The 67,775-nt window shown below is 56.2% G+C and overlaps 3 protein-coding genes across 3 annotated transcripts in view; all 3 read left to right on the plus strand.

The window, feature by feature from the left end:
- DRG2 (developmentally regulated GTP binding protein 2) overlaps positions 1–7,935 on the plus strand; it is a 16,503-nt gene extending 8,568 nt beyond the window's left edge. The window contains exons 5-13 of the mRNA XM_004684533.2: positions 924–1,014; positions 1,570–1,642; positions 1,729–1,819; positions 2,609–2,706; positions 3,090–3,166; positions 4,065–4,153; positions 4,958–5,016; positions 6,693–6,746; positions 7,119–7,935. Coding sequence (XP_004684590.1) covers positions 924–1,014; positions 1,570–1,642; positions 1,729–1,819; positions 2,609–2,706; positions 3,090–3,166; positions 4,065–4,153; positions 4,958–5,016; positions 6,693–6,746; positions 7,119–7,205 — 719 coding nt within the window. The 3' untranslated portion in view covers positions 7,206–7,935. The remainder of the gene's footprint in view (positions 1–923; positions 1,015–1,569; positions 1,643–1,728; positions 1,820–2,608; positions 2,707–3,089; positions 3,167–4,064; positions 4,154–4,957; positions 5,017–6,692; positions 6,747–7,118) is intronic.
- A 6,082-nt stretch (positions 7,936–14,017) lies between these two features.
- On the plus strand, positions 14,018–60,200 carry MYO15A (myosin XVA). The gene is made up of 65 exons (XM_004684534.2): positions 14,018–17,647; positions 19,969–20,051; positions 20,679–20,742; positions 21,487–21,596; positions 21,936–22,010; positions 22,250–22,340; positions 23,758–23,763; positions 24,101–24,204; positions 24,337–24,400; positions 25,401–25,514; positions 26,019–26,180; positions 27,271–27,384; positions 27,990–28,048; positions 28,132–28,255; positions 29,215–29,310; positions 29,723–29,854; positions 30,363–30,488; positions 31,171–31,248; positions 32,033–32,181; positions 32,278–32,323; positions 32,506–32,630; positions 33,555–33,672; positions 33,791–33,966; positions 34,446–34,530; positions 35,537–35,590; positions 35,689–35,770; positions 35,853–35,983; positions 36,454–36,549; positions 37,478–37,713; positions 38,334–38,515; positions 38,815–38,887; positions 39,079–39,270; positions 39,513–39,673; positions 39,788–39,882; positions 40,260–40,380; positions 40,525–40,592; positions 40,666–40,743; positions 40,898–41,078; positions 41,176–41,308; positions 41,525–41,630; positions 41,761–41,833; positions 42,873–42,991; positions 43,263–43,322; positions 43,780–43,855; positions 44,181–44,296; positions 44,385–44,503; positions 45,065–45,206; positions 45,835–45,946; positions 46,033–46,107; positions 46,505–46,683; positions 47,261–47,376; positions 47,636–47,708; positions 47,973–48,045; positions 48,305–48,378; positions 48,601–48,683; positions 50,043–50,173; positions 51,382–51,476; positions 51,695–51,772; positions 52,157–52,253; positions 53,524–53,684; positions 54,694–54,827; positions 56,860–56,993; positions 57,318–57,451; positions 58,697–58,837; positions 59,762–60,200. Exons 1-65 carry the CDS (start codon positions 14,018–14,020, stop codon positions 59,861–59,863), a joined length of 10,617 nt encoding a protein of 3,538 aa, XP_004684591.1. The 3' UTR covers positions 59,864–60,200.
- Positions 60,201–64,235: 4,035 nt separating this feature from the next.
- Positions 64,236–67,775, plus strand: part of ALKBH5 (AlkB family member 5, RNA demethylase) — a 26,428-nt gene continuing 22,888 nt past the window's right edge. Inside the window, exon 1 of the mRNA XM_004684535.2 lies at positions 64,236–66,007. Coding sequence (XP_004684592.1) covers positions 65,238–66,007 — 770 coding nt within the window. The 5' untranslated portion in view covers positions 64,236–65,237. The remainder of the gene's footprint in view (positions 66,008–67,775) is intronic.

Genomic DNA, 67,775 nt, shown 5'->3' on the forward strand with positions numbered 1-67,775 from the left:
CCTTTTCATAGCCCAGAGGACTTGGGGACACAAAGGTAAAGGGTTCGCCCTGAGTGACTAGTCGCTGTTGGTGGCAGGGTTGGGGCTGGAGCCTGGCTCTCGACTCAGCAGCCTGAGCTGGCCTCCTCCTCATAGAGTCCAGTGCCACTTCTCCCTGAACCTCCCATACCTGCTCACCCTCGCCAGGGAATTAGGGCAGCAGATAGGGGTGGGAGAGTGGTCCCCAAGGCTTCTGTTGTCCCAGCCAGCATGTTAGGGCCTGGAGGTAGTCGAGGCGGGTGGCAAAGGGAATCACTTGGTCTCACCTCTTGCTCCCTGAAGAGGAGGGCAGGGCATGGCCGAGATCCATACCCCTGGATTCTGCACGGCACTCTCAGCCACCAGCTCCCGTGCGACCGTGGCACACGTGCTTGACTTCTCTGGACACCGATACGCTGGGGTCTGGCCTTCATGTGGCAGTCCTGAGGTGCTTCCTCCTGTGTGGTCCTGTGGCAGCCCTGGGTGGGTCGGTCTTGTCACCCCACACACAGACAAGTTCAACTCCTGGCATCACGCTGCTCTGGGATCATGGGGCAATTAATTGAGAACCTGTGAGCCAGGCTTCCGTTACCTGCGAACTGGGGTAGTGACCCCCAGGGCACAGGGAGGGTAGTTTGCAGGAGTAAGTGAGAAACTGTCATGCGCGCTCAGCTCGGCCTGTGCACAGCAGGGGCAGGGCCTTGTTCCACCTCAGGTTGTGCTGTCAGGTCTTTTCAAAGTCTCCACAAGTACAAGAACAGATGGATTTAGGGAAGATGCCAGGGAAATCACAACCCGGGGAGCAGCGTGTGGCAGAGGCCATGCACATTAGTGAAGGACGGGAGCCGGCGGGCCCCACAGTCCTGCCCTTCCACAGTGTAACCGCCTCCCTTCCACCTCCGCAGGGAAAGGCCGTGGCCGGCAGGTGATCGCTGTGGCTCGCACGGCCGACGTTGTCATCATGATGCTGGATGCTACCAAGGGAGAGGTGCAGAGGTCTGCAGGGTGGGGCAGAGGGCAGGCCGGCTTATTTGGGGAGACACCCGGGGGTGGCACCGGAACACTGGGGCTCTGTCTCTTGTGTCCCTGAGCTCTTGGTGGGAGGCCCAGGCTGTGCGTGGCCCCATCACATGTCGGGGTAGCGGCAGGACTGTGCACAGGCTAAACCCAACAAGATCGCCCTGGAACCACCACTTTTTGAGGTCTGTGCCCAACTCAAAGGCATCTTGTGGGGGACCTTGGTCTGGTGAACAGGTAAAGGCCAGGCCGGGAGCCCCTGGCAGCACAGACTGGCTGGGGTCATCTCACCCTGGCTCCCACTTGCATTCAGTCGCTGTCCAGAACTGCAGGGACCCCATCCCCATGCAGCTGAGGCCTGCCGTCAGACCTGCCTCTGCACAGATCCGGTCAGTCACCCCTGACTAGGCAGAGGTTTCAGAGGCGTTTCCTCTGTAGTTTTGGGCTGCTGGGGGCAGGTAGCGGGGGACATTGTTCTGGGTGGGCAGGTGCTTTCTGTGTAACGTGGCACTGGGGCATGTGGGGTTCTGCCAGGTCTCTGCTGGAGAAGGAGCTAGAGTCTGTGGGCATCCGCCTCAACAAGCACAAACCCAACATCTACTTCAAGGTGAGGCCCCTCGAGTGCGGGCTGCCCTGCAGTGGAGGGGGCTATTGCAGCTGCCCCTTTAATAATCTTCCCTCTCCCCTCTGTAGCCCAAGAAGGGTGGTGGCATCTCCTTTAACTCCACAGTCACGCTGACCCAGTGCTCAGAAAAGCTGGTACAGTTGATCCTGCATGAATACAGTATCCTTCCCAAAAGAGGAGGGAGGCCCTTGGCCCCCAGGCTGCCTGAGATATGACACGTGGGGCCCAGGTGACAACAGACCACCCAAGCCTCCTACACCCACCTGAGCTCCTCCAGGAAAGCTGCATCCAGCTGACGTGAGCTATTTCCTGTCTTCTTGGCCTCTGTGCGCACTGAGCTCCAGGCTGGCTGGGTGCAGCCCTGCCCTCAGCAGTGACTTCCTGGCTTCTTGGGCACTGTGGCAGCCTCCAGATAAGGTGGAAGGAAGGAAGATAGATGAGATGGCGAGGGAAATGCCTGGGACCAGAGGTTTGGCCTGGGGAAGCCTTGGCTTGTGCACACCACTAGCATTGTTGGGGCTGGGGCTTCTCCAGCCCTGGAACACTGGACAGCACCCGAGAGACAGAGTTGAGTTAACCAAAGGGAGACTCGTGGTGGGACGGGTGATGAGGCTGTACCTTGCAGGTGTGTAAGCAGAGGCCGCTGCTCCCACAGGACCCTTCGGCATGGGGAGAAGCTGGGCTGGATAGTGTTTTCAGTAGCACTTCTCTTGGCCGTGAAACCTGGGGTGCACTGAGGATTTGAGGGATTCCCTTACCTGACCAGAGATTTAAACTGTTGATTGAAACTTTTATATATTGTGTTTCCTGGGTGGGGGGAGAAGAGATGAAAGAAACCGCACGAGCAGATATCCTCCAAGGTCCACTTCAGCCAGTGTATTTTGGGCCCTCGTCTTTGGGGGACAAGGGGCTGCTGTCACTCAAGTTGCCTTAATCCGAGTCCCTCAGAAATCTTCAACGCAGAAGTGCTTTTCCGAGAAGACTGCTCCCCAGATGAGTTCATTGATGTGATCGTGGGCAACCGAGTGTACATGCCCTGCTTGTATGTAAGTAGCACCGGCCCCCAGGTGCTCATGTGCAGGGGGGCTCACCCCAGGCTGATCAGAGGGGAGGCAGGCTTCTGAGAGGAATAGAAAGAGCTTGGAGCTATCTCTCACCTACCCTCCTCTGCCCCCCAGCTGCTGCTTGATTATTCCAGACATGTCTGCTTGACACTGGGGTTTTAGCCCACCCCTTACTTCTGTGGGTGCCAGAAACCAGGCCCCTTCAGCCTTTCTCTGTACTTGAGGCATTGGCCAAAGGAGGACACTGAGATTGACCCCCAAGGCCACACAGACAGAGGGAGGAGCCATGCTGTTTTAGGGGGCCTCTTCCTGCACTGCTTAGTTCCTTTCCATGCCTAACAGCTGCCTCCACTTTTGCCACCCAGGTTTATAACAAAATTGACCAGATCTCGATGGAAGAAGTGGACCGCCTGGCCCGGAAACCAAACAGTGTTGTCATCAGGTGAGGCTCCTGGCACCCTGCCGCCCTGGTGGCCTTCCTCTGTGAGCACATCAGTCAGGTCACCCAGCCTCCTCTGCCAAAGCCTCCTTGGCACATCCAGGGCAGAGGAGACCCTCCTGCTAGTTTCTGGTGCCCTTGCCAGTCCTACCATGCATCAGCTTCGGCAGGGTGGGTAATGTTGGACAACTGTGGTTAAGAAAGCAGAAAGATTCATTCCCCTGGGGAAATGGTTAAGAATGTTAGGAGGATTCCTAGCTTAGTAGTTAACCACAGTCCCCCAGAAGGCCCTGGGGTCTGAATCATTGACCTGTGTGGCTTCTCTCACCACAGTCAAGGGAAGGCAGAACGGAAGTCCTTAGCAGGCGGGGCATCCTTCTTGCAGAGTGTTCTAGGTGTGCCACCCGTGCTTTGCCTGATGGCTGTTGGCTCACTTCCCACCAGCCCCTGGGGTTCCACTTTGGGGACAGACTCTGCTGTTGTCTCAGCTCACACAAAACACTGTGACTTCACCGCGGGGCTTGGTTCATGGGAGCAAGATGCTGAGGTGCCAAGTGGGGGTGACGGGTATGGATGTCAGCTGAGGATGCAGAACCCAAATGTGAGGACTGTCAATTTGAGATCCCTGTGCCCTCCGCAGATCACAGCTGTGGCCTCAGGAGAGAGGCCGAGTTCTGTTGGATGTGACTGCGCTGGGTGACTACAGGCTCTGGCAGCGAAGTGGCAAACCAGCGTCAGAAGTGCAGACGCCACTCCCCCTCCCCCCAGGCCCCAGTTGAGCTACACTGGCCTTGATGCCTGTGCCCAGCCAAATGGAAATTGTCCGTGCAGCAATGAGAAAGCAGGGACTCCTGGCTCTGAGCCCACAGGGCCCCTGGTTGACTGCCTTCCTCCTTCACAGCTGCGGCATGAAGCTGAACCTCGACTACTTGCTTGAAATGCTCTGGGAGTATCTGGCCCTGACCTGCATCTACACCAAGAAGAGAGGACGTGAGTCGGGAGCCCAAGACTGGGAAATCAGCTGAGCCTCACCCTCCTAAGAGGTCTGCCAGGCTCTGCCTGTGGTACCCAGAGGACTCAGTGCCCACCCACACCCAGCCCCCAGCCCACTAGTCTTTACATGCCCCCGTTGCGCCCCCTCTCAGAGCCCGCGCTGCCCTCTACTGCAGCCCGGTGAGCCTCCGCCTGAACCCTAGGCAAGGGATGCTGAGTTCTGGCTGCCAGTCTCGAAGCCACTCGAGAGTCGGGGAGGGGGGCAGAGAGATAAGGGCTGCCCTAGAGTTCCCCAGATGCTATAGTGTAACCTGCCCGTTGCTGTCTCCCAGCACTGACAGCCCCGTTAGGACTTGAGGTAACCACACAGCAGACTTCCCTGCGTCTCCATACCTCACATCCCCCGATCCACTACCAAGTTTTAGCGATTTAACTGAGTCCAAAGTTGACCTTGACAGTAGGGTGTGCCACCCCTGACTTAATACAAGCAGCTGTCACATCTGCCAGTTCTGTTTGGATGCTCCCCATTTCTCATCTCATTTGGGGTTCTCATGACTGAAAGGCAGTTTGATTAGGGACTTGGATTTATTTTGATTTTCTGTAGTAAGGTAAAAGTCAGAAGACAGCACAGGCGCTACAGTGAGGGTCTGCCAAGTAGGGGAGAAAGAGTAGGTGGAGGCTCAGGGCCAGAGGGGCCTGTGTTTCCTCATGTAAAGGAGCCACAGCAGCATGTGGGCTGTGACTGGTTGACCTACCCCTGGCCCACCACACTTCTCCCCCACCCCACCTCTACCTGTACAGAGAGGCCAGACTTCACAGACGCCATCATCCTCCGGAAAGGAGCCTCTGTAGAGCATGTGGTGAGTTGACGAGACCTGCCTAGACGGGGCTCAGGAATCTCCCTCCCTCTCAGGTTGTCCCTGGGGTTCCCCAGCCCTTGGCCGGAATATGCTGCAATAGAGAGTGGCAAGCCCAGCTGGAACGACAGCTGGGGTCGCAGGCCTTCAGCCACATGCTGAAACTCCATCCCTCTCCTGTGAGACAGGGGCTCTGCTGCCCATCCCCCTGATCGCGAGGGGGTAGGTGATCCGAGTCAAGCATGGGAAGCCCTCGGCATGTTGTCTGTGCTGTGTAGGTGTCCATTACTGTCCTAGTATCCCAGGGCCGCAGGCTCCTAGGGTATTCCCTTAGGGCAGCTGCTGCCGGGGATACTTGTGTATCATTTCATAATCTGTTTCCCCAGTGCTGGCCTAGACTCTGAGTTGCAGCCTCCCATGCCCCGAATGTCTGCTGCCTTCCTGAACCTAGCACATGAGTATTGAGCATCAGTACCAAGCAAAGCGGCTCTAGCTCATAACAGAAGCAGAAGCTAATAGCAGGAGAGAGTGGTCTAGACACTGAAAATAACAGGTACAAAGCCACATAGGTAGGCGCCAATTTGAGGAGTGCTAACTCCTAGCCATCAGCTGGCACAGAAGGTTAAGGACAGCAGATGCCAGACCCAAGGGTAAGAAAAGGCCTGCAGTTCGATACAGAAGTCAGCAGTTTTGGGGTCCCATCCTAGCTCCTCCATCCTGTCAGTCTTTGTGCCATAGGGGTCACGGACCCCTCAGGACCTATATAGTGCACCTAGCCCAGACCGAAAAAGACGGCCTTCCATTCTCCTGCTGCTGGACACACAAGTACCAAGAGAAGAACCAGAACTAGAGGACGGATGGGTCCTACTTAACGACGCTTGACCTTAGTGTAGGCGCTAGGGCAGGATGGGGCCTGTGGCAAACTGGAGAGCACACACCCCTTCTTCAAAGGCATGAGCACCCGCCCAGGACTCCCAAATCCCTCAGAGTCTCAGGAGAACCCTTGCAACTATGATCCTGCTTTGTAAATTTGCCAGTAGGTTTTAATTGTTGGGCAAACAGAACAAAGCTGGGCCACGGCATTTGGTTCTGACCTGGGCCTGGGAGGCTTTGGGCACGTTATGTCTTCAGTCCACCTCCATCATGTCCTCCCAGCACTATACAACCAAGAGTCCATATTCTCGGGGAGAACTCGCCACCCCTCCAAGTTCTCCTTCTGGCCTCCTAAGCGTACTGTGATTCCTGCAGCCTGTGGCCCTAGCTGGGAGTGTCGGAGCACGAGGGCTGTCCCGGGGTGGGGTGAATGATGTCATGTGCACCCAGGAGGTCTGATGGGCAGTGGTCAGGCACAGCCGCTAAAGTGGCTGTTGCCCACCTACAAGGATATCTGTCAGGTCTGTTATTTGGACAAGGCGGCAGAGGGTGCTGACAGCCTGGCCCTGGACTTACTCTAGAACTGGGCCCCAGAGCCCTTAGACAGACCTGGAAGTGGAGCATCAGAGTAACCCGTGACAGTGAGGCACATGTGGAGTGACCACATGTCCTTCCTTAATGCAGGCCAGTGTTGCTCGAGTACCTTCCTTGGTACTGTTTGGCATATGCCCTAGGCTTGGGGTGTGGCCAAACTTGGGGCGGGGTTGGGAGGAGCCTTATCTTGTCTGACTCTCTCTGTTCACCAGTGCCACCGCATCCACCGGTCACTCGCCAGCCAGTTCAAGTATGCGTTGGTGTGGGTGAGTCCTTGGCTGAGGGGCGGGCTTGGGGTCAGTCAACCCTGAACGGTCCTTGTGTTGGGCGGGAACTAGGCATTCTCAAGTCCCTGCATGCTGTCCCTGCCCTATGTGCAGACCACGTGTTCCTCACAATCCATGGGTGTGCATGCTGACCTAGGCTGGACTCGGTCCTTTCCACCTGTGGGGCCCAGGGACAGTCAGACCCCTGTAGATCCTGCTGCATGAGGCCTGTGGGTTTTGCCCATGCTGGGACCTCTCCTTCAGAGCCTGGCATTAACACGTGTCTTCCCCCACTGGTAGCCCCGTCAGCCTTGGCCTTGGTCAATATGGAGGCTGATATGGTTCCCTCTGTTGTCCCCTTCTCCCGGCCAGGGTACCAGCACCAAATATAGCCCACAGCGAGTAGGCCTGACCCACACCATGGAGCACGAGGATGTCATCCAGATCGTCAAGAAGTAGTGGCTCCTGCTGTACCCACCCACACACCCTCTCTCTCTGGGGAGTTGGACTTCTTGGGATAGACCAAAGCCCAAACAGGAAAAATACAAATACACATACCCCAGGAAGGGGTCCCTCAAGTGTCTGCTGTTTCCAGAAGTTTCTTCAGTAGGCAGATGATAAAGAATATGTTGGGGCAGAGGGATGAGGTCGGGGGACTTCGGCTGGGCTCGGGCCATTTCCTGTAAGACTGTCCCTCAGATGGGGCTTGAGTTTGGAGCTCTGGGCGGGAGCCCTACTTCAGCCTCTAGGAGACACTTAAGGAAGCAAGTTGCCCACCTACCACCCAGGCAGGGCTTCATGCAAATAACTTGCTTGGTGCTGGGGTGGGCAGGCCATGCTGCTGCTCCCTGGAGACAGTAGTCATTGCTAGGGTGCCTCGGCCCTTTGGCGTCTGTGGCTTCTCTGGCACCTGGGGACACCTCCCAGGATGGATACCCACAGACACACCTACATACACACAGGGCTGCCCTATGGTGAAACAGAGGTCAGTGGCTTTAAAGGCCCAGCTCACCCCCCCACACACACAGCCTGGGGGGAGCCCTGAAGTGCCGCCCCCTCTAGGGCAGCCCCTACTCAGCCCCAAGACCCATGCCCTGCACAGACATCGAGGGTGGGTACTTGGAGTTTGGGTTCTATATATTTTCTCTCTAAACTTCCTGACTCTTTCTGAAATAAAAGGTAAAATCAATCTCTGTTTAGACTGAGGACTATTTTGTAAATTTGATGAACTTGGTTATCTGGTTGTGTGGGGGAAAGGCAATGAGCCTGTTGATCAGAGTGGGTGGAGTCAGAGGAGGCCCAAGTCTGGGGCTTAGACCAGGGCAGGGTCTACCTGAGAGGGTTTGCCAGGGACTGTAGGCCCTAAATATGCCACCTTCTGAGGTGCTTAGGCACTGAGCCAGGAGGGGTAGCAAGCTCCCCTGGGATCTCCTAGCTGGAGTGTGGAGCAGGCCTTCTGCCCAGCTCTCCAGGCTGTTACCAGCTCCTCTGTCACCTGCTAGGGCCCCTTTCCGGAGACAAAACAGGAATAATAGACATAATTAAATATACATGGAGCCCCAGGCGGTTGGCGTGGTGGGCTGGGTCTCCCTTTTCTACAACAGTGAGCTGCTCGGCAAGGCCGGCCGTGCTCCTGGAGCCAGCCACAGGGCCCCCATTTGACGGCATGCAGCCAGGGAACCGGCCACGGGACCCAGGTAAGGAGGCCCTGGCCTTAGGGTCTGTCACTAGCTCCCGGGAATGCAGGGAAAAGAGGGAAGGGGAAGGCTGGGCCCTTGCTCCTAACTCACTGTAAAGTCCTTTGGACCTCATTTCTTTTTGTCTATAAAATGGACATCATGATGTCCATGCAGTTCTCTTGGCAACTGCGGGTAAGTGCTTAGCAGCGTCCCTCAGCCCTTTCCCCAACTACCCTGAGGCTGGCCATGAGGTACTACATGAGAGTTTCTGCCTGGGTGATGGTCACTGCCACTTCCTGCCTTAAAGGTAGGAAAGGGCCCTTCACAGGCTTTGGATCCAGGCCTGCTCTTTCTCCCAAGCTGGCAAAGGATGGGAGACGAGCCAGACGTGCTCTGGCAGTGGGTCGGGGACAGCACTGGCGGCTCCTACCACCGTAGCCACACCATGGACGGGCTGGTTACATGGGCTGGGTCTGTCCATGGATCAAGCAATCTGCATTTCTGTTGTCCTCGGCCTTCTGGGTTTGGACAGTGATTACAGTGCCTAAACCTACGGGAGAGCCCATGGAACCACATGCCTGTGTGAACTGGCAGGGGGAGGTGTTCTTCCTGCTGGAGAGAGCCCCCTGTGGGCCCCTGAGGGTTGGCCCAGCCCCAGGCAGCTAACCTGTTCTCATCACTCACCACCACCCCCCACCCTCACACACACACACACACACACACACACACACGCCCCAGGCATCCCATGGAGCAGGCTGACACGGGTGACCCACATTCCCTTTGTGCTCAAATAACTGTACTCCTGGGGCTAGCCTGGCCTGCAGCTTTATAAGATTTTGCTACCAAGAAACCCAGGGCTTGCAAATTCATCCATATCAGTGTGTTAATCTTCACCACGCCCCTTCCTCTGGCAGCTTCTTGTCTCCTTCCCAAATGTCATTGAGAAGCCAGAGTGGGAGGCCCCCATTCTCACTCCTAGAAAGACTCATCCCTGCTCCCCCACCCTACACCTCCATCTCACTGGGCCATTGGGTTTAAACAGACTTGATTCCTCACCTGCCATCCCAAAGTCACCCCAAGTCCCTCAGTCCCAGACCAACCCAGGCAGGTTCCCACACCACACACTTCACCTCAGAGAATGATTCCCCTGATCATCCAGCTGCACCCAGTGAACCCCAAGCGTTCCCCACACTCCCTGCTCACCCAAACCCCACGCAGCCCCTCAGAGCCCTGACTGTTCTACTTGAAGGTGTCCACTGCCCACTCTTCCTGCTCCCACTGTGCATCCCCTCCCCAGCCTCCCATAATGGCCCAAGAGCGCCCCAGAAACAGTGCGAGGCAGAGTTTGAGAGCATGGACACTGGGGAAACACACTGCCTGGCCTTGAATCCATGTTCAAATTGTGTGTCTCTGGGCCTGTTTTCTCACCTGAAGCCACATCTGCGATTTGCAGTGAGGTTTGAGTATGTCCTACGTGGCCTGTTCTCAGCACAAGCCCAGCATCTCTCTGTGAGTGATCTGCCCAAAGACCCGGCCGTTCATCTACGCAATGGGAGGGGCCATTTTCATCTTACCTGAGAATCTAGTGAGATAGCAGGGAAGGCATTCAGCACCCACCTGGCATACAGTAAAACTTAACACTGTTATTTTTATGATTTTTATGATTTTCAAAGTGTGAATCTGGTCACAGTACAGCTCTGCAGTTCTCCTCACTACTCTAGGGCGGTGGCTAAAGTCCCACCCCAGCCCACATGACTTTGTAGGTCCCTGACTGTCAGCCTGGCTGCTTCTCAGCCCTTGCCCACACAGCCCCACCCTCTCATCACCTGGCCTTGGCAGGTGCTGTTCCATTTGCCTGGAACATTGTTCCCTCTTCCACTTGCCTAGCTCCCTCTCATCCTTCACCTCTCGATCAGCCCAGGAGAACCTTCCTGGACTTCCAGTGCAGCGTTGGCCCCCCTGGGCGGCAGAGTTTTTTCAGGCCAGCACTGTGCCCGGCTCTCTGGTGACAGCTTAATGCTCATGTAGGAGGTGCCGGTAGTACGACACCCAAGTGCAGTCAGACCCTACATAGGCCAGATCCCAGACAGCAGTAGGCACAGACCCAGAACTCTGAGTCACCAACCCCACAACCCCAGAGTTTCTCCATGTTGGACAGCAGCTTAACATTTCAGCTGCCAGAACCTCCAGCCCCCTAGCACAGCCACAGCCACACCCAGCATAGCTCAGTGGTGTGTCCTGGGCACAGGCATCTGTAGTTGACGCAGCACTTAGAGGTCTGGCTTCCTCCTGGCACCCGCTGCCAGGAGACTGACTGGTAGGGGCTATGGTGGGGTTGTGGCCTGAGGCTGACAATCTGGAGTTTGCCTTTTCTCTTAGTAAATGTTATGTTTTTGTTGGTTGGAATCAGAAGTGCATTTACATGATTCAAAAATCGATCTGATATAAAGATCTACAGTAGGATATTATTCTCATCAATTTCTTGTGTATCTGCTCCATTCTTCTGCATGTAAACAAGAGCAATCATTTATATTCTTCTCACACACAAACAAAGGCCTGGTGTGCCCCACAGATGCCACTCTGCGCTCGCTTCTTTCATTAAGCTCATTCCCTAACAGGACACAGCGATCTGCATCCCTTTGACAGCTGTGTGTAACCACGGAGCTCAGCGGTGATGAACAGTTTGCTTGCCTGCCATGGCTCCGTGCTCAGGCCTTCTTTCTGGAGGACGGGATCCCAGCGGTGGGTCCTTTCCATCCTTTTTTTCTTTTCTGTAACAGCTTTATTGGGCTATACTTCACACACCATACGACTCCCCGACTAAGATGTGTACAAGGCAGCAGGCTTTATGTTCACATTCTTGTATACTGGGGCCACTATGGAGATCCTTTCCGGAACCCGCCCCTGTCAGACTGTAGCCACCCTTGCCCACACCACTCCACTGAGGCCACCATGAAGCTGTAAGCAGCCACGTCGCACAGTCAGCCCTCATCCAAAAGCCAACCCAGGGGCCCCTTTGCCTCCACCGCCTGCTGACCTTCCTGGTCTCTCACAGCCTCACTGGCCTCGGACAGTACTGCCCAAGGCTTGTTCTTGGGCCCCTCCTCCATCTGCACTCATTGCCTGGTGTCATCCTCCAGCATGTGGCTTCAACGCCACCTACGTGCCTCTGCTTCCTTTACCAGGTGTCACATCAGCCCTCATTTCAGTGCTAAATCTTGCCTCCCTCCACCCTTAGCCCACACAACATGCCCCACCCAGTTCCCTGGCCAGCACCCAACAGACATCTAAAACCATCACATCCGTAGCTGAAATCTAGTCTTTCCTTGTCTACATACTATGTCCAGAAGCTTCTTCATCTAAGTAAGGAAGTAACTGTAGCTACTGTGACTCACCTGTAAATCCTATTGTCTCTACATTCAAGAGACCAGGGTCCCCCCACCTGTCTCCACACCACTGCCCAGAAAGAAAGGGGGGAGTGAGCAGCATAGAAAGGAGGGGTGGGCAGATTGCAGCTTCCTCAAGACTCTACTGGAGACCTTCCCTCCTTGCCTGCCCCTTCCCCAGGAAGCTTGCCTGATGGCTCCAGTGTCCCTTGAGTGCCCTCCAGCCCCCTGGAGGTTACCTGCAGCAGTACCTAGCATAACCGCCCCTGAATTGCTGAGCCCCAGACTGACTCTTGACGAGTCTTGGAAGAGGAAGAGCAGAGACAAGAAGAAGAAAGTGGAGGTAGAGGAAGTGAGGAGAGACAGATGAGGAGAAAGGCAAGACGCTGCATGCCTGTCCACCCTCAGCCCTTTACACCTGCCCGGGAACAGTCCTCCTGTCCCCACTTCCTAGCTGAGGCTCTGAGGCCACCTGAGGGCATGTCCTCAGCAGGTGACAGAATCAGGGCCAGAAACTCTCAACATAGGGGCCGCCTATGCAAAACCTTAAATGACCAAAGAATTGGCTGCACTACCTAAAGATTACACAGAATCATTGAGCAGAGCCTGACATTACTTAGAAGTCTGTTTCTGTCAGCCTGGGCCCTTGTAGTCCTGATTCTTGAACCTCGAACAGAAAGGAAGAGAAGGAGGGGAAAGAGGGAGAGGAGGAAGAGCTTTGAGGTCTTCAGTCCCAGATATGCTACCCCCGAGTTCTCCCTGACCCTGTCAGCTAACGGGACACAGCCCTTTTAGTGCACATTCTCAAAAGTGAATTGGACTGGTTTCTGGCCACACAGTGGGTGCATGACCTTGGAAATGTCTACCCTGGGGTGATCAGCTGTGCCCAGAGGGGGCAGGGGCCACACAACCTCCACCTTCTCGTTCTAGGGTAGAAACTGGGAGGAGAGGCTAGGGTCTGGCACACGCCAGCGCGGCACTTGTGCTACTTGGTGTCTCCATCAGTTCTTGCTTCCTCCTTCTGAAAGTGACACGGCATGGCGCATTACCCATCTGACAGGTGAGGAAACTGAGACCTAGACAGGGCAAGAACTTTCCTGAATCCGGGGCCCTTCCTGGTGGTGTGACCTGTTGAAGCGCAAAGCTATGAATAGCTAGCCAGGGAGCTGACCCACATGGCGCGGCAGACCTCTCCTGTCTCACTGCTGTCCCCCTCAGCAGTGTGCTTCGTCAGTCTGCCTCTTCTGCTTCACACTCTCTCTGGTGAATCCTCTCACTCCCCCCACACCTCTGGCCTGTACCCCAGCTCTGGATGCATAAATAAATAAATCTTAAAAAAATGAAAGACCTTTCCTGAGTTCAGATGTCTGGTCAGTGGCAAGGACAGGGATCAGAGCCAAGTCTGACACCCCTAACCCCTATTTCTGTTTCTGATACTCTGATCCCCTGTATGGGGTCTCACAAGGCCTGCTGGAGTCCCACTAGGCACATCCCCCATTGCCCTGCCTTCGGAACCAGCAGCCTAGCTCTCCCTGATGCATTATTTACACTCTAGAGAGCTGGCCAGCTCCTGTTACACTCACCGCAGCCGGGGCACCTGCCCTACCCACTCCCCTCTTCCCTCACCCAGGACCTCAAGGGTCCTAGGTTCTTCTTCAATTAGGAGACTTGGTGGGCTTTGCACATCCCCCCCGGATAAGGAGATGTGGTCCACTTGCAGCCTTTTACAGAATGCTGGATGGTTTGAGGCAGGCAGATTCCACTCTGGAGCTCAGTGTCTTCCTCCCTGAAGTGGCAGTGACCCAAGCACTCATTCTGGTGGATTGAGCTAATTGGAGCACTGGAAGGGCCTGACCCTTGTCGGCAAAGATGCCCTCATGGCAACTCTAAGGTCCTTACAGTCTGCCCCAGCACAGGCTTCCTCTGCTTCCAGTAAACAACACCCACACACTTTCCACCACCACTTGAAGGTGAAACCTAAGGCGGCATCTGGAGGAGATGAATTATGGATCCACCCTCTCAGAGTCCTGTCCGGCCAGAAGCAGCTTGGCCGTCCCTCCCCAGGCCACGGGGGCCAGTCCCGGCTGCTCCCAGCCTGAAGAGGCCGCGTGTCCAGCCACAGGCAGGAGACCCAGCAGGTCACTGTGTCTCCAAGGTTCTCAGCTTCTGACACCGGCCGCGGCCAGGTGGGGAGAAGAGGGGCGCCATGGCGAAGGAGGAAGATGAAGAGAAGAAAGCCAAGAAAGGGAAGAAAGGGAAGAAGGCTCCGGAGCCCGAGAAGCCCAAACGGAGCCTAAAAGGAACATCGCGCCTGTTCATGGGCTTCCGCGACCGCACGCCCAAGATCTCCAAAAAGGGGCAATTCCGGAGTGCGTCGGCCTTCTTCTGGGGTCTCCACACTGGCCCGCAAAAGACCAAACGCAAGCGGAAGGCACGCACGGTGCTCAAGTCCACGTCGAAGCTCATGACGCAGATGCGCGTGGGCAAGAAGAAGCGAGCCATGAAGGGCAAGAAGCCTTCCTTCATGGTGATCCGCTTCCCCGGCCGGCGCGGCTACGGCCGCCTGCGGCCCCGCGCGCGGTCGCTCAGCAAGGCGTCCACGGCCATCAACTGGCTCACCAAGAAGTTCCTCATCAAGAAGGCCGAGGAGTCCGGCAGCGAGCAGGCCACGCTGGACGCCTGGCTCAACCGCTCCGGCTCCCGCGTGGGCTCCAGCAAGCTGCCCTTCCCCTCGGGCGCCGAGATCCTGCGGCACGGAGGCCGCCTCCGGAGGTTTCCCCGCAGCTGCAGCATTTACGCGTCGGGCGAGCCGGTGGGCTTCCTGCCCTTCGAGGACGAGGCCCCGTTCCGGCACTCCGGCTCCCGCAAGTCACTGTACGGGCTCGAGGGCTTCCAGGACCTGGGCGAGTATTATGACTATCACCGCGAGGGCGACGACTACTATGACCAGCAGTCGCTCTACCAGTACGAGGAGGAGCAGGAACCCCACCTGGCCGGCTATGACCCCTACGGCCCCTACGGCCCCCACGGCCCCTACGGCCCGGCCTGGCTGTCCCGAGCCTACCCGCCCGAGGACCCCTACGACTATTACCACCCAGACTACTATGGCGGCTCCTTCTACCCCGGATACACCTACGGCTACGGCTACGATGATTATGAGCCCCCCTATGCGCCCCCATCGGGGTATGCGTCTCCCTACAGCCACTATGATGGCTACGAAGGTGAGGCGTATCCGCACGGCTACTACCTGGATCCTTACGCACCTTACAACGCACCGTACCAGCCCTACGACCTCTCATACGACCTCCCGTACGACATACCCTACTTTGATCCCTATGGGGCGCCCTATGGTGCCCCTTATGCGGAAGGCATCTATGGTGGAGGGGACGAGGCCATCTACGCCCCAGAAGTGCCCTATCTTTACCCGGAGGAGTCCCCCTTCGCGTACCCGTGGGTACCACCACCCATCCTGACGCCCCACAACCCATACGCGCACCCCATGGATGACATCGCAGAGCTGGAGGAGCAGGAGGAGCCGGAGGCGGCGGGGGCGGCGGGGGCGGCGGGGGAGCGGCAGAGCACTTCCTTCCGCCTGCCGAGCTCCGCCTTCTTCGAGCAGCAGGGCATGGACAAGCCTTCCAGGTCCAAGCTGTCCCTCGTCCGGAGATTCCGCCTCTTCCCGCGGCCCCAGGTGAAACTGTTCGGGAAGGAGAAACTGGAGGTGCCCTTGCCCCCCTCTCTGGACATCCCTCTGTCCTTGGGGGATGAGGATGACGACGAGGAAGAGGAGTTGCCGGTGCCCACCGTGCGCTACGCACACCCCTTCTGGGGCTTCCTCACGCCGCGCCAGCGCAATCTCCAGCGCGCGCTGTCCGCCTTCGGCGCCCACCGCGGCCTGGGCTTCAGCTCGGACTTGGGCCGCCCTCCACCTCGCCCGGCCACTTCACTGGCCCGGTTCCTCAAAAACACTCTGTCTGAGAAGAAGCCCATCCCGCGGCTCAGGGGCAGCCAGAAGGCCCGGCTGAGAAGCCCGGCAGTCAGGGAGGCAGCCTACAAGCGCTTTGGCTACAAACTGGCCGGCATGGACCCCGACAAGCCCAGCACGCCCATCATGCTGAGGAGGACCCAGGCGCGGGCTCGCAACAACAACAACTCCCACCGCCCGGCCTCGCCTGCGCCCTCTCCCGTGCCCACCCCAGCGCCCGTGCCCAGGACACCCACCCACTGGAGCGAGCTCGTCTCCCCTCCTGCAGCCCGCAGGCCCCGCAGCCCCGGCCCCCCGCCGGCCCCACCCTTCTCCCCTGTCCTCTCTGGCCTGCCCCGGCCCTCAGCCTCGCCCTATGGCTCCCTCCGCTGGCGTCCGCCACCCTGGGCCGCTCCTGCCCGTGTGCCCCTCACACCGCAGACAAGTTGGTGGGCTTTCATGGAGCCCCCTCCCTTGAGGCGCGAGGTGCCCCCTGACCCGCTGGCCTTCCCTGGACCCCGGCCCTCCTTCAGAGGCTCCCGGCGGCGAGGGGCTCCCTTTGGCTTCCCCGGGCCCTCCCCACAGGCCTCTCGCAGGCCCACCTGGACGCCCCGGCCCTCACCCCAGCCCTCCCTGAGGAGCCTGCCGGGCCTGGGTTACCGCTCACCAATGGGTCCTGCGTCCCCTCAGCCGTCCATGCGGGCCGGCCCCTTCCAGCCTCCTTTCTCACCCCCACCCCGCCGACCCCGCTCCGTGCGAGAGACCCGGCCCCTGCACAGAGCCTCTCAGCGCCTGGGGCCACCCCTCTCCCCTGTGCTGGGGTCCCCACGGCCGCCATCGCCACCCCCTCTGCTGGGCCCCAGAGCTAGGCACCGCTCGCTCAACCTGCCCTCTCCCCTTCCACATACGTGGCGCCGCCTCAGCGAGCCACCCACAAGGGCAGTGAAGCCGAGGGTTCGCCAGCCTTTCCACAGGCCTCCAGGATCCTGGCCCACAGGTGCCCCAGAACACTCAGAGAGCCAGCAGGAGCCAGAGGACTCGGAGACGCCCTGGACAGTACCCCCCCTAGCTCCCAACTGGGATGTGGACATGCCTCCCACCCAGCACCCACCCTCACCCTGGCCAGCAGCCCCAGGAAGCCGCAGACGCTTTTCCAGACCTCCCACTGTGCCTGAAAACCCCTTTCTCCAGCACATGGGCCCTGTTCCACCCCCTGCTCCCCAGTCTGAGCACCTCGCCTCTGACCCTACCAGTGTCTTCCTGGGTAGACATCATGACCTGGGTCCTGGACAGCTGGCCAAATCTGCCTGCCCGATCCCTGAGAAGCCTGAAGAGGAGACTGCTCCTGTGGATCCCCAACTGTCAGCAGAACCTGATCCCCCAATCCCAGCCTCCCCCAAGAAACACTCCCCAGAGCAGAAGGCACTAAGGCCTAGCCTCTCCCACCCACCGGCTGAATGTGATAAAACAAGGGCCACGTGGCCACCCTGGCGCCGCTGGGGGACTCTACCCAGCTCCCCAGCCCCCTTGGCACCTACTGGGGCCCCAGGGCCTCTGCCCAAGAGGGGTGAGCAGCGTCAGGCAGGCCTTGGCCGTTTTGCTGTGGTCCTGCCACAGGTGCAAAAGCTGAGCTCTTTCCAGAGAGCTGGTCCTGCTGCCCTGCAGCCCTCTACCCAGCTGCCCCAGGACCCAGAGCCCAGCACCAAACCAAGAGCCTGGAATGTGCTCTGGTCCTGCCTCTGGCTACTGATGAAGGCCCACCAACACTGGCTGCACAGCCAGCCCTCGTCCTGCCGCCTAGGCCCCGGAGACACCTGCCTGCCCCGTGGGGACTCTTGGGAAGAGGTTGGCCCCAAAAGCTGGTGGAACAAGGTATGGGGTTACAGGAGGAGGGAAGCCTTGGGGATTCTGTCCTGGGAAACAGTAGGAGATTGCTCCAGGGTCCTGGTGAGCCACTGACCACTCGGGCCTCAGGCTTCTCATCCTTACCTTGAGAGAGAATGACCTCGCAGAGCATCTGGAGTATTGAATAAGGAGATGGGCAAGGCACAGGACAAAGATGCCAGAAACTACTCCAGTCACTTTAAAGTACACTTTTTTAAATGATTATTTATGATACAAGATTGGGGTACAGGCCAGAGGTATGTGTATGTGTGTGTGTGGGGGGGAGTAGTGGTGGTGAAAAGATTCACCAGAGGCAGAGAACAGGACAGATGGACCGAAAAAACACTGCTAAGGGGAGCAGCAGGCCACACAGGAGAGGTCTGCCACACCGTGTAGGTCAGCTCTCTGGCCAGGGATCGAACTCATGCTGCAGTGGCTGCAGGTAGCTTCATAGTGCTGTGCTTTAACCAGTTGCACCACCAAGGAGGCCCATCTCAGGTCACTTTAGGGGAGATCTTATTCTAGCCTGGGCTCTTGGCAGCCTACTCTGGTCCAGTCTGGAGGGTACATCCTTCCTGGCTGCCCTTCAGAGACTTTTGGTAAAATACGAAATTGCTGGCCTTGTCTGTCCACCTTGTCCCATCTCCGTATCCATGCCCACACTGTATCTCCTGCTTCCTGCTGACTTTTCCTCAGATCGAAGTCTTCTTTGTCTCTGTGGTTCCTATTTAAAGTCTGCAGGATTCTAGCAAGGGGCTCAAGAATCAAACTCGCTCCCTCCTCATTGCATAGTGGGGAAACTGAGGCTTAGAAAGTCACTTAGTGGGTCTGAGGCTGAGCCAGGAGTCTGTCCGGGCCCTGTGTGGGGTGTGGGGCAGGTAGCTGAGGGGTGCCAAGCTTGTTCCTGGCTGCTATACTCATGGTGGAAAGTGAGCCCTATGCTGGGTGGCCCTCAGCAGAAGGGGCTGGTCACCGGAGCCTCCCCCGGGGACGCCTGGGGTGGGCGGGGCATTCAGGGGCGGCTGGTATTTCTCAGCCTCTGCAGATAGCGCCCCGTGGAGCGGGCAATCAGCTCGCCCAGCAATGGCAACTGGGGCGGCATGGCTTCTGGGGGGGCCCTGGCCCCGGCGGCGGGTACCACGTGCTGTGTGGGCTGCAGCATTGCGGGAGCGGGGCGCGGGGCGCCCGGGGGTAAGGGGCAAGGATGCCTGGGCCCTCCTCACCCTGGAATACGTGAGTGGCTGAATTATTTAGGGTTTGCGGCCACTGGTGCACACGGGCAGATGGGCGGGCGGGAGGCCAGGCCTCAAGGGTGATACTGTGTCCTGTTTAGCAGCCCGGGGACAGGCTTTGCAAAATGCAGGACTTCCTCCTGGTGTCCCCTTTCCTTGCCAGCTCAGGGAGGGGTGTGGACTGATTATGGAGGAGGGGAAGACAGGATGCACACGTGTGCTCACAGCCATGCAGGTCAGATGCAGACCTGTGTCCCCAAGGCTAAACTGGGCAAGTGTGTGCATGCATACGTGTGTACACAGGGCCAAGGTCTGGGCGTCATTTGCATCAGTAGGGTCCTGGTTTACACATAGATGCACGCAGCTGAGTCCTGCAGCCCACAGGGGGCATCGGGACTTTTTCTTAAAGACCCCAGCTGTCCACTTGCAAGAGAATGTGACCCATGGAGTTGAGAGTGTGCCTGCACGTGCCAGGCCCCAGACACTTGTGCATGGATACAGGCGCCTTGCTCTCGGGGAGCTTAAATGAGCTTAACTGCTGTTGTATGTGGGGGTAGGGGAGAGTGGGAGGGCCTACATATTTGCTCCAGGCTGCATGCAAGGTGTAGTGCTGAATGAGACCACCTCAGCACTCCCAGAGGCCCCATGAATTCAAGATACAGATGCTTATTTACCACGTTGTCACATAAGCAGAGACTTGTGAAACTCTGTGGGAAGGGATTCAGCACTGGGAAAGCATGCGGTCGGGAGGATTCTGGGCAGCCAGAGGGAACACTGCAGGTGTATGTGCTACCCCAAACCTCACCCTTCCCCCACCTCCCTCAGCCCACTGACAACACTTGGATGCACGTGGAGGCCTCTGCCACGCTGAAGGCACAGGCAGAGGCAGACGCGTGTCCCTGCGAGCAAGGCGTGATGGCAGGCTCCTGCCACGGCACTCCACAGCCAGGAGCCCCGCGGGACCTGGCTGGCCTGGCCTTGGGTTCCCTGCCTGACACTGGGAGCGGGTCCCAGTCACGTCCAAGCAGGTCACGTGCGGACACCTCGTGTGGGCCGACCACAGCCTCTCTCTCACAGATGTACTCCATCCGAAACCTGCCGTCTGCACGGTCCCGCGAGCAGAGGAGAGAGGATGGTGTGGAGGACATGACACAGCTGGAGTGAGTGGGCCAGGCGGTGGGGTGGGGGGGCTGCCAGGCTCCCAGAGAGCGCCTCTTCCCACCAGGGGTGCCTCTCACCTCAGGGACATTTTCAGATTCTCAGTTTCTTCACCTTCAAGGTGAAGGTGGTCAAGTGTCAAAAAGACAAATTTGTGTGTGTCAAAGCTCTGTGAGTCGGACGGGCCTGGGTTCAAATTCAGACCCACCTCTGCCCAACTGGGGACCTTGGGCAAGTCACTTGCCTCGCTGCCCCTCAGTTTGTCATCCATGAGATGGAAGGAGGGTGGCTGTTTTGAGGCTGCTGCCACATTGGAGGTGCCCAAAATGTGAGAACACTGACCGTCAACATTATTATCCAGTCGGGGTGACTCAGCCCTCATGTCTGCTACCAAAGAGCATCCCCCGCCCTGTGATGTGAAGATGATGATGATCAAACTTGTTGGACAGATGAAGAAACTGAGGCACAGAGAGGTTGAGTAACTTGCCTGAGGCCTCACAGGTGGTTGGTGTCAGAGACAGGACTGAACTCAGGCCTTTCTGACCAAGGACCCACACTGAGGGGAAAGTGGCTCTGTACCAGCTCTGACCCCAGGGACCTCACAGTCAGTCCCTCTCATGTCCTCACAGAGACCTCCAGGAGACCACCGTGCTGTCCAACCTCAAGACTAGATTTGAACGGAACCTCATCTACGTAAGTCCTGTGTTGGCGCTGTCTAGGCAGCCGCCCCCTGCCCCTGAGGGCTGAAGTGGAAGTATAATGCTGGGCCCCAGACCTCATTTATGGCCTCTGGTTTGGACGCTAGGACTTCTGCCATTTGAGCATAAAATACGAGAGCCTGGCACTCTAAAATCCAAAGTCCTGAAACATAGTTTGAGAATGGTGGGTGCCAGGGCAGAGAACGGAAAGAGGAAACCCAGAAGTGCGTCCCACTGCCCCCGCCACCCGAGTCCTAGAATCTATGGATTCTGGGAGGAGGGTCAGCAGAGTGCAGTGGAAAGTAGCCACTGACCTCAGAATAATAGAATGGAGGGCCAGAGTCCCAGAACCACAGGGCAAGAGGCAGGGTCACCCGGAAGGGCTCTGGCCACCTCAGCAGCCCCGAGCTCCAGCTTTCATCCTTGAGGCATCAGAGGTTTGGCTCTCGGGCAGACACCTAAGTGTGAATAAATGAAGGAGACAGCGGCCAGCACAGCCACCTCTGCAGAATCATGCTGCGCAGCCATGCTCACTCCAGACTCTTGCAGCCTCAGCCGAGCACAGTGCCCCAAAATTCCACAATAGAGCAGATGACCCCCCAAACTGTTAGAGGGCCAGGGTGCAACCTCGGAGACCAGGCACTATGGCGATGGCTCCAGATGCCAGGAGCAGGGGAGGGAGGGAGGCCGCGGGGAGCCTCGAGGGGCCGCCGGCTGTGACCTGTCGTCTGCCCAGCAGACGTACATCGGCAGCATTCTGGTGTCGGTGAACCCGTACCGCATGTTTGGCATCTACGGGCTGGAGCAGGTGCAGCAGTACAGTGGGAAAGCCCTGGGAGAGAACCCCCCGTGAGTGTCTTTGGGGTTGGGGGAGGGCGCTGACCTGGACTTTCTTCAGCCCCCGTCTGAGCTTGGCAGGCCCCTGGATGCCCCTCAGCTACCACTAGGGGCTGATGGTGGCAGGCAGCCCACCTGCTCAGCTGAGCAGTCTCTCCCTGAGCCAGCAATGGGCCCTCTCTGGGTCAGAGCTCTTGTGACTCAGACCTGGATGGGGCCATGGAGCACGCTTCCAAGGGGGTTGGGGTGGAGCAAGATAGGCTGCTTGCCTGGACAGATATGGCGCCTTGTCCACCCCCTGAGACTTTGGGTGGCAGAGGCTGGCCTCAGTGATGCCTAGCATCTCTCCAGGCACCTCTTTGCAATTGCAAATCTCGCCTTCGCCAAAATGCTTGATGCCAAACAGAATCAGTGCATAATCATCAGGTAAGCAGATTTCAATCAGTGAGCCTGCTGGGGACCTTCGTGGGTATGCGTGGGCGCATATAGGGAGAACCTCAGGCCGCGTGTCTGCCTCAGGCCACATCTGCTGTGGGAGCAGATATAATCAATGGCATCTTTGGGCTGACCAATCTGCCCACATCCTCTTGCTCTATGATGGGGTCAGAGGAGCCCAAAAGAGGTAGTGAATAAGCTGATGTCATTCTGCGCCTTTGTCTGGTCAGTGGAGAAAGCGGCTCTGGAAAAACTGAGTCTACAAAGTTGATTCTGCGCTACCTGGCCGCCATGAACCAGAAACGGGGCATCATGCAACAGGTAAGTCTGCCCATTGCATGGTCTGTCTCCCCAGGACGCTAAAGCTGGGTGTCCCTCGTGCTCCCTAAGAGGCAAGACTCTTGGCCCCACTGAGAGGATGAGGAGGCTGAGCCCAGGGTTGTATGAGAGGGCTCAAACAGCAGGCGTACCTGTGGGGGGGGGGGGCCGCGGAGGGCCCTCCTGCCTGTTTCCCATGAAGCTGCCTGTGCCAGCCCTCTGAGGCTCAGGTGGGCTAGGGAAGTCACTCCCTTTCTCTCGCCTGATCTCACCCTCCTGCTTGTTCTGGGTAGTAAAAGAGACAGGCCAGGCCTAGGTATGGGGAGATGTTGGGGTCTGGGCGGTAGATGCTGGGTGGGAGCGCTGAAGTGACGGGCCAGTGTCTGCAAGACTGGAGACTTGCTGAAGAGCAGAGTGCTGACTCTTTGGAACCCGAGGATTCCTGGGAAGTACCTGTGGGGAAGTCTCCATTGACAGATGGGGAAGCGGAGGAGATGGGATCCTGAGTCCACAACAGAGAGCTGCCTTGGCAGGGGTCAGGGAAGGTGGTCAGGACCTCGAGGTGTGCACGGGTTGGAAGAGTTTCTGTGCAGGCAACACAGTGGATATGGCACAGCTGCAGCTGACATGACCACGGGCACCCACGGGCTCATGTGTGTGGCATCATCTCCAGCCTGTCTCCTCTTAGTCAGCAGGATGATGCCACATGTTACCACAACCCACACCTCCCAACATGCTGGGAGAAGTCGCAGGGTCCTTCTCCCTGAACTGATTTTCGTTCTGTGTCTTTGCTGGACCCAGTCATGCCTGTGGGTCACAGAGTCCACTTCTGAGCTGGGAATGTGTCAAGGGTTCCCCAGGATGGAGGTGGCTGGATGTTGTACAACCTAAAACATGGGTCCCACCCCACCTTCACCAGGTGTTCACCCATCCACCCCACCAGGTGGGGCCTGGGCCCTGGAGGCGTGCCCCACCCCAAGGAGATGAATGAGACCAGCCAGGGCTTGCTGCACAGGAACCTTTGAGGTCATAGCAAGGACTTGGCTCTGGGCTCCAGTGAGGGGTGGAGGAGGGGGACATGTGCTTACCGAAGTTCTCAAACCCGCTGGAGGGAACAAGGCCGGATCAGGGAGGTGTCTCCTTCAGGAGCCCGAGCGGTCCAGCAGCTGGTCGCCATAGGGTGGAAGGAGAGGACATGCCCAGAGCCTTTGGGCAGGCAGACCAGCCGCCTTCCACACCCCGGGGCCACACAACCTCTGGAGCCCTGGGTCTCTGAGGCTCATGTGTTTGCTGTCACCTGGAAGCTTTAGGCTGGCCAATCCCTGCGTGGTCTGCTGGGGGGTGGAGAGATGGGCCTTACTACGGGTGACCTGCTCTGTTCTTGTCCCCTTCTCTTTCTTCCTCCTGGACGCTCCTGAAGATAAAGGTATTTGAGTGCTTGCATGTATATGTGTCCATGTGTCCCCATACATGGGTGGGTGTGGGTGGGTGTGCATGTGTAATGGCTGGGAGAGACATCCAAAGGCTTCTCCTGGCCAGAGGCTGGGAGAGGGGTAGCTGGGAGCTATATGAGGGGTTTGGGCAGCATGAGGTGGAGGTATTGGGGGACACTAGGGAGACTGTAGGAAGCCATAGAGCCTGTTTCTGGTCACCCTTCATAAAGGGGGTCCTTGAAGAAGTCTATGTCAGAGGAAACTAGGGGTGGCCCTAGCCTTGCTCCTCACCCCAGACCCCAGAACAATTCCCACATCTTCTGGGGCCAGATCCTGGAGGCTACACCCCTCCTGGAGTCCTTCGGTAACGCCAAAACCGTCAGGAACGACAACTCCAGCCGCTTCGGGAAGTTCGTGGAGATCTTTCTGGAAGGGTGAGTGGGACCGTGGAGGGGGTCCCAGAGGCCTTGCTGTAAATTCCGTGTCCAGGGGAATCCCCCCAAGGCCAACACTGGCACCCCCTCCCACTCTGGCGTGAGCTGATGAGTGCCCCCTTCCCCTTTCAGGGGCATGATCTCTGGTGCCATAACCTCCCAGTACCTGCTCGAGAAATCCAGGATTGTGTTCCAAGTGAGTCAAGGCCTCCAGGCCCTCATGTGGGGACTGGATGGGGTATGCAGAGACGAACCTGGCCGGTGGCAGGGCTGGGTGACGGTGAATTTTGAACAAATGTGTATGTGAGTCTGAGTGAGATTTGACCTCATCCCCCTCCCCACCGACACACAGTCACATTGGTTCTCCCTTGCCCCTGAAATACGCCAGGTGCTGCCCTGCTGCAGGGGCTTTGCACCCACCATGCCATTACCTGGAGCCCTCTTCTTCACACACCTGCGAGCCAAACTCCTCCCCTTCTCCAGGTCATTCCTGAACTCTCGCTGGCTCAGGAAACACCGCCCCAGAACACTCCCCACGCCCTTCACTGCTTTATTTCTCTCCAGACCATTCCTGCCATTTGACATGCCTTACGCTTTGCTGGGTGCCTGCCTTCCCCGCCAGAGGTGGGCTTCATGAGGTCAGGGGCTTCCGTCTGCCTTGTTCCCCAAGGGCCCAAGGGCCTAGAACAGGCCTTGCACACCGTTCAGCCCCCCGCTGAGTGAACCATGGGGAAGCCTGGTGTGTGCACCAGTGGGGGCACACTTGGATAGAAGCGTGGGGGGCAGTGCACATGCACCTGGGGCACACACACTTAATTCTGCAAATAAAACCAAATCCTGGTCCTCCCTGGTGGCGCAGGGGGTTAAAGCACAGCAGTGAGAAGCTAAAGCCACTTCCGCATGAGTTCCATCCCCGCTTGCCCCGGAGGAGTCCACATGGCGTGGCAGACCTCTCATGACCCGCATCTCTGGCCTGTACCCCAGTTCTACATGAATAAATAAATGTTAAAAGAAAAATCCTGCCCTCCACTTCTCCATCCCTGCTCCCAGCCCTAGCCTGTGCTGGGGCCTGGTCTCACCTGTTAGCCCTCTTGTGAGTTTGAGTTTATGAGCATGCCTGGAGCAAGCCTGTGTGTATGTCTTGGGGTCATCTAGTGGGCAGCTCCCTCCTGTGTACCCTGCCCCCTACCCTACAGGCCAAAAATGAGAGGAACTACCACATCTTCTATGAGCTGCTGGCTGGGCTACCTGCGCAGCTCCGACAGGCCTTCAGCCTACAAGAGGCCGAAACCTACTACTACCTGAACCAGGTGAGCACCAGCAGGCATCCTGGGGCTCCTGCTACCCAACTACCAACGCTGCCCCCATCACCCTGGGTGGACTGCGGGAACCAAGCTGTGATGTCCTAGAGGCCAATGAAGGTGATTGGGAGAACAAGTGTGGACTCAGGGTGTCTCACTGTAACAAAGGAAATGGCTATCTTTGGGGTACACATCAAGGGAAGAGGAGAGCTGCTTGACTCTTGGTTTCTCTGGCGCCTAGACCAGAACCAAGCAGGCTAACCTACCACACTTCCCTGATGTGCCTCAGTTTCCTCCTCTTTTACAACATGGTGCCACTTCGCAGAGTGGTGATGAGGGTTAGGTGGACATGCATGTAAAGTGCCCGGCACAGACTCTGCTCACACGCTCCCAGCCCACGGGAATGGGACAAAAGCTGAAGCAGCCGACAGGCCACGCTGCTGGTGCGGCAGGGACATAGAGGGCTCCTGGCCACCACCAGGGTCCCTGCCCCCAGCCCCTGCCCTCGCCCAGGGTGGCAACTGTGAGATCTCCGGGAAGAGTGACAGCGATGACTTCCGCCGGCTGCTGGCCGCCATGGAGGTGCTGGGCTTCAGCGGGGAGGACCAGGACAGCATCTTCCGCATCCTGGCCTCCATTCTGCACCTGGGCAACGTTTACTTCGAGAAGTATGAGGTGAGAGCGCCCACTCTTGCCCTGGGGCCCCGGCACCCTCCGGCGTCTTTTCGGGGGGTCTAGGAGCCATCTTTGTTCCCCTTTGGCTTCCAGGACACACAGATCATTAGCCCTCCCCCACCCCACCCCACCCCTCCCCCACGTCACTCATCTTTTTCTTATTGGAGTGTGAGAGCGCTTTTTTTTTTTTTTTAAAGATTTATTTATTCATACAGAACTGGGGTACAGGCCAGAGACCCAGAGGGTGAGAGGATTCACCAGAGACAGAGCAGAGAACAGAACAGGCAGATCGACGAAGTACACTGCTGAGGGGAGCAGCGGGCGGGTCAGGAGAGGTCTGCCGTGCCATGTGGACTCCTCCGGGGCAGGCGGGAATTGAACCCATGCGGAAGTGGTTTTAAGCTTCTCAGTGCAGTGCATTAACCCGCTGCACCACCAGGGAGGGCCGTGAGAGTGCTTTTAATATATGTTAAGAAAGCCAGCCTTTGTCTCTGAGATGAATCCAAATATAGTTTCTGGCCGGCCATTCATATTTTAACTTTGTTTACAGGATTTTGGTGCGTTTTTGTTTATTTGCCATGCATATTTAAAAAAATGATTTTCAAGTATTTCAGTGTGTCAACATTTTAATGTATACATTTTAGACATTATTTTTAAAGAGACCTATTTCTCTAAAATTATTGCAGCCTTCTCCCTTAACCTTTTAAAGATCTTTAATGGTGTTTGTTTATTCCTATTTAACGTTTAAGTATGTAATTTAGCTTAAATAAGGTATGAGGTAGGAATCCAAGTTTTTCCTCGGATGTCTACTTAATTATACTATCCCCAATTTGAGAAATACATATTCTTTTTTTCCTAATTCCTGGCTTTCTACTGCCTATTATGTGTGCACTGTGTCTGCATGCATTCTGTACTATGTGTCTATCGCCCCACGATTTTAATTGCCATGACTTTGTAATGTTTCACCATCTCATAGAGCCCCTTGCACACCTCTCCTAGTTCAAAATTTTCCTGGCTACTCTAGCTCAATTGTAGTTATTATAAAAACTTTGAACTCAGCTAATTTAGCTCCTGCTGGCATTTTGCATAGACAGGTGCACAAGAGGTGGCTTCGGTGGTGAGTGCCAGGGAGATCCAGGCTGTGGCGGGGCTGCTACAGATCTCCCCCGAGGGCCTGCAGAAGGCCATCACCTTCAAAGTGACGGTGAGTCCCGGGGCACCTGGAATTCTAGCAAAGCCTCCAGCCAGCACCCAAAGAGCCCTGCTGAGTGCCCCGTCCTGTGAAAACCCCTTCTCTCCCTTTTCCTTTTCTCCTCTCTCTCTTTGCCTAGGTCCTGACCAGACTGGAGTAACCTCAGACCCCAAAGGCATTAAGGCTTCCAATCTCTGGGTCTTTGCATAGGCTATTCTTGGAGTGCTCTGTGCTTTCTTATGCCAATTCATTCTTCAGAAACCAACATAGGTATCTCCCCTCGGGGCGCCATTATTCAGTCTTGGCTGGGTGATTGCCTCCTCTGGCTTCCCACAATCCCTGGGCTTCTCCCTTCCCAACGCAGATCTCACTGTGTCTGTTTTCTTATGCTTCTGTCTCCTTATTAGATCACAGCTTCAACCTCTGCCAGCACAGCCAGGCAGCAGGAGGGGCCAGGGTGTCCTATCCCACCCTCCACTGACTGTGTGCCTGAAGCCAAGCACACTGTCTCTCTCAGCTCCTTTTCCTGTGCTCTGCCCCTCCCCTTCCCCTGGGGTCTTCCTGGGTCTGGTAGCCATGCTGGGCTGCTGTCACTCAAATGCTACCTCCTTTCCCAGGAGACAATGCGAGAGAAGATCTTCACACCCCTGACTGTGGAGAGTGCTGTGGATGCCAGGTGAGGCTACTCCCCTCCCTGCCTGAGCCCCCAGAGTCCCAGGCCCCCATTGTGCTCCACAGCCTCCACACCATCTGCTCCAGGGATGCCATCGCCAAGGTCTTGTATGCACTCCTGTTCAGCTGGCTCATTGCCAGGGTCAACGCACTGGTGTCCCCTCGGCAGGACACACTATCCATTGCCATCCTGGACATCTATGGCTTTGAGGTAGGGCTGCGTGGGTGGGCGGGGCCAGGGGACAAGGCTGCATCTCCCTCGTGTCTCTATTCCTCTAACATGAAATAATATCTGCTCCTTACTCCCTTGGTGTTCCCGCTCTCCTTTCCTACCATTTCTTTCACAAACACTCCCTGAGGCCCCTGGTACCAGGCTCTGTGCTAGCGAATTCTAGGGACCCTGGAAAGGACCAGACCTGGGACCTGCCCTCAAGGAGCATCCACATGGGGCTGAGTGGAAGTGGGGGACAAACTCTGGCATGCACTTATGGTCAGAGCCATGACAGAGGCAGCCTGTTGCTTGGAGAACCTAGAAGAGACCCTTAGTCAGGCAGGAGTGAGACAAAGCTTCCCAAAGGGGTGGGACATCACTGGTTCTTAAGAACAAGGACATTAGGACATTACCTGTCCTGAAGAACTGGTGAAGGTGTCTGAAGTGGAGGGCACACACACCCAAAGGCTGGGACCAGAAGTCATTTGTTGGGGGACTGCCATGCTGGGGGCACACTGAGGGAAATGGTGGCAAACGTGGCAAGATCGCCATAGGAAAAGTGATGAATGATACCCAGAAGGCGCCAACTATGTGCTGGGGACTGTTCTTAGCACACTTTGTTAATTTAATAAACTAATCTATGAGAAAGGTACTGCCACTCTCCCTATTACAGAAGGGGAAACTAAGGCAGAAGCAGAAAGGGGTTTCCCAAGGTCCTCTGGAACCCAAGATTCCAGAGCCTGGATCTTTAACTATTTATTAAACTTGCTGCCTCTTGTGGAGACCTTCCTCTCCTTCCTGGAGACCTTTCCCCGTGCTTGGTGGGAGCTGAAAAGGATCCAGAGCAGAGGATGCTGAGGTCATCAAAGGCAGGGAGGGCACAGGGCCTGAACCTGGGCAGAGACGCATGGGCTGCTGGGCAAGGAGGGGCCAGTCCCACTCTTACACCCTATCTGCAGGACCTGAGTTTCAATAGCTTCGAGCAACTGTGCATCAACTATGCAAATGAGAACCTTCAGTACCTTTTCAACAAGATCGTCTTCCAGGAAGAGCAGGTGTGCAGTGTGGGTCAGCACCCCACCCCCATCCTAACTGGCCGGTGGGCCTCCTTGGGGACAGACACGTGTAGATTGGCTCTTCAAGGGCAAATCTAAGGTTCCCAAAAGGAACCAGTTCCCAAAAGGGATTCCAACCGGCATACTTCACACCTGAGACTGGAAAAGGTGCTGGGTGCTGAGCCCGGAGGCGGCCCTTTCAGGAAGGACCTCCTCACCCTCTGCAGGGCTGGCCCAGGTGGAGTGAGGAACAGGGCCCAGGGGTTGCTCACATTACCTGCTAGGGAGCAAGCTCCCTGTGCCCGCAGATGTGTCGGCAGAGGTGGCCTGGGCTGGCCCCCTCTATGGGTTCAGCTGGGAGGCAGGGTGGGTGGGCATGGGAAAGGCTAGGAGGCCGAGCCCCTGCCTGCAGGAGGAGTACATTCGAGAACAGATAGACTGGCGTGAGATCACCTTTGCTGACAACCAGCCTTGCATCAACCTCATCTCGCTGAAGCCCTATGGCATCCTGCGCATCCTCGACGACCAGTGTTGCTTTCCCCAGGTGCGTCGGGCGCGTGTGGGCCTGGTTAGTGGTCAGCATCTCTGTGCTTCATGAACTGTCAGACCTGAGTGCTGCCTCCTCTCTGCTCTGGCTTGCGGACTGGGTTTCAGGACCCCCCAACCTGCTCCTCACACCTGGGTGGTGGCTCAGGCTGGTGAGGAGCTGCTAGAATCCAGAGAAGCACCCGTGTGGGAAGCACAGAGGCCTTCCTAGAGGAGATGGTCTTAGATCTGAGTCTCAAATTCTGATCAGAAAAGCAGGGTGGGGGTTCTCCAAGTGGTGGGAGTAAAGACCATAAAGGGCACTGGACCGACACCACTGGGCCACTAGCGGGAGCTAAGCACATGCACCAGTCTGCAGGGTCTACTGAGGTCTAAGCCCTGGGCAGCCAGGGCAGTTCTGATATTCTGACTCGTTCCTCCGTCGCTCACTGGGATCAGCCAGGGCTGGGAATTTGCCAGTGGACCTGTGGGCCACTGCTCCCCCACTGATCTTTGCCTGCCCCCAGGCCACAGACCACACATTTCTGCAGAAGTGCCATTACCACCATGGCGCCAACCCGCTCTACTCCAAACCCAAGATGCCACTGCCCGAGTTCACCATCAAGCACTATGCAGGCAAAGTCACCTACCAGGTGAGACCCACGACGCACGCAGCTCTCTGCTTTTGGAGACGTAGAAGCGCAGCGCCGTCTCCAGACACGGCACCTGCTCCAGTGCCGGTCCTGCTGATCTCAGCTACGTGACCTGCAGCACTTCTGAGCTTCAGTTTCCTTGTCTGAAAAATGGGGAGAATAATAGCGCCTATCTTGTGTGTGTGTGTGGGGGGGAGGTTGTGTGAAAAATCTGGTGTGAAACTGGGTTTGATAGAAAGTAGTGACATCACTGGTTACTCTCATCACTGCTACCTGAGGCATATTCTTGCCCTGGAAGTGTCTAAGCCTTGGTCCCCATCTGAGCCTCATTTTCCTCATCTGAAGAATGGGCGCAGGGCAGCGTCCTCCACCGAGGCCGGGACCAGGAGCTGGGCTAGTCACATGAAGCTGTGGCTAATGTTTCCCTTCCACCAGAAGTGGGGAGAGGGGAGCCTAGCAGGGGCAGGCCTGGCTTCTCCAGGACAGACAAGAAGACGGAGGCCTGGAGGGGCAGTGCCAGCGTCACCCAGGAGCCATGAGCCCCTGACCCACCCAAGGGAAGGGAGGCGGAGGGCAGAGGCAGGCTGATGTAGACTGCGGTGGGTTACCTTCTACCCTGTCCCTCAGACTGTGTGGGCAGGGTGAACCCCAGCCTGAGCTCCCCCAGTGCCCCCCTCTGCAGGTGCACAAGTTCTTGGACAAGAACCATGACCAGGTGCGGCAGGATGTGCTAGACCTCTTCGTGCGAAGCCGAACACCGGTGAATAAGCCGCCACTGCTCTGTTCTTACCCCCGAGCGTCCAGCCCCTGGCAGGCCCCTCTCCCAGCCCAGGAAATGGAGGCGCACCCCAGGCCGGGTCCTGCCGCTGACCTGCCAGTCAGGCCCTGATGCTGCTCCGAACCTCAACCGTGCCCCTGCCCTCAGCCAACCCCTTTGCTTTATACCTTCTCTCAAACCTGGCCGTACCCCTGATGGGCCATACTTCTGGCTAACCCTGCGCTTCCCCAGCCACACCTCTCAGTCCTACTCCCCGGACCCCCCAACCACCAACTGAGTTCTGTTCGCTCAGACCCCTCTCCGGCACTGCCATGAAGTCCTAGGGAAGTTTTGGGGGACCAGACTCAGGTTCCTTGAAAGCTTGAGAGACCCCATATCTCCGCCCTGCTATTGGCCAGCAAATGATCCATAACAGAGCGCAGGCCTGGGCCCCGCCTCCCACCCCCTCTCCAGGCCTCCTCTTCCTCCTCTGTCTAAGGGCCCCCATCCTGAGGCCACTGCAGTTCATCACCAAGACTGACGTATAGTCAGTACCTAGGTGTTCCCCAGACTGAAGGGAAAAGCCAGGGTAACCATGGTACAGCCCACTGGAGGACACTGACTTGGGAGATCTGCAGGCCAGGAGGCCTGACCGCAGCGAGCACGGGGCCCCAGGGGCTTCCTTCCCTGATCCCTAGTCTGTCCAGGGACTTAGTGCCTTCTTTACTCCCTTTCCCTCCTCCTGTCTCTCCCTCCCTGTCCTGTTCCCGGCCCCGCCCCTGCCCAGGTGGTAGCGCACCTCTTTTCCAGCCACGCCCCACAGGCTGCCCCTCAGCGCCTGGGCAAGAGCAGCTCCATCACCCGGCTCTACAAGGCGCACACTGTGGCTGCCAAGTTCCAGCAGTCGCTCTTGGATCTGGTGGAAAAGATGGAGAGGTGGGTGCCCAGACTCCCCTCTGACTCACCCATGGCCCTCCGCCGTTGAGCGTTCCCCTTCTCTGGGGCCTCACACTGCTCCCCTCCTGACGCCAGGTGTAACCCCTTGTTTGTGCGTTGCCTGAAGCCCAACCACAAGAAGGTATGTGATGGCTAAGCTTCCTGGGAGAGCCAGATGGCCCCGTGCTGTGAGCTTGGACGGTGGCTTCCCTCTCTGGACCGCCATCTGTCAGCCCACGGTGGGGACTTTGCTCCATGACAGTGCCTGTTGCATGTGGGAGGGCCAGGGCCAATGTCTAGACTCCCTGCCTGGGCCCCCCACAGGAACCAGGTCTCTTTGAGCCAGACGTGGTAATGGCACAGCTACGCTACTCGGGGGTGCTGGAGACTGTGCGGATCCGTAAGGAGGGGTTTCCGGTGCGACTGCCCTTCCAGGTGTTCATCGACAGGTACCTCAGAATGGCTGTTGGACTCCATACTTGGCCTCCCGTGGCCTCGGAATATACAATCCAGGCAGAACAGGGCTTGCTCTTCACTGTTGCTCAGACTGTGCGCTATGCAAGACCACCACATGCCAGTTATCATGTGGCAGATGTGTTTATTGAAATAGTTTATAGTTTTGTTATATAGGAGGTGTTGCTCCCAGAGAATTTTATAATTACCATGACAAGTTTCCAACAGATGGCAGTAGAGTGACTTATTCTACTGAAATTATCTGTTTTTTTTTTCCATTTTCATACATCATTGTTCATTTTTGTACAGTAATTGGTAGTCCCAAGAGTTCCCCCCCATACAATGCTGATATCACCCACAAACCATCATCACATTCTCCTGTGCTCTTCCCGCTCCTGTTTTGACCTCCTCCCCTCTCCCTCCTGCTGTATATGTCAGATCTATGGTCAACTTGCTAGTTTTGTCCTTTTCTTGACCTTTTATTTGATTTCTCTATATCAAGAGACCATATAAGTGCATATAAGTGAGACCATCTGATATTTATCTTCTTCCTTCTGACTTATTTCAGCTAGCATAATCCCTTCCAGTTCGGTCCATGTTGCCGCAAATGTCATGAATATCTTTTTGATTGTTGAGTAATATTCCATCGTGTAGCAATACCATGGGTTTTTGATCCATTCGCCTATTTGGGGGCACTTTGGGTTCTTTCCATATCTTGGTTATTGTAAATAGTGCTGCTGTAAACATAGTTCTGACTCTCAGAAGAATCAAGAGGGTGGAGTGCCTTTTTCCGGTTAGAAGATACCATAAGCAAAACCACTGCTGGGACCTGGGCCTCCTAGAGACAAGGGGCTGGGCTCATGATCTGCTGGGCAGCTGGGGCAGATTCCATAGCCCAAACTGAGTGTGGAACCCCACAGATACCGCTGTCTGGTGGCCCTCAAGCACAACCTGCCAGCCAGTGGGGACATGTGTGTATCGGTGCTGGGCCGCCTGTGCACGGTCATGCCAAGTATGTACCGTGTCGGCATCAGCAAGGTGAGTCTCTCCCCATGCTCAGTTCCTGGAGGCTCCAAGTTCAGGAACTCCAGAATTAGTGCCTGTGAAACCACAAAACCCTGCGTTTATCTGCCTCCATGTCTGCCTGCTGTCCCAGCTGTTCCTTAAGGAACACCTACACCAGCTGCTGGAGAGTATGCGGGAGCACGTCCTGAACCTGGCCGCCCTCACTCTGCAGCGCTGCCTCCGGGGCTTCTTCATCAAGCGGCGTTTCCGTTCTCTGCGCCGCAAGATCATCCTGCTACAAAGCCGGGCCCGTGGCTACCTGGCCAGGTGTGGTGCAGAGAAGGCCGGGCTCCCTGGGACACTGGCTAGTTGTGAGAGGCCATTCCTGAGCTTGGATTGTGAGCTTGCTGTTCCTGGAGGCGTTCAGGCTCAGAGTTGAGGCCTCTGCAGGAAGGACCATGGAGTCTCTGTGTCTCTACTTTGGGATGTCCTTCCCACTTGCTCCCTGGCCTTTGGAACTGGTCGGTGTGACTCCATCTTGCCAAGAAGGGTCCTACCTTCCATCTTTGGGATCCTGGACTCCACCCTAATGGGAAATATATGGTCCAAGTGCAGGCCCTGTCAGTTAATTTGCTGTGTGACCTTAGCTACGTCACTGCCCCTCTCTGAGTTTGCTTTGTGTCAAAGGACAATGGAGCAAAGTATGGGCACCCACTTGAGGCTGCTGTGAGCATCTCTGCTTCTTGGTCACCCCGTGACCCCCAACCCCTGATCGTCCTCAAGACATTCCTTTCCTCCCACCCAAGGCAGCGGTATCAACAGATGAGGAGAAGCTTGATGAAGTTCCAGTCCCTGGTGCACACATACATGAACCACCGGCGTTACCTCAAGGTACAGACCTGCCCCTCACCCTCTCTGTAAGTCAGGCCCTGGCTTGTTGGGTCCAAGGAGCAGTGTGGGGGGCAGGGGAGGGGGAAGGAGGCACATAGCACCCAGAGGAGACTGATGGCCTCAGAGGGTTTAGATTTGTTGTTTTTTTTTTTTAAGATTTATTTATTTATGCATATAAGAACTGGGGTACAGGCCAGAGGTGAGGGAGTGAGAAGGGTCACCAGAGACAGAGTGGGGAGCAGAACAGGCAGATCTACTGAAATACACTAGGAGGGGAGCAGTGGGTGGGACAGGAGAGGTCTGCTGTGCCATGTGGGTCACTCCCTGGCAGGGATCGAACTCATGTTGCAGTGGCTTTGAGTAGCTTTCATAGTGCTGCGCCCCCAAGGAGAGCCCAGAAGGTTTAGATTTGAATCCCTGTTCTGCCTCTCACTAGCTGCGTGATCTTGGTTCCTCTCTAACCTCGCTGTCCCCAGTGGCCCCTTAGGTCATGGAGAAGGCCAGATGAGGTGTAGTGAGTGAAAGGTTGGGTGTGGTGCAGGGTTCACAACGGGGCCTTCAGTAATTAGGCACAATTCTAATGTGGCCATCTGAACAACACTGAACATGGTTTTTCTCTTACCTTGATGCCAGTCATTGCCCATTGTTGTATAAACAACCTCCAGAGAGACAGCTATAGTCTACAAAGCGTTGAATGACTCTCTGGCTTTTTGGACCAACTCGGAGGGTGGGGGGTGGGGAAGTCCTATCCTGCCTCTCAGTTTCTTCCCAGAAATCCTGCTGTGCATCTCTCTTTCTCCAAAGTATGACTTCTTCCACCTTTTGCCTCTTCTCCTTGCTCTTCTCCCTTCCCCTCCCTGCCTTGTCAGCCATGCCCCTGCCTGTCCTTCCCCATCTCTGAGATGAGGTAATGGCCTCCAGAAAACAGGCAAGTTGACCCCCTTGCTTCTCTGGCCTGTTGTCACCTCTGCCCGCATTCTCCTCCGTCACCATTGCTCCCCTGCAGCTGAGGGCAGAGCGGAGGCTCCGGGTGGAGGAGGCACGGCTACGGGAGCAGGAGGTGGGTGTGGGCCTGGGTGGCAGGAAGGGGACAGGCAGGGAGGCTGACAGGTGGGGGTTGTCACAGGCCTGCCCCCTCACCAGGCCTTACCCTTGCAGGAGCTGAGCAAGCGGGAGGTGGTAGCTGTGGGACACCTTGAGGTGCCTGCTGAGCTGGCTGGGCTCTTACAAGCAGTGGCAGGTAGGTCGGCACTGGATAGTTCTGTAGGCACGGCACTGGGGGGCAAGGGAACCGGACATTGTATGCCCACCTCTCTCCACAGGCCACAGACCGACCTGTGGGTCCCAAGTGGCCCCTGTGCGGACGCCCCGGCTGCAGGCTGAGTCCCGTGTCACACTTCCCTTAGACATCAACAACTACCCCATGGCCAAGTTTATTCGGTGCCACTTCCAGGTAAAGGCTGACATACATCTAAGTGTCCTGGCCCGTAGGCACTGACCAGTTAGAACTGACACTGTTCTTAGGCCTGGACAGGCTCCTGGCCATGCTCAATGGGAATGCATTGCTGAAATATGGGCAGTCTGGGGGCCCCAAGGGACTGCAATAACAGGAGAGTCTTTTGGGGGCCCAAGCCATGGAGCACCTTTGGCTCAGGAAGTGACTTTTTGCCAACCCGTCTGGAAACATTTCAGAAATGTACCAGCCAGTGGAGCTTCAGTGCATCACTGCTGCTCTCATTTCCCACCCAGGCCGGGCTCAGGCCATCTCTGCTACTTGCTGCTTGAGGGCCGGGGTCAGGCCACTCTCAGCCTGCTTCCCTCCCCATACATATGGGACAGAAGCCCTCGTTTCACAGGCAGAGCATGGACCCAGAGGCCTGTCAGCCCAGGCCCTGACCACATGTGGCTGCCCTGTGCCCCTAGGAACCTGCCTTTGGGATGCTGACAGTGCCCCTGAGGTCACCCCTCACACGGCTGCCAGTGGAGTGCCACTTGGAAGCATTGAGCATCTTCAAGCTGGTATGGTTCACCTTAGGACTGATGGTCACTGCCCCCGAGGCCAGAGCTTGTGGCCCTTCACCCTGCCCGCCTGGACACCCCACTAGCCCAAACTATAAGTCCAGGCCTCCTCTGCGGAAGAGCTGCTCCTGTCAGTGAGCAACTATGAGGGAAGTATGGCCTCGTCTCTGTTCCGGGGCTGGGTTTGGACGCCTTTCTTTAGCTGTCATCTTGGAGGAAAGGCTGCTCAGGAGCTCTCTGGAGCTTCCCAAGAACCCCAAGGTAGATCTGGTCCTCCCCTTGAGGATATCCCAGTCTGAGGAGGAAGGCAGAGCAGACCTGACCAGTGATTACCAGCACAGACAGAGGAAGGCACAGAGGCTGGAAGGCCAGACAGGGTCTCTAATCCAGCTCTGATCAAGGACAGAACGGCTTCCTGGGGAAGGGGGCGTTTGAGCTAGAGTGGAAGGAGGAAGAATCTGTCGGGCAGGGAGAGCGGGGAAGGCACAGAGAGGCGAGGAAGTTGCTGTGGTCAAAACAGAGAAGGGAAAAAGCAAGACGGCCCCAAGACTTGACTGACAGACCCAGGCTTGATTTCATCCCAAGGGCCCTAGGGAGCCAGAGAAGGTGCTTCCATGGGAGGGATGTGGTCAGGTAGGAATGTTAAAAAGAGCCATTTGGGGCCTGGATGGCTCCAGAGGTGAGGGGCAGCTGGAGACCAGGGCTGTGAGGAGCATTAGGCCTGAGTGAGGTGTAGACACGCACGGGCACTGCAGCTCTTTGGATCTTGACTTTTCCCCATAGTTGGGGTGAACTGGAGGGTCACTTAGGGCAGGTTATGGCAAGTATATTGTAATGCGACCTTCGTATGGGCGGGGGTGTGTGTTGGGGCACGCACCCAGCAAGAACAACTTTCGGGGAGGCCCAGGAGAGTCTGTTTGTGGCCCAGATCCTGCGGTTCATGGGCGACCCCCAGCTGCGCGGTGCCCAGGAGAACGTCTTCGGGAACTACATCGTGCAGAAGGGCCTGGCGGTGCCCGAACTGCGGGATGAGATCCTGGCACAGCTGGCCAACCAGGTGTGGCGCAACCCCAGTGCCCACAATGCCGAGAGGGGCTGGCTTTTGCTGGCTGCCTGCCTCGGTGGCTTTGCACCTTCCTCTCGCCTCAACAAGTATCTGCTCAAGTGAGTGGGACCAGCGGGGTGTGGTGTGTGGACTCTGACGCAGGGACACACTGGGCAGAAAGGGGTGGCTGTGCTCGGAGGCTCTGTGTGGGGGCCGTCCAGGGACTGTTCTCCAGCTCTGCTGGGCGCAGAGTCAGGAAGCAGGGCAGGCCTTCAGTGCAGAGGAGAGTCAGAGAGGCCACATGACGGGCCTCGGGAACTCGGGGTGGCAAGCCCAGGATGTAGTGAATGTGGGAAAGAGGCTTTGACCGCTTATGGGATAGGGGTAGAGTGAGGTGATTAGGAGCTTAGTTGGATTAAACCCCAGCTCGGCCACAGGATGACCTCGGACGAGTTACTTCACCTCTCTGAATCTGTTTCCTCACCTATAAAATGGGGATAATAAGAATAGCTACTCGTAGGCCGGTGTGAAAGTTAAGAGCTTAGAACAGAGACAGGCGTGCAGTAAGTGCTATGTGAGTATAGTCGTCGGCAAGCATCTGAGCTCATCCAGGACCTTTCAGCCTCGCCTTAGAGACCTGGGCTAGCTAACGGCAGCTACCCTCAGTCTGGCCTTAGAACCCCCAACCCTGGTCTAGCCTCAGCACCCTCCTCACCCAAGCTCAATTCCCACCCATCAGGTTTGTGTCTGATTATGGGCAGAACGGTTTCCAGGCTGTGTGTCAACACCGCCTCATGCAGGCCATGGGCCGAGCCCAGGTGCAGGGCTCTGGGGCTGCCCGCACCTTCCCCCCAACACAACTCGAGTGGATAGCAACCCAGGAGAAGGCCGGCATGGCCCTGGATATAGGCTGCTTCACAGGTAAGCTGCCTTCTCCTTTCCCAGTCTTCCCTCCCTCCCGCGGGCACCGGCACCTGGAGCCCACAGGCCATCGTATGCACAGGGTCAGGAGAAGCCAGGGCAGTTCTGGTGCTGGGGAGGACCCCACTGGGTATGCCCGGGAAAGAGACCAGAATGTGATAATGGGGCTTGGCCTGGGAAGGGGGAGGAGATCCAGCCAGTGGAGGATGCAGGATGAGACTGGGGAAGCCAAAAAGCATGAAGCAGCAAGGCTGAACCATGAACACACGTGGGCTCAGCCAGCATCTGCTGCCACCCAGGTGACCAGTTCTCCTGCCCGGTGCACTCCTGGAGTACAGGCGAAGAGGTGGCTGGAGACATTTTGAGGCACAGGTGGGCTCCTGGAATGCCCCTTCCACCGTACCATCATGCACCTGGTTAACAGGGAGGGGCGGGTGGCCAGGTCTCCCTAAAGGTCCTGTAGGGCCCCCTGTGGCCATGCTAGGGGACTGACTCACATCCCAGGGCTTCTTAGGTGTCACCTGTTGGCTCCCTCATTTCCCCCCTGTGCATGCTGTCACCAGGGGGCTGATAGATGGCTGGCGTGGCTGGACAGTGGCCATGAAGAACGGGATGCAGTGGGCAGAGCTGGCAGGCCATGACTACGTGCTGGACCTGGTGTCAGACCTAGAGCTGCTCAGAGACTTCCCGCGACAGAAGTCCTACTTCATTGTGGGTTCAGAAGGGCCCATGGCCGGCAGGGGAGGCCCCAAAGCGTAGGTGGCTACCTGGGCCCCTCATAGCAACCACCTCTCCCAGCCAGAAGTTCTCCCCCTCCCAGCTGAGTTCTGAACTTAATCTTCAAGTTCTCAAGGAGGTAGAGCTCACCAAAGGGCCCTTCCTTTCAAAGGGGTTTGCCCAGTTCCAGAGCACAAAGGTGAATGGGGGGGGGGAGTGTTTCTAGGGGAGTGGTGGGTCTTTCTGGGGGTCAGTTTCTGCATGTTCCCTTTCCCCACAGGGTGTTTTGGAACAGCTGGGACTCAGATGAGGACACGCCCACGAGGACCCAGACCCAGGGGCATGCCCCCAAAGTGCCTGACTCCGATGGGTATTGCAGCCACAATGAAGATGGTACAAATGGGGACACTGAGGCCCAGAGAGGGACAGCTATCCACCAAGGTCAAACAGCAGTGGCTGCTGTCTCTGGTGGGGAGGGAGCTTGGGGGCCATGTGGGATGGAGATCACTAGGAGAAAAGAAATTCACTCTTATGTTCCCCACAATCCCCCACCAGCCTCCGAAGGCCTTGGAGAGCCTGCTGTGCCCCAGAAAGGACTGGACTGCTACCTGGACAGCCTCTTTGACCCCGTGCTGTCCTATGGGGATGCGGTAGGAATGGGACCCACCCCTGTGGCCACCAAGATCCTCTAGCTGGGGTGGGGGTGGGAGACACTGCCCCAGACTTTAAAAGACCCCTTCAGATACCCTGCATATATCGTGGGAGTTCCCAGGCATCCCTCGATGGCATCATGAGTAGCCTCATGCAGGACATAGCCCTTCTTTATGTCTCTGTGGGTGGGGAGATGGTGGGAACTCTCAACCACAACCCTGAGAGCTGGTGGAGATGTTGTGTGGGCAGAGGCTGAGCACACAGCAGGCATTTACCGAGGTGAAGGGGGAGGAGGAGGCAGGTGTCAGGTACCCGTTACCTTGGAACTTGGGGAGTACGGCATTGAGGCAGTCACTTGAGCCACCTGCTGCCCCAGGACCTGGAGAAGCCAACAGCCATTGCCTACCGCATGAAAGGGGGAGGCCAACCTGGTGGAGGTGGCAGAGGCAGCACTGAAGATATCCCCAAGAGGCCCCCAGAGCCAAAGCCAAAACCAAGTCAGTGCCTTCCCTGGCTGCAGGGAGAGGGAAGGTGGGGGTCGAGGTTTGGGTGGGTCGGCATACCCCTCTGCCCCCACCTCCCGGCAGAGGAGGAGGGATTTCCCCATCTCCCACTCCTCTGGACCCCAATCCTTCCTCCAGTCCCAGGCCTGGATGCTTCCACGTTGGCTCTGCAGCAAGCCTTCATCCACAAACAGGCTGTGCTGCTGGTGAGTGCGAGAGGGCCTGTGGGGAGGGGTCTTAGCTTGGGCCAGCCTGGTCACCACTGCCACCTCTCCCCAGGCCCGGGAGATGACCCTGCAGGCCATGGCACTCCAGCAGCAGCCTCTGAGCCCCACCCCAATACCCTCGTCCCCAGAGGTGAGCTTGGCCCACCCATGTGAGCCCTCTGCTGCTCCAGGACATTGTGGTACCTCTCTGAACCCGGAGCCTCATGGCCCGTCTGACCAGATGTCGTTCCTGGGAGCAGGCTGGTATGTGCCAGGACGCCCCACTTATACCCTGCTCTCCACAGAAGCCTCTGGCGCCAGAAGCACGACCGAAGTTTGTAGGCACTGGACCCCCAGCCAAACCTGTACTCCTGCGCTCGACCCCAAAGCCCCTGACCCCAGCCCCTCTGGCCAAGGCCCCAAAGCCCCTCATCAAGCCCGTGGCTGCCCCCATTCTCACTCAGAACAGGACTTCTCCAGAGATCAGTGAGTGTCCTATCCAAGCCTAAGGGACTTCCCCGAATGGGACTAGGAGTGTGTTCGTGGCCACCGTGGCCTGACCCTGTCCCCCCGTTGCCCACAGCTGCACCCTCCCCAGAGCTGGTCCGTTACTCCACGCTCAACTCCGAGCACTTCCCACAGCCCACACAGCAGATCAAGAACATTGTGAGGCAGTGTCAGCAGCCACCCCGGGGAGGCCGGCCGGAGGCCTTCAGGTCAGCTCTGCCCCCAGCAGGCCTCCCGCCTCCCTCCCACAGTCGGGATGAGCCCCTCAGGCAGATGGGGGCCCAGACTGCTGCTCTCTACCTGTGAGCTCAGGCCAGTCTTGGAGTCATGCGGGGTTCTCATGTATAAAGACGGGGGGAGGTGGGAGGAAGAAGGTCACTATTGTAGGGACTTGTGAAGAAGAGATTAAGTATCTAACCCACCAGGAAGGATGGCGGGAGGGTGTTCGTGAAGCGGCCAGACCCCCACGAGGAGGCCCTGATGATCCTGAAGGGGCAGATGAGCCATCTGGCAGCAGCACCTGGCATGCAGGTGAGCGGCAGAGTCAGGCTGGCCCAGGCAGGACGGAAGACAGAGGGGACGTCTGGGAGCCTCAGAAACAGCCTGCCCCTCCCAGGGACCCACTTCTACCCCCTGAGCGTCCTCTTTTGGGTGTGAACAGGCGCCCCGAGAGACTGTGGCCCTGGTGAAGCCAGTGACCAGTGCATCGAAGCCGTCGATGGGGCCCACTCCAGGTGCGGGAACAGGAGGGAGGGAGGGGCAGAAGGACAGCTGTCCAGGGGGTTTTAGTCTGCACCCGGGCCCCATAGATATGTGTCTCTGAGCGCTGGTGGACACACTGTGTAGACATGGGTACTTTTATCAGCATTTACCTAACACTGATTTCAGGCCAGCCCTGGCCTGTCATCACTAAATCCCCACTGAAGCCCTTCAAGGCGGCACCATCTGTACTTTCATGATCCAACGGGAAACAGATACAGAGACGTTAAGTGACTTGCGTGGGTCACACAATTTGCAAGTGTCAGGTCAGGAAGCTACACCCAGCCTCCTGGCATCATAGGTGGAGCCATAACCTCGGTCCCCGCAGCCTCACAGCAACCACAGTGATCTTGCTATATGTAAACTGGTTTATAGCACGTCCCTGATAAAAACGGCAGTGGCTCCTCCAACAGGCTCCAGACTCCCCACTGTGGCCTGTGAGGCCTTGACTGACCTGCTCCCTCATCTCTCATTCTTCTCCCCTGACATATTCTTCCTCACTGTTCCTGGGTCACACGGAGGCCCTCCTGCCTCAAGCCCCTTATACTTCTCATTTCCTTGGCCTAGAGTGCTCTTCCTAAGAGGATCCTTGCATGCCTGATCCCTTCCTGTTAGGACTCAGCTCAAATGCCAGCTCCTCAGAGAGGCCTCCTAGACTAACCCCCAGACTTTCTACATCACATGATTTTATGTCCAGCCCCGCATCTAGCACTAAGCTCTGCCATTTCTAAGCTGCCTTTAAACTCCAGGGGATTGGCTGACCTGGCCTGTCCGCAGCGGCAGCCCCGGCCCCAGGATGGCCTGCAGCTGCTAGGTGCTCTGGATGTGTTTCGAGTGAAAGGAAGGACCGTGTGAGTGAGTGTGTGTGTGCGCCTGCAAGGGCAGGTGTCTACACCCAGAGTGTGGGATACCTCTGTGCCCAGCCCCCTCCCTGCAAAAGGACACCCCCTAGTTCCCTCCCTCACCAGCCCTATCTCTCCCCTGCGACCTCCCCCTACCATCTGTGCTCCCCAGAGCTGCCTTCGAGGTCACTGGAGCCTGCAGAGGAACCCGTGCAGACACAGCTGCACCGTCTCAACCCCAACTTCTACGGCTACCAGGACGCCCCCTGGCGGATCTTCCTGCGCAAAGAGGTGCCTGGAGCCAGGGGAGGGGCTCAAAGGGAGCAGAGGGACTCCGGAGGTGGGTGGAGAGGTCAGGAGAGCTCAGTGTGTGTGTGTGTGGGGGGGGGGGGGGGGGGGGGGGGGGGGGGGGGGGGGGGGGGGGGGGGGGGGGGGGGGAAGCTGCTGAACTGGGTTTCAAAGTCAGGGAATGACGGTGAGTGGAACTGTATCTCGCAAGACTGGGTGTGAAGCAAGGTGAGGGGGCTGTCTGGAGGTGCTCACAAAAGCCCCAACCCCACAGGTGTTTTACCCCAAAGATAGCTACAGCCACCCCGTGCAGCTGGACCTCCTGTTCCGGCAGGTGAGGTCCTCTCTTCCCCTTTACCTCAGTGTACTCAGCAGAGCAACAGGCACATAGACTAGTGGTCTGCAGATTCTGCCCCTGCATGCTTAGATGTGGGGTCCTTGACCACAGTGAGGATGGGAAGCAAGTCTCCTGAATCCCCGACTCCCATGGACAGGGTCAGCAAGCCCACAGTTTGAGCTAACCTGACTCAGTTTGTCTGAGCTGGACAGAATCCCGAGGTCAGACCCAAGCCCCATGAGACGAGGAAACCGGGGCATGGGAAGGGCAGCACAGATTGCTGGGGTGTAGCGAAAGGAGACGATTTTCTAAGGGGTGTCTGATTCACACAGACGGCCCCTCTACTGCATCGGTGGGATCCCCCCACATTCCCACTTACCCTAGAGCAGTCTAGCCTGGATTCCCGGTTGGGGTACTCTAGGCGCTGCCACCCCAGCACGGCTCGTTCCCACAGATCCTGCATGACACGCTGTCCGAGGCCTGCCTGCGCATCTCTGAGGAGGAGAGGCTTACGATGAAGGCTCTGTTTGGTACTGCAAGGGGAGGGTGACCGGGCACCCTGGGACACCCACTGTGATGGGGCAGCTACCTAGGGCCTCATCCAGCCCTTTCCTAGAGGGCACCGGAGGGGCTGATGTGCCCAGCCCCATTTACCTCCCAGACACCGCCCAGCCTTACTGTGCTTCTGGCCTCTGTCAGGCCGCAGGTTGTGGCCCCGGCCATCCCATCTCTGGATAGCAGCTACCTGGGATGGACCCTGCTAGCACAGCGGCCCCAGGGTCCAGCCCCCTGCCTGCAGTGTGGGTTAGCAGGGAGAGGGACGAAGGTCCTGACCTGACCCTGGGCATCTCTTAGCCCAGAACCAGATGGACCCACAGCGGCCCCTGGTGACAGAGAGTGTGAAGCGGGCTGTGGTCAGCACTGCACGTGACAGCTGGGAGATCTACTTTTCCCGCCTCTTCCCCGCCACGGTGAGAACCCCCTACCTAGCCTCTGCCCACCTCAGGCCTTCAGGGATGAGGCAGGAAAACCCTCCCGTGTCCTTTGTCCTTGGCCCAGGGCAGCGTGGGCACTGGCGTGCAGATCCTAGCTGTGTCCCACACGGGCATCAAACTCCTGCGGATGGTCAAAGGCAGCCGGGAGGCCAGCGGGCAGCTGCGGGTACTTCGTGCATACAGGTGAGAGGCAGGCAGACGGGCGTGGGGCTGTCTGGAGGGCTGGGGCACAGACCGGTATCAGCATTTCTTCACTGGCTCCACGGTCAGTTACCAGGCACCCACGCTGTGGGATTCTATGCTTAGCCCTTTAATCAAGCCTATTGCAGAGAGAAGGAAAGTGAGGCTCAGGGGCAGACGTCGCTTCTCTCAGGCCACACAGCCAGGGTGCATGTGACAAGGTGCCATCCTGCCACACGAACCTCACCCGGCCCTGCATTCACTTGAGTGCCTCAATCACTGGTTAGGTGAAAGCTCCTTGCTTTAAAAAATAGAGAAGTCGGTCAGGAGGTGAAAGAGATATTTGTGTGGGCAAAATCTAGGGTGCAAGATAAATAAAGCGGTGGAGAGGGGAAACTAGGGTGTCAGCCAAACAGGCAGGTTTGAAGAGGGGAAGCTGCGAAGTCCATGGGTTCCACAGGGCATGGCGGCGTGGAGCTGGAGTAGCCAGAGGAGGCACAGGGCAGTGGGGAGGCGTCCTCTGGCCACGGAGTCCTGCTTTCATGCCACCTTCTCACCCTCCAGCTTTGCCGATATCCTGTTTGTGACCATCCCCTCCCAGAACATGCTGGAGTTCAACCTGGCCAACGAGAAAGTCATCCTCTTCTCAGCCCGCGCTCACCAGGTCAAGACCCTGGTGGATGACTTCATCTTGGAGCTGAAGAAGGTTAGGGGTCCTCTCACAGACGCCCCCCACCAGGAACTAAGATCCCAAGATCAGGCCTCTCCCAGCCCATATATACCCCAGCCGTGCCTGCCTGGGAAGTGCATGTGTGTGTCTTGGCCGTGTCAGACTGTGGCCTTGGGCCTTTGCTGGACCTTACACCTGGGACGCCCTTTCCGCCTTTTTCAATGTATCAGGAGAGAGCACGAGGGACTATGGTGATGGACGATGGGCACTTTAGTGGTCGGAGAACTATGGAGACCACACATGAGAGGAGAAATCTTATGTTGCGCAAAAATTAATAAGGATATAAGAACCTTTACCAACGCCCTCACTGGGGAGCCACAGCGCCTCCCCTGGGCACCCAGCAGTGGCATCTCTCACTTTCTTGCAATGCCCACGCTGCCAGCCGTTGTCCAGCTCAGTGCCCACCTCCCACCCACTCTCCAGAATGGGCAGCCCTCAGGTTAACAGCGAGTCCTCTCTGCCACCTACCTGGAATATCCTTCCCCTTCGGCCTTGGGCCGCTTTCCCTGATGAGTAAGGAGTTGGGGAGGTAGAAGTAGGGGGGGAGAACCCCAGCTGCTGGGAGGAGGGGGTGGGACTACAGCCCTCACCCTGGCTGGCCCAGGACTCGGACTATGTGGTCGCTGTGAGGAACTTCCTGCCTGAGGACCCAGCGCTGCTGGCCTTCCACAAGGGTGACATCATTCACCTGCAGCCCCTGGAGCCACCTCGAATGGGTCAGCAGCACGGAGCGGTGGGGGTGGAGGGGAAGGCTGGGCGCCGCAGACTCTCTGACAGGTGCTGCCGTAAACCTGTTCTTCAGGCTACAGCGCTGGCTGTGTTGTCCGAAAGAAGGTCGTGTACCTGGAGGAGCTGCGGCGTAGAGGCCCCGACTTTGGTGGGTACCCCTGACGCCCCGTCGAGCCTCCAGTGCTCCAAACCTAGAAACTCCAATATGGCCTGTCCAGGTTTCTTGCACTCACACTGCAGATGCCCCAAAGGGTGTGGCCTAGTGGCCATTGGCCCAGGCCTCTGCCTGCTTATCTGACAGAGTCTCTATAGGCATTAGTGTTTCCATGTTTGTGATCCAGGTCTCTCTCTGAGACCATAAGCCTGTTTTCTGCTCTACGTCCTGCAGAGGAAAGCCTTCCCTTCCCCGAGTCTCTGCTTCCTCAGCTGTAAATAGTCTCCATGGCGTGCCTCCCGTACAGAGCCCGGGGAGGAGTCAAGAAGACACCGAGGGCCCCCCGAGACAACGCCCTTCTATTTGCCTAGACCCCTTTCCTGTCCCCCAGGCTGGAGGTTCGGGACCATCCATGGACGCGTGGGCCGCTTCCCTTCAGACTTGGTGCAGCCTGCAGCTGCCCCTGACTTTCTCCAGCTGCCAGCAGAGCCAGGCCGGGGCCGGGCAGCTGCAGTGGCCGCCGCTGTGGCCTCCACCGCCGCTGCACGGGAGGTGGGCCGCAGGAGGGAGGTGAGACAGGCAAGGATGGAGCTGAGCTGGGGTGGGGCAGGGCTAGGGCAAGGCGTCAGCCTGACTCTGGGGGTGAATGGCAGCGAGGTCGGCCAACATGTGTCCAGTTCTGGAATAGGAGGATCTGTGTGACCCAGAGATGAGAGATGTGGCAAATGGACAGGAAGAGTAGGGGTCAGGTTGTACCCAGCAAAAGGAGCGGGATTTCCAGTAGATGAAGATGTCCTGGTGTAGGGTGGGGGGGGGGTAGAATGAAACCAGCCTAGGTTAGATGAAGATGTAGAATGAAACCAGCCTAGGTTAGATGAAGATGTAGAATGAAACCAGCCTAGGTTAGATGAAGGGGCAGATCAGCAAGACAGCTAGGGAGGCTGTCCGCTGGCAGGGACAGTGGCTTTGGTGGCGTGGCCAAGTGTGTGTGTGGGGGTTATCTGCCACGATTGTGGGCGTGGCCAGCAGAGTGGGCGGGTCCAGGTGGTGGGAGGCATAACCCCTTCCAGGGTGGCTTGAAGTCAACTTCAGCCGGGATGGGATGTGGCAGAGTGGATGTGACTCCCTATCTCTGACCCTGCTGCAGGGTCCCCCTGTCAGGGCTGGCTCAGCTGACCATGGGGAGGGCAGCCTGGCTCTCCCACCACACACAATGCTCGAGTTTGCCCAGAAGTATTTCCGAGACCCTCAGAAGAGACCCCAGTGAGTGGCTGAAACACCTTCATTCTCATGCTGTGGAGGGTTCTAGGCTTGTTTGCTGCTGTCCGAGCTGCAGGCGGTCAGTCTGGGAGTCCCGTGGGTGGGGGCGAGAGACACCACCTGTGGGAAAGGGCCATCTGCAGCCTCAGCTTTTGGAAACCGTCCTGCTTGGTTGAATTTTGATCAACACCGTCCCTGTGTGGGAAAAGGGTGTAGCCAAAGGCTTAGAGGTTTAGTAATGCCCCACCACAACCTGTTGCAGGGATGGCCTCAGGCTGAAATCCAAGGAGGGCCGGGAGTCCAGAACCTTGGAGGACATGCTTTGCTTCACTAAGGTATCCAAGCCCAGGCCTCAGGTTCCACATTTATAAAATGAGGTTGCAAGAGCCCCAGCAGGCCCCTTTGGCAAGTAGTCTGGTCTCTAGTGGAACCCTGAAACTCTCAACACCCTGAGGGGGTGCTGAGAGGAACACCTATCCTCAGGGTTGGGCCCGCCTCCCTTTATGCAATGTCACCCTCCTGTATAAGACAGGAAGCACAATGCAGCCCTCTGCTCTGCTGTCTCCACTTCGTGACACTACCCTCCCCCCCCCCCACAGACCCCACTACAGGAATCACTCATCGAGCTCAGTGACCTCAGCCTCAACAAGATGGCCACAGACATGTTCCTAGGTTTGGGGGTGGGGCCGCAGCCAGGGCCCCGAAGCTGAGGTGGGGGGTGTCGAGCACTGTGTGAGCCCCAGTCAGCACGCCTTGGGTCCTCCTATTCTTCCCCTCCCTCTCGTTCAGACATGGGGCCCCTTCCAGAGAAGAGGAATCCCCAAAGGAACTTGGCTACAGGATACTAGAGGGGGGCCCACCTCTGGGGTACCCTGGAGTGGGTGGGTAGCTGGGGGCCTGGGAGGCTGAGTGGGACAAGTCTTCCCTACAGCGGTGATGAGGTTCATGGGAGACGCCCCGCTGAAGGGCCAGAGCGAACTGGATGTGCTTTGTGCTCTACTGAAGGTCAGTTCAGCTGGCCTTGCCAGATGGTCTCGTGCCTGCACCCAGGCTCAATTTCCCCACCTATTCTAGGAGACTGGGTGGGAAGCCCAAGAGGAGTATATTCCATTGGTGGGGAGGGGAGTAGGGAAGGGACATCAGATCCTTCTCCTGTGTTTATGCGCCTGGTATGTGGCATGGGCCCTGGCATGGCCTTGGCATGTGACCTGGCCGGTCCTTCTTCAGCTGTGTGGAGACCACGAGGTCATGCGGGATGAGTGTTACTGTCAAGTTGTAAAGCAGATCACGGACAACACCAGCACCAAGCAGTAAGTGAGCTGGGTCTTTACCTCTGCTCGCTTCCTCTTCTTCCCACCACACTGTGCAGGCTCTAGGACAAACCAGCTGTCTCCCCCCATCCCCACAGCGACCCCCTTCCGGATTCCCTTTCCCTCATCCTCTTCCTCACTCAGTAGACAGAGCACAGGAAATTGGAATTGCTTAGTTTGGAACAAGACATTTCCGCTTTCTGAGCTTTGCTTTCCTCATGTGTAAAATGGCAGTGATCATGTGGAAGTCCAGATTCTTAGTTGCATCTGACCGAAGCCCAGTGCGAGGCAGTTTAAGCAAGAGAGAATCAGGGAACTGAAGAATCCAGGTCACAGCCAGATGTCGCTAGGAAATGGGGTATCTTCATGCCTGGCTCTGCTTTCCTTTGTGGAGACAACACTCTCAAGCAACATCGCCCATAGACTGGCAAGATAGTGCCTCTGGGGAAACTGCCCAGCTCAGCAATCCCAGGGGAAGCCAGGTCGGCCCAATATTTGCTGCAGAAACTGCTGGATCCAGTCTTACTGACCTGACGTGGTGACATTTCCATCCCTGATCCAATAGACCTATCTCTGAACCAACCACCAACCTTAGTGGCTGTAGGATACAGAGCTCTGATTGGCCAGACCCCCGGGCCCCATTATTACCATCAAACCTACCCCCATAACCAAAGGGAGGCTGAACTCTAATTGGCCTCCACCGCAATCACTGTGGGCAGGGACTGCAGTGTTCTGCCTGGCAGGATTTGGCTCCCCTGCCCATTTCCAAACCACAGAGACCCAAGGAGTGGTGAGCTGTTTCCAAAAGGAAGCCCACGCGCTGTCGCCAGACCCCAGAGGTCCCACAGATGAAGCCCTCACACCTAGTACAGAGTGAAGACGAGTGACTGTTTTATGTAGGATCAGACACGGGGTGCTGCTCGTGTTGCTGCCAGGCCCTGACCCCATCTGCTGTCCCTCTTCCATGCCGCCAGGGATTTTAGAGCCATTGGTCCCACCCCGATCTTTACGGGTTGCTTTTCTGGGCAGCCCTAGCAGGGTTCCCCTTGCTCTCCTTCAAGGACCTCCGCCCAGAAGCCCAGAAACCTCCCTGGAGAGACTGTACCCATAGGCTTGTTTCCTGGGGCGTGTTGGACACGGCAGGGCATCATCCCCTTCCTTCCCTACCTCCCCCCGGCTTCCCGGAGAGAACGTGTCTTCTGTGCGGCTTTCAGCCACCTGCCCTGCTCTCTTTGGGCAGAGAAGCATCCTCAGAAGGTGAAGCTGCCTGAGAGCCAGGCCTCCAGCCTGACCCCAGGAGACTCCTGGCGTGGCAATGTGGTCACGTGCTGTGCCCTCCCCCACCGCATGTCCTCACAGGGACAGCTGCCAGCGAGGCTGGAGGCTGCTGTACATCGTGGCTGCCTACCACAGCTGCTCTGAGGTCCTCCAGCCACACCTGACTCGCTTCCTCCAAGATGTGAGCAAGACTCCAGGCCTGCCCTTCCAGGGTGAGGGGCCAGTGAGTGGGGACCCAGGGCTGAGAGCCCATCTGTGTGGGGACTGGCTGGGTGGTCAGCAAAGGAAAACAGATAATGTTTATTAATAAAAACTCACTCCCCCAATATGCATGGAGGCCCTTCAGATGCTGATGTGGGTTGTCTGATGTGATGGGGCAGACACATCAGGGAAAGCTTCCTGGCAGAGGTACTAGCCTGGGTGGTGAACACATGGGAGGGATTTCTGGTAGAGCAGAGAGGTGGGCACAAAGGCTCAGAGGTGGGAATATGTGTCAGGTGAGGAGAGAGGAGAAGGAGCTGGGCAAAGGCCAGGCAGGTGCTAGGGTGAGTCTCTGCTTCCTTAGTCTTTGGGAATCTACAAGGATTGTGAGTGGGCCTGGGCAGGGGCAGGCCCAAAGTTAGGGCAGGGTCTCGGCCTTTAACCTCCTGGAAAATGGAGAAAAGGGGTCACTTATGAACTGCATCCTTACCTGTGTTTCCATAGCTGCCCTGAGTCCTCTAAGAAAGAGGCTAGTGCCCTGTGTTACCATGAAGAAAGGGAGCCTCACCCTCTGCTCCTGAGCCTTCTTTTTGACTCACTTAACAAACATTCCTGGACATAGGTGAACAGACCCAGCCTCCCAGAGAAGAGTTCCCAGCTCCATGAAGGCAGCAGAATGTGCCCTAAAACTCTTGACTCTACCCTTTTCCCAGGACGGGGAGGGCACTGCTTATCCAGTGATTCTCCCTCTGCGGGGGGCATAGTATCTCCCCCTTAAGCATCAGTCTTCGGGGCCCTGATGGTGCTGCTGTCCCCTCCTCCAGGGTCTTGGCTGCCCTTGCCTAGCTGTCTGCACTGGGATTAGCCAGTGCAGTCCCAGGGGGAAGGGAGGGTGGCAAGGGGTCCCAGCTGCCAGAAGCAGAGCTGCCCCACATAGCCATGCAGCCCCCCAAGTCAGCAGCTCAAGGCAGCAGATATTTCTAGCACTCATAAGTAGCCAAAAGACCATGAGTGAGACAAGAGTCCTTAGCCACATGGGCTATGGGTTTGAATGCAGCTCTTAGATTCCAGTGCTTGACCTTGGGCAAGTCACTGCCCCTCTCTGATCTCATTTGCCCAGTGGGAGAGTAAATACTTACCCCACTCATGGCTGGTGGCGAGAGGAGCCCCTCCTTCCACTGCCTGTCCTGAGCAAGGCCACGTCTCCCCGTCTCTGCAGGGATCGCCAAGGCCTGTGAGCAGAACCTGCAGAAAACGTTCCGCTTTGGTGGCCGTCTGGCGCTCCCCAGCAGCATGGAGCTTCGGGCCATGTTGGTGAGTGTTGGGCACAGTGGGGGTGAGGGGGAGACATGAGCCTTCCCAGGACCCTCTCACGTGTACTGCCTGCCCAGAGACGTGCAGGCGGTCCTGGCAGGCCCAGGTGTGTACGTGCTGCTGCATATGCCTACTGGCACTTCATGACGTGGGCACCCTCATGGCTGGAGACAATGGTGAGCCCAGACCCCAGGACGCTCTCATCTCCCCACCCCTAGGCGGGCCGCAGTTCCAAGAGGCAGCTCTTTCTTCTTCCTGGAGGTCTGGAGCGCCATCTCAAAATCAAAACATGCACTGTAAGTAAGGGGACATCTCTGGCAGGCAGGGATAGGGTCAGGGACATGGACAGGGAGACCCCAGACTCCTGGGTGGGCTCCCCAAGAGGAGCCCTTCCCACGCTTTCATACAACCCCATATGGTAGGACTTATTTTTTAGAAGGGCAGGCTGAAGCTTGGCAAGGTAACAACTCTGGCTCAGGGTCATACTACAAGCGAGAGACAAAGGCAGAATCTGAACCTGGTTGTCTTGGACACCAGAAACTGTGCTCCTTCTCATGTTCAGAGACCCCAGGGATCCTTTGCCTCTGGACTGAAGGCCTGAGGAACTCTGAGCCTAGCCTGTTAGGCCTGGAGGCCAGAGGCTGGGCGGCCAGCTCACACAGACTCTTCCCTCCCCTGAGGTGGCCCTGGATGTGGTGGAAGAGATTTGTGCTGAGATGGCCCTGACACGCCCCGAGGCCTTCAATGAGTATGTCATCTTTGTGGTCACCAATCGAGGTGAGTGAACAGGAGGACCCAGCATATGAGGCTCATGTCCACCACCAGGTTTTTAAGCCAGGTAAGCTCCCTCCAGGAAGCCCTCGGACCCCCACGAGGAAGGACCTCTGTGTGTTGTACTGCCCAACCCTGAGTCCACCTGTCTCCGCCAGGTCTCTTCAGGTCATTCTTTCTTCTATCTCAGGCTTCTAGAATCCAAAACCTTCGCCTTCCCACTCTAAACCATGGTCTTGTCTCCTGCTAGCTGGTCAGCTCCTGGCCTGCCACCAGCTCTCCCCACTGCTGCCTCAGCCCTGGACTTGAACCTCAGGCCAGGTCCTCAACTGTGTCCTCCAAGTCCAGACTGTGGGGGAGGGGACAGCAATAACAAAAGGGTCCCGGTAACCAACATTTATGAGCAGACACTCTGTCCCTGGCACTGGTCAAAGCATTTAATCCTGTCATCTCCACAACTACCCTATGAGGCGGAGACCCTGGTGATCATATTAGGGTCCCCTGGATAACCCAGGCTCCCCCTTTTAAGGCCCTTAGCTTAAACACACTTGCTGAGTCCCTCTTACGATAAAGGAAGATGTTCTCGGTTTCTGGGAATTAGGATGTGCATGTCTTTTGGGGAAGAGGTCATTATTCAAAGGGACTTACCCATGATCGTGTAGTTGGGATTTGAACCCAAGCAATCTGGCTTCAAGATTCTAAATTAGATCATCATAAGTCTCTCTCTTTGGTAAAATTTTACTGATAGTGTGGGGTGAGGAGCCCACATGTTAAGAAAGAAAACCATAAGCCTCTCTCACGGTTCAGACCCACTCACTGCCATGCCTGAGTCCTACGACGTCCTGTCTGGGACCCAGCAAGGTCTCTCCTGAAGGAGTTCTGAAAAGGTACCAACTGTCTCATGACTGAAGTCCATTGCTTTTCTCCTTGCCCAACCCTCTCTGTCAGGAAGCTGGTCTTTCTCTGAGCACAACCCAGGAGACCTAGGCATGCTGCTCAGAAACCTTTTGGAGAATCACCGTGTTGCCTGTTTCTTCCACGAACCACCCTTGACTCCTCTCTTGTCTCCTAAGATTTCCTCCGCCTCATACTGCCTTCGTGGTGATCAACACTGCAGTAAACATGGGGCATCCTGTTCCACAGACATGTCTTCCTGTGCGGAGGACACTCGTCCCAGAGCCGGGAGGGCTTGCCCCAGGTGGTGCCTGACCCAGGTGTCTGCACAGGTGTACGTGTTGCCCTCATGTACGCACCCAGCTGCCTCCGCTCTCTGCAGGCCAGCACGTGTGCCCACTCAGCCGCCGCGCCTACATCCTAGACGTGGCCTCAGAGATGGAGCAGGTGGATGGTGGCTACATGCTCTGGTTCCGGCGTGTGCTCTGGGACCAACCACTCAAGTTTGAGAACGAGCTGTATGTGACCATGCACTACAATCAGGTCAGCACCAGTGGGCCATTCTGTTGCTCTAGAGCCTTCCAGGTGCCCCAAGGGTCTGTGAGATCAGACTCTATGGCCTTGGTGTTTGAGAGCTTTGTGATTCACACCCCAATGACATTTCTAGATGCCTCTGTGCCCCAGCATGGTTTCCTCAGAGCAGTCAAATAATGTCACCCTTTCTACCTGACCTTTGTGTATGCCGTGACACCGCCCCCCTCCCCCATCGAGTTGGTCCTTCCTGCTTCTCTAAGTCCTTTTCTGCAAGGCCACCCCTAACAAAGTGCTTCTTCCATGAAGCTGCCTGTGACTTCCCCTTTTTTCTTGATTCCCTCTTCCTCAGGGCACTTGGCTTGCTCCACACACAAAGGCTAGAGCGGGCTTTGGCTGTCATTGTTATTTTTGCCTGCTATTCCCCCTTGAGAATTTGACATTCTCTAAATCAGGACCCTGGAGTGTGCAAAATCTTGTCCTCCCTTCCTGTGCTAACATTTGTGGGAGTGCTTGCACAGACAGTGCCTATCTTTGTGGAATTGGTGCCAAAGCTTCAGCAAGACCCAGCGCAAAAGAGGCACTTTATTTTAGTGGCCGCATGGTGTCGCTGTTAACCTGTAACCCTGCAGGCTGGCATGGTGCTAACCCAGGTGTGACCTGTGGACAGAAGCATGTCCTGCCCCAGATCTGGTGAATCAGTCTGGGGTGCAGCCCAGTAGCCTGTTAGTGACTCTGCTGTATGCTCAGTTTTCAGAAACCCTGGCCTAGTGGCTACTTCTGCATATTGCAGTTTGGATTCCCTGGTCTTCCCAGGTCACTGTAAGAACTCCCATGTGGGCTTCAAGGTTACAGTCCTCACAGCTCACTCCCACTTATCTGTCACCATTTTCCAAAAACCAGGAAAGTAATGGACTATCCCCCCCACCCCCCCGAAGTAATTGGAACAGCAGCCTTTAAAATGATGTGTATATGCCCAAGTGCATTCGCTGTAACCCCTCATGGGTGTGCCTCCCTACAGGTCCTCCCTGACTACTTGAAGGGGCTCTTCAGCAGCGTCCCGGCCCACCGGCCCAGTGAACAGCAGCTGCAGCAGGTATCCAAGCTAGCTTCGCTGCAGCACCGGGCCAAGGACCACTTCTACCTGCCCAGTGTGTGAGTCCCTGCCCACCTACCAGCCCAGCCCCCAACCCTGGAGCTCCTCAGAGCTGGCCATCCCAGGCCCCCATACCTCCCTCTTGTACCAGCAGGGCTCTCTCGCGGAGGGGCTGCCCTGGCTTGGGGCTGAAGTCCTCTAACTCTTCATATGAGCTGGGACCCCACCTCCTTCCATGACAGGTTCCTTCTGTCTGGTAGTAATAACTCAGAACAAATTTAACACAGACAAAAAAAGACTTTTAGTGCACACATACCTGTAGTCTGGGAAATACACGTGGCTATGTGGAAAATTTGGCCACAGAAACATTCACTGCGGTGTCACCTCCAACAGCAGCCTCAATATCCATCAATAGGGAATTCTTTAAATAAATTCTGAGATGTTAGGCAGCTTTTACTTTTTATTAAAAAGATTTATTTTTTTATGCATACAAGAGCTAGGCTAGAGGTGCAGGGGGGGAGACAAGAGACAGAGTGGGGAGCAGAACAGGTGATCTACTGAAATACCCTGCTGAGGGGAGTAGCAGGTGAGACAGAAGAGGGCTGCCGTGCAATGTGGGTCAGTTCCCTGGCTGGGGATTGAACTCGTGCTGCAGTGGCTGCTGGTAGTGCTGCGTCTTTCACCCCTGCACTGACAGGGGGGCCCCAGGCAGCTTTTAAACTGATGTTCTCAAAGTCATTCTCAGACTTTTGATCTTAGGACTGTTTTACTGTTTTAAAACTAGGACTCCAAAGAGCTTGTGTTTATGTGGGTCATATCTACCAGTTGATTTACCCTATTTAAAATTAGAACCAAGAAACAACTAAAAATATTGATCTTAATTCATTGAAAAATAAATTCATTACATGTTAAATAACTTATAAAACACTTCCTCCCCAACTTTAGTGAGAAGAATGGCAATGTTCCACATTTTGTCAATCTTTCTTTACCATCTGGCTTAATAGAAGGCAGCAACATACTCAGCTCCTCTTCCACAGCCAGTCTGTTGGGATCTCACTTGTCACACAGCCCCTGGGAAAGCTCCTTGTGGGAGCAGAGGCGGGGGGGAGGGGGGAGGAAAATATGTGGATGTCAGCCTGGAGGTGGCATTGACCTCCTTCCACTCTCGACCACATTTTGAGAACCCCTGGTGTAAATAATAAGACGATGTAGGTACAGTGTATGTGCTAGTTCCCATAATGCAGTAGGGTCTCAATATGTTAAGTTCTCTGTATTTTGTAATTTTAAGTGAAAAGTATAGAAAGCACATAAAGGTAAGCCTCACTGCTGCACAGAAACAAATCACTGAGTTTTACAAGGCTCTTTGCACACACTATCTCAGCTAACCTTCCCAACCACATTTAGTTCCCCCTTGTATACTTATGTGGCTTACCTGACTGGAAGACCTGGGGCCCAAACCTGGGGAAGTAGGCCCAGAAGCCAGATTCTTACCCCAGCAGTGCAAAGAAGGAAAAGTATTGCCTGGAAGTGTCCTGGTGACCAGCGTGTCGCCTGAATTCTCTCAACCCTTCCCCAGTCCGGGCTGCAAGGGGGTTGGCGCGCCGTTGATATGATTCAAATGTTCTAAAATGCAGGAAGCCAGCATCTGGTAGAAAGGACTGGGAGTGTTGATGGCCCTGGAGTGGGGTGCTCGCCCTAGAACCTAACACTTCTCTGCCCACCATGTTTTCACCACCTGCTAGTGGTTGCTTCTCCACCCAAGTACTTCTCGTCCAGGGTGGGCAGGGCTGCAAGAGACAAATATCCCTAGGGTTCAAGTCTCACTTTCCCCCATGAGAGTCACTGTGTGACCTGGGTGAACTTCTTTGGTTCCCTCATCTTCAGACTGGGACCTAGTGATCCAGGCCAGCATCTACTGAGCACCTGCTGTCCTAAGGGACCACCGAGCACTTTACACCCCACCTCCACCTGCCCGCACGCTGTGGCATTGAGTCTCCCAGGGGGCTGTGGAGGTCATGTCTGTTGTGTTTAGCACCCGCCATACAGGCCCAGAGCATTTTTGCTCAGGACTGCTTTCCCCCACACACACAGGCGGGAGGTCCAGGAATACATTCCAGCCCAGCTCTACTACACTGTGGCCGGCTCAGCCTGGCTCAACCTGGTCAGCCAGCACCGGCAGCAGACACAGGCGCTCAGCCCCCACCAGGCACGTGCACAGTTTCTAGGTAAGAGTTGGGGATTAGAGCGCTGGGGAGAATTCTGGGACTATGCTCAGTATAGTCTGGAGGCTGGGAATGGAGGTGGTTTTCTTTGCATACAGGTTATTTTTGGTGCTAGCCAAGCTGAGCATCTACCTAGAGAAAACACCTCTAAAATTTTCAGAGGCGCTACCTAGACTTTGGGTAGCCCTGAACAGAGAGGACTGGAAGTGCAGGGGAAGCACTGTGAGCAGGGATGGAGGAGACCCAGAGGGAGGGCTTGCAGGCAGGGAAGACTGTGGCTGTCCTCACCAGAGTGCCCTATCGTGACTGTGTCCTTCCTCCTCCCAGGCCTCCTCAGTGCCTTCCCCATGTTCGGCTCCTCCTTCTTCTTTGTCCAGAGCTGCAGCAGCATGGCGGTGCCAGCCCCTTGTATCCTTGCTGTTAACCTTAATGGGCTCAACTTTCTCAGCACCGAGACCCATGTAAGTGGATTCAGTCTGACACCCGCTCTCTTGGTCACCACCCCCACTCCGAGCGCTGAGGTTTCCAGCCATGGAGACCTGGCATCACTGCTTATCCCTCGTATGACCTTGAGTAAGTCTCCCCCACTCGGAGCCTCACTGTTTCGTCTGGGAAAAGGGAAAATTAGGATTCCTTCCGTAGAACTCATGTGAGCTGATGTGTGTATCCTGTACTAAGCACTCAAAAGCATATTAGTCAGCTTGGGCTGCTGTAACCAAATACCACAGATTAGAGGGCTTCAGCAAAAAAATGTGTTTCTCACATCCTGGGGTCCACAGTCTTAAGGTGGCTGGAGGGGTGGTTTCCTCCGAGGCCTCTCTCCTTAGCTTGGAGATGGCCACCTTTTTGTGTCCTATCACCTTTTTGTGTGTGTGTACATTCCTGTCCGAACACCAGTGAGATGCAACGAGACCTAATGGTATCATTTTAATTTTATCAATTCTTTGAAGGTATGTCTTCATTCTAAAGGCTAGCAATTCAGTTTATGAAGTTAGGGAGAACATAATTCCGTTCATAAAACATAGGACTTGTTACCCCCTTACTTACTTATTTTTTGCCCCTAGAAATAGACCTTAGATGAGGATTCCAGAGCAAGTAGTTTATTTGGAGGCAGTTCTAGGAAATATTGGATTAAGATGTGAGACCCAGAAGAGACATCTCCCACATCCTGGAGGCACACCTTGGGAAGGGTTTTTATCAAGCAAATTACTGCTGGGGGAACTGGGAAGCCTGGGAGACAGCAGGGAGCACACCCCTGGGGGACCCCTTCAGGGGTCCTGATCAAGAGAGCATGCTCCATTCCATCAACTGAGGTATCAACTCATTGCTCAGGCTGCCCGAGCATGTGGTTTGAGTTTGCTCCTGGACTAGAAAGCAAGCCCCTGTGCAAGGGTATAGTGCTCACGAGAAGCAGCTTTGACGTAAGGTCAGGGCATCGCTGGCATCTACCTCACTCCTGCATCCCAAGCACTGAGAACGGTACCTGGCACGCTGCAGATATATGCGTCAGCGTTTGTTGAATCAACCTCACAAGTAAAGATACTGAGGTCCAGAGAGGTAAAGCAACCATCCAGGTCATACAGCAGGCTGGGGAACTGGTACTCAAACCAAGCTGTTGTCTCCTACAGACCTGATGTGCAGGGGAGGGGTAAGGGTGCATGAGGCTATCCCACCACAAGCTTCTCTGCCCCTCTTTCCACCCACAGGAGCTAATGGTGAAGTTCCCCCTGAAGGAGATCCAGTCGACACAAACCCAGCGGCCCACGGCTAGTTCCAGCTATCCCTATGTGGAGATTGCACTGGGGGATGTGGCCACCCAGCGTACCATGCAGCTGCAGCTGGAGCAGGTGAGCCCCACCTGACACCTAGGCCTTGCCACTCAGCCCGTTTCCCTCATTTCATTCACTGGGCTCCAAAATGGGTCAGGTTCTTGTTGTGCCCCAGAAAGCATCCAGCCTAGTTCAGGGGACAAGCCCAACACTGCACAGAACTATGGGTGACCAGGGTGGTCTTCCATCAAAGCATCTTAGTGGTGGAATTGTGGGCAAGGGAGACATACATGGCCAAGGGAGGGGAAGTCATGAAGGTCCTTGAATGTCAGAAGAAGCTAAGAATCTGGGGCTTTTTCCTGAGAGTACTAGGGAGCCATGGAAAGTTGGGGCAGAGACAGCTAAATCTTAATAAGGGGTACTTCAGTGTGTGTCTTGAGTCTCCTACCACCTGGCTTCAGGTCACCAACACCTACCAGCTATGAGGTTTGGGGCAAGTGGCTTTTGGACTCTGACCTGTTGCCTCACTGCACATGGGAGCCAGAGGCTGGGTTATAGCTTATTCAGGACTGAGTGCCAGGTAGTAACCATGGCAACACATAAGCAGAAATTGTTACCATTTATTGACTGGCCTATTATTTTTCAAATCTAAAGATTTCCAAGCAATAAAATTTCATGGAATCCTCACCAGTGTTACATTGAGATTTTACAAATGAGGCCACTGAGGCTCAGAGAGCTGTGGTAGCTGGCCCCAGACACAGTTCCCCTGCAGTAAAACCGGCTGGATGTTTAGGAGGCGCCTGATCTGCTTGCTTACCCCTTCCAGCCTGTACCCCAGTATTCCTCCTCCCAGCATCCCATACTTCTCCAGGGACCTGGGAAAGGTGGGGCCTGCGAATGCCTCAGTGGAGGCTGGCCAGCCTCTCTCCCAATCTGTCTCACCCCAAGGGGAGAGCTGGGGAAGTACCGGATGAGCATGGACTTGCACTCTCTCTCCTGCAGGGCCTGGAGTTGTGCCGCGTGGTGGCTGTGCACGTGGAGAACCTACTCAGTGCTCGTGAGAAGCGCCTCACGCTGCCCCCCAGTGAGATCACCTTGCTCTGATCCAGTTCCCAGCAATCTAGTTGCCCTCTGTCAGAATCTGCACTGTCAGTTCCAGGGGCATTACTGGGTTTCTTTGGGGGAGACCAAGAGGATACTGGAGGAACAACCCAGAGTACCTCCAAGAATCAACCCAAAGTTGGATGGCATCAGTGTGCAGACTTGGGTTGGATGGCAGGAAGAACCTGCACAGGCTGGCCGGTAGGGCCTCCTGCCATGGATCCATTGCAGGCCCCGCTCCTGACTCCCACCTGCAGTGAGGCAGCCTCTGCCAGCAGCCTGCATAACTGATGCTCAAATCTGCTCCTACCCACATTGCATTCCTCCACATACCACCTCAGGGGCATCCTCTCCTCTCCCTGTTCCCCCACTCAGCTTGAATTCATGACCCTTGGTCATTTCTGTGCAAATAAAAGGCGTGCCTGGCAGCCATTCTTCCATGGAGTTGCTGAGTAACTGGAAAACAAGCCTGAGGGAAGAGGCAGGAATTGGAAGCCCAGTTGTTCTCCTGACTCACTGTCCAAGTACTGAGCTTCCAACAGAGGTATCTGTCCTTACCTAACCCTGCAGAACCCTGTTCCCACTTCTGCACTTCTTGGGTAGTCCCAACCCCAGGTGCTTTCACTGAATGAGGCACCCTAGATTTAAAAGCAAGATAATGAAGGGAAAAGAGAAGTTTCATATAAGGGCTCAGGGAGGGAGAAGTCTGGGAAAGGCTTTCCCAAAGAATGAGACTTTGGGGTTGGGTTTTAAAGAGTAAGTAGGAGTTTGCTAAGAATAGGTGGAGGGAAAGGGAATGAACATTCCAAGTAAAGAAAATATTTTTTCCTTGCTATCCCTCCTAGAGCCTAGGAAAATGCCTAACACTGAACAGGCACTTTAAAACACTTGTTGCAAGAATGAAAGAATAGATGAATGTTGAGGGAAAGTATGGGTGCTCTGAGGAACTTGGGGAATGAGGCGCTAGGCTTGGAAGTGGGAGGCTGGGTAGGTAAGTGGGGACATAACTGACTGGATCTACGGTGTCAGAAGGTTTTATTTACTCATTCAATACCTGTTAAGTGTCTAATGTGAACTAGGCTAGAGCTAGGCGCTCAGGACAAGATCTATGAGTGAAAGTTAGCCAGGTAATGAGGGAGGGACCAGCATGTGCAGGGGCTAAAGCCCTGAGATGGACATTACTAGTAGCAGGACTTGAGGCTAAAGAAGCCAACGGGTAGATTGGGTAAGGCTTTGCCTGCTACACTAAGAATTTAGTATTTCACCTCAAGGGCTATTTAGGAGGCTTCCAGGGTTTTCTGTAGAGGTTGGGGGTGGGGCAATCTGTTCACATTGTGCTTTGAATAGAGAAGCAGATAACTCAAAGGGGAGGCATTCCCTGTGAAACTCAGACATGGACCCTGATGGTGGTGTCAGGAGCTGTACTGAGCTTCCAACTGACGTATCTGTCCTTACCTAACCCTGCAGAACCCTGTCTCCACTTCTGCACTTCTTGGGTAGTCCCAGCCCCAGGTGCTTTCACTGAATGAGCCACCCTAGATTTAAGAGTGGGATAGTGAAGGGAAAAGAGAAGTTTCATATAAGGGCTCAGGGAGGGAGAAGTCTGGGAAAGGCTAAGTGGATAAACGAGTAACCTGAGAAAGATTTAAGAATTCCAACCAAGAGGACTGGGGATCAGGCCCTGGTCCAGAGAGATCAGAAGGAACACACCCAAGGGGTATGTGGTATAGGAGAAGCTATTGAGACCAGAGGTGATTCCATTTTTGCCTAGTTGAGCGAAGCTGTGTTCCACAGGGTGAGTTGCTGGGAGAACTTTGTGATTACTGAGGGAGTGAGTTCCCTGTCAAGCAGGGCTTCTGAAGGGATTGAGCCCTCAGAGCCAAGCTGCTCATTATGCGGTAAGGGGGCCCTGCTGGGTCCCCGTCTCACTGCCTGCATCTACTTTCCTACAGCTGTTACAGGGGGACCCAATGTGAATTCACATTGCAACCTAGTATGAATTCACATTGGGTTACCTGACTGTGCATTCCTACCACTGTTATAGGGCCTGACTGTGGGTTCTCACCCATGCCCTTAAAGGGACTTGTAAGATTCAACTGCAGGCACACATAAAAAGGGTAATAACGGGTTTATTTACAAGAAAAAGGGAAATGAATAACTCAGGGGAAGAGAGATAGAGAAGTTGGTTAATGTGTCCTACCAGTTCCGCTGACCTGGAACCCCAATAGCACGCTGAAAGCCAGCAAAAAGCCAAGAGACAAGCCGCGAGCCACGAGGCCAAGAGAGCCCCAGAGCCCACATGTCTGGTTTTATACCCAGTGTTGCTTAACTCCACCCTCAGTCCCAGCGTGCTTCTCTTTGGTGTTGCTGGGATTTGTAGTTCCATTGTCTGGAGTGGGGGCAAAGTCCACAAAACCTGCATCTGCAGAGCTTGTACAGGACATCCTTTCCCTTACACCACTACTAGCACGGCACCCTGCTAGGCTATGTCAGGAAAAGGCAGAAGCCTAATATACCACAGACATCTTGCCTGCCCCATTTCTCCCTGGCATTGGCTGCTGTTCCTTCTTAGGTGAGTGGCCCAAGGGAATGGCCAGGGCCTCAGGTGTTCAGGATTCCCCATCCCATAGGCCCTGCCATTACCTAACACCCACTTCCAGCAGAGGCTGGTAGATCATGCTTCAGTTTAAGATGTGGAAACTAAGGTCTAGACTTAAGGAATATTCTCTGCCTTACAAACATGACTGTATTTCATGATACCAGGTAGGTACTACTCCTATTTTACAGACCAGAACACTTGTTATGGGGCAAACAGTGGGACAAAGTGGATGATCCAATTTGAGGGTCCTCACTTGTTGACTTAATACCAGAAAAGGGGCCTCCCTGGTGGCCATGGCACACCAGACCTCTCCTGTCTCACCCGCTGCAGCTAAGTTTCATGCAGCTGCCTGTTCTGCTCCCCATTGTCTCTGGGGTTCTCAAACCCCACCCCCACCCCCGCCGCCCTCCAGTTATACTACACAAAATAAATTAAATAAGCGAAAATCTTAAAATAAATAATATACATATGGTATGGAGAGTTGAGAGATTTGTTGTCTGCACGTGGCTAGACGCCATCTTCCCTAACTTGTAGTTTCGGCTGACTAGGAAGTCAGCTAAATGAGAGAGCACCAGCAGCCTGTGCTACCCTCCTTAAAGTCCACGTGGCAGCTTTGCCCAGCCCCTAGTTCCCAGCTGCAGCCCCCCAACCCCTTCTCCCCTCCCCCTTTCTGGAAGTCTGCGGTGGAGTTCTCAGTGTGGAAATCTCCACCTTTTGTCACCTAGTTAGCTATGTTGGACACCTACTGACTTGAAGGTTGTTTCCCATTGTTCCTCTTACAACTGCAGTTCAGAGAAGGGAACTCAGGGCCCAGAGTCTTACAGCCTGTGGCGCACTATGTCGAGATCGGAGCCCTAGTCTGTCAGATTTCTAAGACCAGTACCTAGGCCCCGACAAGGTAAGGAAGAAGGTAGTTGGGGGAGGGCAGAGACACCGGCTAGGAGCCAAGGTGAAGCAGAAGGTGGCAGAGAGGCCAAATCATGAAGGCTAAGTCGCATCTCGCGTCAGTGAGAACTTGGGAAGGCTGCTAGAAAGGGGAGCGCTGGGCCGCAAAAAAGGCAGTCAGAAGGGCATGGGTGAGAGGTAGTGGCGGTTCCCCGTGATTGCGGGGCCTTCCCACGGCGCCAAGGCCCTGACGCAGCATCACCAGGGGAAGAAACAGCTGGGCTGAAGCCCGGGCGTGATCGTGTTTGCAGAGCTGATGGTGTCAGGGTGCGCTGGGCTCCCTGTTCCCAAGGGAGCGGAAAGGAGACAAAGCCAGAGGGCCTTCCACAAAGGCCAGCAGCCGAGCAGTGGAAATGATCTTTAACCTAGGGCGCCAGGGGCTATTTTCAAGCGAAACCCCTCAAGTGGACACGCCCCCGGCGCAGGGCGAGTCGCCACGCCTCCGCTCACGACGTGCGCCGTGCCCCACCGGTCCGCCTCAAAACTTTTAAAATTGTCTACTAATTATCCGTGCGCCTACTCTCCGCCTTGGGGCTGCTTCTGTCGTTCCCGAGGGAGGTGCCCCCAAACCCGTGTTTCGCCCCAAAGGAGAGCCACGCCGGTATAGGTCGGGTGCCCCGCCTGCGCACGCGCCCGCCCCCACCGGGACGTGACTCGTGGAACGTCCACTCCGTCAGGCGGCGGCGGCTGAGAAGACCAGGAATGGGGTGGGGATGGGGGCAGGGAGGTGACCAGACTATGCGTTCGGCTTCTGCGGCCGCCTCCGTTTGGGCTCAGAGCTGGGACCGTTGCTCCCGCATCCACAGTTTGCGAAGTTTCTGCTGGTTTCAGAAGTTCTTCAGCGTCTGAGAGCGCACTTCCAGTGGCCTCGCCATTCAGGCACTTATTTGGCCACCCATCCACCCTCCAGGGGTCCTTACCGCCCTCCCCGCGGCTAATTAAGTCACGGACTCAGTAGCCAAGGCGACCACCCGATTGACAGACTTGGTTACCAATCAACTTCCGGATGCTTCAGTTTGGGCTCTCCCGGCGCGTGGCGTGTAGTCCAATGAAAAAAGTAGAAACGCCAAAGGGGGCGGTCACGGGGCTGCCTAGGTTGTGGCGGTTCCCTGGTGATTGCGCGCTGGGGGCTGAGGCGTTTGCGGGCCTCGCACGATGCCGTGACGCAGCATAGCGACAGCGTTGGCAGCGTGAGCGCACTCCTATAGAGGGAGCCCTTCGGTCACTGAGGTGGCGCGGCGTGGAGGCAGGTTGCTATTTGAGGGTGTTTCTTCCAAGCCTCAGTGAGTGGGGGAGGGGCAGCGGACGACGAACGGTTTCTCTGCGCTTGCGCGGGTACCTTCGCCGTCTGAGCTGCACGCACGCGCATGCCCGTAGCGCGCGGAGCCGCGGTGGCCGACTACACTACGCGTGCGCGCAGAGGATCCCGCTGAGGAGCGGCGCTGGCGGACCTCTGGAGGGCGGCCCGTGACGTCGTGAGGTGCGCTTTAAAGTGCGGGCCGGGCCGGGCGTCGGAGGGTCTGGCCGGCAGTCGGGCTGAGCCTCCACCTCGGCCCTCCGCGGCATGAGGTATTGCTGGCTTCCCAGCTCCCCGGGTCGTGGAGAGGGTGGAGGAGGAGAAAATCCTGTTGCCGCCACCGCTGCATGACCCGCCGCCCCTGAGGCCCGACCCCGCGCCCAGCCCCTCGACGCCCCTCTCCAGGTCTTCCGGCCTCGCATGGGGGTCTGGCGCTGAGGACCCCCTTCCCTCCGGGGGTCCAGGGGCGCGTCCCCCGAGAGCCATGCCCGGCCGCCCCGCCCGCCCCGAAGGACCCTAAGCAGCGTCGTGGGGCCATGGCGGCCGCCAGCGGTTACACGGACCTGCGTGAGAAGCTCAAGTCCATGACGTCCCGGGACAACTATAAGGGGGGCAGCCGGGAGGCAGCTGCCGCCGCCGCCGCCGCTGTGGCCGCGGCCGCTGCCGCCGCCGCCGCCGCCGAACCTTACCCGGTGTCTGGGGCTAAGCGCAAGTACCAGGAGGACTCGGACCCCGAGCGCAGCGACTACGAAGAACAGCAGCTGCAGAAGGAGGAGGAGGCGCGCAAGGTGAAGAGCGGTATCCGCCAGATGCGCCTCTTTAGCCAGGACGAGTGCGCCAAGATCGAAGCTCGCATCGATGAGGTGGTGTCCCGCGCCGAGAAGGGCCTGTACAACGAGCACACGGTGGACCGGGCCCCTCTGCGCAACAAGTACTTCTTCGGCGAGGGCTACACGTACGGCGCTCAGCTGCAGAAGCGTGGGCCAGGTCAGGAGCGCCTCTATCCGCCGGGCGACGTGGACGAGATTCCCGAGTGGGTGCACCAGTTGGTGATCCAGAAGCTGGTCGAGCACCGCGTCATCCCAGAGGGCTTCGTCAACAGTGCCGTCATCAATGACTACCAGCCCGGCGGCTGCATCGTGTCTCACGTGGACCCCATCCATATCTTTGAGCGCCCCATCGTGTCCGTGTCCTTCTTTAGCGACTCCGCTCTCTGCTTCGGCTGCAAGTTCCAGTTCAAGCCTATTCGGGTGTCGGAACCTGTGCTTTCCCTGCCCGTGCGCAGAGGGAGCGTGACTGTGCTCAGGTAACCCACCTGGGAGGAGGGGGCAGCCCCGCATCCTGCTATCTTAGCTGCACTCGATGACCAGAGAGGCAACAGCCGATAGGAACCTGCGCTTGTTAAATCTCAACCCATTCTACTTGTGTGGAAGGGGGGTCAGGGCAGGGAATGGGTTTGCCTTTAGAACAGTATGAGAAAGCAGTGTGGAGTCAGGAAGCCTTAGAGAATTCTGTGTCCTGAAGGCAGGTTTGATGTGATCAGCACGAGTTGAGAATCTAAAGGCATCGTTGCAGAAAATCAAGATTTTTTTTTTTGTAAAGATTTATTTATTTATTCATACAGAACTGGGGTACAGGCCAGAGATGCAGAGGGTGAGAGGATTCACCAGAGACAGCGTGGGGAACAGAACAGGCAGATCCACGAAGTACACTGCTGAGGGGAGCAGCTGGTGGGCAAGGTCTGCCTTGCCATGAGGATCTCCTCCTGGGCAGGCGGGAATCGAACTCATGTGGAAGTGGCTTAAGCTTCTTTGTGCTGTGCTTTAACCCGCTGCGCCAACAGAGAGGGCCCGAAAACCAAGATTTTTAAGAGTCTCTTTCACTGTGACTTCAGTGAGTTACTTTTCCACTCTGGGTCTCCACTTCCGATTTTTTTTTTAATGAGTTTTATAAAAATCTTTCCAACTCTGCCATTAAGGAAACCATTGTTGGTTTTCTTACCAGAGAAAATATTCATGGATTCCTTAGCAGAAAATACTTAGAGAGGAAGGCCCTTGAGAGTGTTTAATTGATATATAGCTCTCTGTTCCCAAGAGGAGGAGGGACTTCCCTGGAGTTGAATAGTGGTTCACAGACACAGATTAGTGGTTGGGCCAAGAATAAGAGTATTGCACACTTAAAATTAAATCCTTTTGGCTGCAGAAGTGTCCACCTGTCTTTTTTAAGAATGTGTTGCCTATTATGACAAATCAAATAAATTACAGCTGGTCTCTTTACCTGATATTGGCCTTGTAGTTATGTCAGCAGCAGAACTTAGGCTCTTGGCCTATTTTGGATCCCAGATCCTGCTGAGAATTAGCTTAGTGCTCTGGCCCCCAGAGAGTATTGCTTGCAGGAACACCTTTGCTGTTCATATGAAGCAGAAAATTTGGAAGCTGTCTCCTTTGGCTAGGAAACAAGTCTAGCAATGTATGCCAGTAATCCCCAGAACCTCTTAGGATATCTAGACTGCAGGTGTTCACAGTGGCTTGGTTGACCACCAAGTTCTAGCCCTGGAGCAGAGCACAACAGGTTTTGTTGTGAGCACCTTAATCACTAAACTATGATTAGTGCCGGAGACCACAGTCATGGTGAGAAGCAGTATCCCCTGAGCCTTCTGACTATCATGAGGCAAGTCATTTATTTCATTTGAGTTGAACAGCTGAGCCTGCTTTCTTATCAGGATAGCAGTAGAGCCTTGTGATAGCCAAGGTCTCCTAATGGGAAAGTTTGGGGCTTCAGTGGCAGTAGAAACAATGCTTTTGTCTTCCTTATGCAAAGGAAATTTAGAGGGCCACTTACCTATCAAATATCCCTTTGTCATTTGGGCTTCTGAGCTGCTCCCAGAGGTATTTAAGATGAAATTTCCAGGGCTTGCTGAAGGAGGCAGGTTAGCGTCTGACTTCAAGGACTCTCGGTGCTAAAAGGATCTCACACTAGTGCCATTTGGTCTCTTAATGGGATATTAATTCTCCTCATAGTCACAAGCCCCTAGGGTTATTATCTGGAGTTCTGACAGTGGTTGCATGTGTAAC

Source organism: Condylura cristata, unplaced genomic scaffold (genome assembly GCF_000260355.1).
Source record: "Condylura cristata isolate star-nosed mole 26May11 unplaced genomic scaffold, ConCri1.0 scaffold00017, whole genome shotgun sequence".
NCBI classification, from domain to species: Eukaryota; Metazoa; Chordata; class Mammalia; order Eulipotyphla; family Talpidae; genus Condylura; species Condylura cristata.

Bases quoted from the DNA above. Each gene is read 5' to 3' on its own strand.
- MYO15A (XM_004684534.2), top strand. From the start codon at position 14,018: ATGGCGAAGGAGGAAGATGAAGAGAAGAAAGCCAAGAAAGGGAAGAAA. The intron at 46,684-47,260 runs GTGAGACAGGCA...ACCCTGCTGCAG, and splicing joins AGGTGGGCCGCAGGAGGGAG to GGTCCCCCTGTCAGGGCTGG. The intron at 52,254-53,523 runs GTGAGTGAACAG...CGCTCTCTGCAG, and splicing joins CTTTGTGGTCACCAATCGAG to GCCAGCACGTGTGCCCACTC.